Genomic DNA, 72,089 nt, shown 5'->3' on the forward strand with positions numbered 1-72,089 from the left:
TCTCTGTGTGGGTAAGTGTGCGTGCTTTCCAATTAAGCTTGAGAGATAAAACAAAACACGGAGCTGATGTGAAAGCCAAACTTTGTCTAAGCCAAAACATTGCTTGGCCAACTCGGCGTTTACAGTTACAAAAACAACATGGCTTGTTATGCGACAGCTACACACACACACACCAACACATAAATACACATATCTACTCTCATATCTATACAATCTATACACACACACATTTGCAATAAGTGAGCAAAGATTAGAGCACAAAAATCGTTGCCTGCTTTTAGGCGCTTATTGAAATTTGCCTGAAGAAACAATCCTGCTATGTTTTTCACTTTCGCTCTTCTTCTTAACACAATACAATCAATAAGCATTCACCTAATCTGAATTTTCATTTTGGAAAATTTCGTTGCCGTCTTTGGCTTTTGTTAGACTTTTGTTGTCTACGCGTTTCGAGGTTATTATTCAATTTTCACACAAATTGTTCACATAAGCGGATTATGTTGACATACACACGACACACATACACACATGCATACACACAGAGTCTGCTCGAATTGACTTTGTGGAAGAAAACAAGCTATAAATCAGCTTAAATTTACACTTTGCAATGCCAAAGACTCAACAAAAAGTTTTCATACCCAACAAAATTCAATTTTTTTTTAGACGCATTTGTATATATGTTCAATTTTGTGATGTGTCTGTAATCGATATAGAAATCCGCTTAGCTTTATTTGCTTTTTCATCAACTGCGCATTATAAGTATTTTTTTAAGAGAAACATTCTCAACAATTGCCATTGAATGTCACATTGTTTATAGTCTCAGACGGGAGGGCAAACTAATCTTTAAAATCGTATCGTAACAGTTCTAATGAAGTTGAAATTTAATAAACTGACTTTATTATGTGAGTGTCTCTTTTGAGAAGGGACTCAATTGTGTATGTTCTTGGAATCCCAAGTTTATTGAAAAGTATAAAAGATTATCATAATTTTGTATTAATTTTTTCCTTAATCAATGTAGCCTGTTTAAAATAGTACATGAATGTGGAAAAATGAAGAGAGAAAAATATAATTAGATATAGTAGATAGAGGAAGAGAGTTAAAGAGATATATATAAAAGAATAATTAAACAATTTTCAGAAAAATATATTTTAAAGTTCAAATTTCATTCATTCCAAATTCAGAATTAAAAAATTCCCCGTTTAAAAGGTAAAATTTTGTAAATAACAGTCCACACTTTTATTATAATGATAAAAACGCATTTACTTATTTACATATACGTACATATTTATTTATAAACGACATTGGTAAAGCTGTTGAAGAAGCTACTGCAGAAGCACATTTTTATTTTTATAATGAGGTAAATATATTGGGGACAAAGGATCCATTTGTAATGCCGGGTCATAAGCTCGTACTTATGTTAATTTATATGTGGTCAACTCAGCGTTTAACGTGTTTTTAATTATGTTTCAACGACAGGCTCATTACCGAGGGAGAAATGGACCTGATTGTGAGTTGAGCATGGGACGAGTCTAAGAGCCCATGATTAATGCATGACTACTCGTATCTAAAGGAGGACAGGACGACGACAGGGCGACAGGAAAGTGCAGAGAAAGGAGAAGAGAAAGAGGAGATACTTCAGATAGCTCATGTTTCCCTTATAATACATAACTGAAAGGTGTCTGAACAACAACATCCTTGTGTGTGTGTGTAACTTGTGCGATGGCTATTAACATGGCACGTTAACTGGCAATGACGTAAGGCGACGTAGGAAGGCTGCGTAACGAGGTGAGGTGATGAAATGAAATCGGGCCAAAAGTGTTGGCCCGCGATAAAATTGCGGAAGCACAAAGAATGCCGATGGCATCGCCGGTGGCAGCAAATGATGAAAATGTATGTGAGTTTCCCTACTCTCTCTCTTATCTCTCACTTTCTCTCCGCAGTTGCATAGTCAACATGGGCTTCAATTTTGTATGCCCGTCACACGTTATGGCTTAAATAAGGGAAAAAGTGAGGAAAATATTAAAGAAAAAACGTAGCTCACCTGTCGCCTGCCAAACAACAACAACTACAACAACAAAAAACAAACAAGGCCAAAACGCCTTAGCCATCAGATCTCATCAGACCAGACCCCAATAGCATATGGGTCTCAAACTCTTCTTCTTCTCATGGCACTTCGCATAAACGATTCAGATTCTGTTCCAGTTGCCTGTCTTCAGCCACGCCCCTCCCCCAACACGTCATCGCCCCTCATCCACGCCCCTTGTCATTTTGTGGGCTCTGTTACTAGCTTAACCTTGTCGTCCGCAGCATCAGTAGCAGCATTTTGCCAACGCTTGCCATATCCGTTGAGCTGAGAAGCGACTCCTGCCATATCCGTCGAGGCTTTCATACGGAAATCGGTTTGTCTTACGGTTGCCTGCACATGCGACTTGGCAAATGTCGCTGCATTTGTAGGTTGTTGCTTTTTTATTTTCTTTCTTCTTATTCTTCGTCTTCTGTTTGCGCCTTCTCCTCTTCCGCCTTCTAGAGATGTCCCGAGCAGAGATAAGCTTGTTCTCAATTTAAATATCGCTTGAGTCTCAACTCTTTTATTTTTAAAGTTATTTAAAAAAAACTTTTTTAACTAGTTGCCACTATCAATATTAATTCTACACAATAAGTTCGAATGGTTCTGAAATTAAATTTGGTTGAATTTCAATTGAATTTTAATGTGTTTTTAAGGTGTCTATAAACATAAGTTCAGGCGGATCTATTGATAACTTAAATGTATATATAGTACTTCTACCATGATTTATGGTTATCGACTGCTTTTAATTGAGTTTAGATTGATAGAATATCAACTTAATTATTTTCTTTTTAACGTGATTTATAAACGACTTTTTAACAAACATTTTAAGCTTTTATCGGAAGTAAATACTATTAATGATTTTAATAAGATTATTGATTTTTTTAAGATGATTGCAGTTCATCCTAATTTTTATGTAATAAAATTTGCATTTAATTGTATACTTTTTTGAGGCGAACTAATAACCAATTATTCTAAGGAAACGGAAGCTTTCGACCATACTAATAATAGTTTCAGGAAATTTGTATTTCTTAGAGCAGGGCAGGAACCTAAATAAGAGTTATATTAGTTATTAATATTAATTTTAACTCTCATTTAAAATAATAATTTAATAAAACTTTAATTTCCTATTTTTAAAACCAAAAAAAAAGGTATTTTTTTATTAAGGTTAAAATTTAATTTTAATTATTTAATCAATTTTTTTTATCAAAGCAAGAGAGTAAAAATTAATTAAAAAAGAATTTAATTTATTCATAAATCTACTTGAATTCCATTTGGCGATTTGAAGATGCAAATGTTTTCTGGAATTTCCAGCGAATCATTTTGTTTATCTCCGTGTTGAAGCTAAGGAATACGAGCATGACACTTTATTTTATGTTATGCTCTATGCTGCGCATGTAAACGCTGTTTCCCAACCGTTGCCACACCCACATCCGCCCATATAATTTAAAGTGCCTCACCCGGACTGTCCTGTCGTATTTTGTTATGCTTCTGTCTCGCTCGCTCTGCAGCTTTTTTTACGTTGACTTACTTTACCTTTTCAAATGACAAAATTAGCGCAACGAACTCGTTTTTTATTTTTACATCTCAACGTGTAGTATACGCAATGTGGGAAAAATATTCGAGTTGAAGCAGAGGAATGCGAATGTTAAGGATGTGTCGTTTAACCTATATGTTTCCCCTTTATAATAATACTACTTATATGTAGTACGAGATGAAAACTTGTACTTAGCACTTGACAGATTTCATGTACTTACGGGTCAGCACAGTTCTAACTTTCCTCATCCATTCCCCCGCGAGAGCAATTACATAAAGTATACGCTGTGTGGTACAAAGCGAGTTTATGCACCTTTGAGCTTTTTCAGTTAGAAAATAAATGTAGTTGTCTATTATAATTGTTTTTCATTTTTTTATTCATTTTAATTTCATGTAAATTAAAATTTCATTAATGTGAGTTTCAATTTACTAAGTTTACGCACTGTACTCTGGAGAGAGTACAAACAATCATACAATATTTGGTTTTATTCGGTTTTTCGTTTCATTGTTTTTAACATATAAAAACTACATAAAATTCTTTTGCACACATCAACAGAAAAACTCATCAAATTTAACAATATAAAGCACTTTAAATACAAATAAAAATGGAATGTAAAATTGGCATAAATTTATTGTACAAATGATAAAATTCATTTTAACAAAAGCAAAAAACTCAAAAGAAAAACAAATAAAATGATAGCTGTGAGTGTGTCTGTGAGTATGTGTACGTGTGTGTGTGTATGTATGTTAACTAGAAATTCTAAGTGATTCAAATTTTGTAAATAAATGAGAGTGCTATGAATGTATCTTGCGTCCTTATTTCAAATGTTGGAAATAATATTTGAAAATTTAATTCAGTTAATGTTTTGGCATTTGTAAAAATTTAAAATAATAATTTTATATACATTTAAATTGTTGTTGTTTATACATTTTTAAATGTACTCGTATCATACTTAAATTTAAAACTAAAACTAATGATAACATTTCTTTTGTTTTCTTTACTTTCTTTGCCTTTTTCATCGTCATAGGGATAGAAGACTCTGAACTTCATTGGATTACATAGACAGTTTAGATAGAATTTTTCTTAAATTTTGTTGCTGTTCATCTACGTGTTATTGTTTTTGTTGGGCTATATAGATGATTAGTTTTCAATGTTAATTGACTTTGGGGGGAATGAGTTGAGTTAATTACAAATTATATAGTTAAGACTGTTGTTGTTTAAGCAGCTTCCAAAGGTTAATATATATGTATGTAGTTTATATATTTTTTAAATACTTCATGACATATACATATACATACAAAAATTAATCAGTCTAAGTAGGTGTTTTTTTCTTATGTCCATCTTCAAGTCACACACACACCTCTCTGGGAATAAAAATATGTGCGAGTTCTCAATTCTCCAACAACTTGACTCATACACATCAACTTTTAACTTAAATATCATAGTTGTAACTTATACTTGTTGTTGTTTTGTGTATGTATGTATGTGTGTGTTGTGTTTCTGTTTGTGTGTGTTTAAACACATGGAAACCACATACAACATCATAATCATCATTATAATATCCGAGTAGGTAGCATACATATAAACATTCACAAATATCACGAACCGCCAGCTCCAATTCCAGTTCAAAGAAGAATGCCTCAATGGAAGCCACATTTTTCCGCACTCCTTGTAGGTTCTTTCTTTTTTTTTTTGTGTCAAAAACAATTGAATTTAGTTGGTCGTTTATTTGGTTCACTTCTCTCACGCATATTTGGTGAAATTCCAGCGCTGTGTTGACAAAGCCGAATTGCAACGCTGTGCACTTATTCCCTGCTCGTTGTGATCCCTCGTATCCAGGCAAACGTTGATCTTGTGGTGCCGCACTAAGCCACCATCTCGCATAATCCAGCGTTGATTCTCCGTATCATCGCATGACTTGAGCACTACTTGAGAACCACGTGAGAACTGCACCAGAGTCAGGCAGAGATCGTCGTGCTTGATTTCGCCGCGTTTCGAGAATGCCCATTCCTGATTGCCGCCCGTATTGTGACAGGGGAAGAGACCTGCAAGGTGAAAAGAGAAGACAAGTAACCGATCCAATATGTTAAAAAATTAGAAAAAATATCATATTAAAATTCCAAATAGATTATTGTTTCATAGTCTTGTTTATAGTGTTAAAATACAAAAACAAGAAACATTTTAAGCAATCATAATTTTATTTTTATTAAAATAAACCAAGTTTCGAACCCAAACCCTGGGTTCAGGAGGTATTTAAACCAGTTCGCGAACCGAACCTAAGTCTAACAACCGAACCGAAATTTTACAAAAATTTTGGGAGCTTGCAGCCTTGCTTTTAAAACAAAATTTTGAGATATATTTTATTTTGGGAATTTTTTTTGATTTATCTAGTGTTGTAGCGGCAATGATAAAGCTTTAATTAATTAATCAATAAGTAAGTATAGGTTAATGCAGAAATAGGTGTTGGTATTTTAAAAAATTGAAAATTTCACGACTGTGTTTTTAGTAATTCACTTGTAATTTTGTGTTACTCACCCACAGTGCCGTCTATTAAATGACCCATTGTATCCAAGCATTCGGTCTGATCCTGTCTAAATTGGCCCACCTCCTGTGGCTCGGGTGCTTGCAGATCGGGATATACGTTCTCCAGATACCATTTAAACGGTTTGCAGTGCAATTTCTCCTTCAAAGCCAAACGATCGTCAATGCTGAGGATCAAACGAAAAAGAAAAAGAGGAGAAGACGAAGAAGAGATGGATAAAGAAGGGCAGTTATGGATCAAGTCAACTCTTTACTCACTTGCCAAATGGAATATTCTTGGCCAGGGGAACCGCATTGTAGTAGTGCTGTTTGTAGTCATCCATCCAAACTTCGGCGGCTCTTCGTGTATTTCTGGCAAACACATTTCCACTTCCGCCGGGGAAGGTGTAGGGATGACGCTTGCGGAACACGTGACCCACCCGACTACAGGGTATGATTTCGAGACTGCCACCACATTGCCAGACTCGGAACGATATCTCCAGATTCTCGCCGCCCCATACATCCATTTTCATGTCGTATTTGCCCAGTTTATTGAAATAGGCCTTATCAATGACAAACAAACCTCCGGCAATCATTGGTGTTCTTATTGCCGTGGTTGGATCATTGTGACGAGCTGCACGCTCAGTTGGACTAAGATATTCCCACTTGAAGATCAGATTCCAATCAAAGCCACCACGCAGATCCGCCGAGGCGCCAATATACTGAAAGTTGTCCATGCTAATCACATCGATGACGGGACAAACCACCCGAGTGGGATCCTCTCGCACCCTTTCCAGCAATGGCTCCAGCCACTGCTCATTGCACTCCACGTGGCTGTCGAGGAAGGTCAACACGCTGCTCACAGCCGCATCTGCTCCACGTACTCGTGATCTCACCAATCCCTCACGCTTATCGTTGCGAATGATCCGCACCTTATCGATCTTCGCCAGCTCAAGACCATCCTCAGCTAGAAACATGAAGAAATCGACATTTTAGGCATATTCAATGACTTCCAGGAGAGCATTAAGCTTAAGCAGGGAAAAATGAATATCATTATTTTCAATGCAAGTTTCAAAGTGTACATTATTTGCAGTTTTGCAATTAAGTACGGGGTCTAATTAACGCAATACGAGCACCCAAAAGTATGCAGTAGTATTGAAATAAGTAACGGGTATTCATGGTCGGGGTCGTTACGACTTGTGCATCAAAAAAAAAAACTCAAAGATTTTAAGTAGGCACAAAAGTTGCATATCAACTAACATATGTCGATAAATAAACCCAAGATAAAAGAAACATATTCTGTCTTTTTATTTCAATATTTAAAAAATTACCCCATTAATTAACAATTCATTATTTATTTATTTGCACCCAAGGGAAGCGTACAAACTGTAATAATAATAGTTGAGATCTGAGATTTAAGTTTCTGAATATGATTAAATACTTCAGTTTTCAGCATCACTATACACGTTACTCTGTCTGTCCTTCTGTGTGGTCGTCTAGATCTCAGAGACTATAACATAAGAGATAGAGATACCAAACTTTCACACACAGACTCAGGTCAAGTTTGTTTTAACTTTTTGACACGCCCTTTTCTACCCCCGCAAATCGCGAAAAACTGTCTGTTTGTCTGTATGTTATAAGCCAAAGGATTTCAGAGACTAAAAGAGATAGAGTTACCAAATTTGGCACACAGATTTCTATAAGCCCCACGCAGATCAAGTTTGTTTCAAATTAAAGCCACGCCCTGTTTCGCCGCCACAAATCGAGAAAAACCACCACAACCACAGTTTTGAAGGTAATACAGTTTTTATGGTGTTTAACGTTACCTTGTAATAGTATCTATTATCCCACTGAATTGCACATATATAAAGTATTTTTATATATATTGAAATAAGTAACGTGTGTCCTATAGTCGGGATCTCGACTATAGCCTTTCCCACTTGTTTTATCTTAATCTGTGGGAACTGGAAAAGTGAATCCGCAAATTTGTTTACGACCGATAGAAAATACATTAAAAGTTGTATCTGAGTAATTAAATAATTTGACCACCATTTCACCAAAAGGATCTTTCGATTTAATTTGGTAGTAATTATTGTTAGCAGATGATAGGTGATTTTAAAGCTTCTAATCTAAATATTTTAGTTTGCCACACACTTTCCTACCGAGGGTGTGGGTTGCTCTCAGTATTACCTAAACAGTGAATTATAAAGCAGTCAGTCATCGCTCGAAAGAGTAGAAGTTCTTATTTACCACTTAGCCATCTTAAATGGCTATGAAGTTTTCCAACCCATTTTCCACCTGTAGGAGTTAGTTTTACTTAAAATTAAATAATCAAGTGAAATAAAAATAAAAAATTATATTTATAATGATGTTAAATATCTTTATCCATTTTCACCCAGGAGAATTTATGCAGGTTTATTTGCTTAACTGCTGTGGTATTACTTACGATGGTCACTGTAATCATCCACAAGCACAATTTCACGTATTAAATGCTCAGGGCTGCGATTAAGGACACTGACAATGGTTCGCAGCAGCGTCGACCTCGCCTCATTGTGGAAGGTAATGATGACACTTGTCTCTGGGAGGTCCTCGCGATACTTTCTCGTGCGGCACCTAAATTTGATGGAGTTCCATTAGTCTCTTTAGTCCAGAGTTTATCGCATGCAAATCCTACTTACATGGGATTCCTTGTGTCGGGTATTTCACGATTACTGGGCAAAGCATCGCTGGCTTCCTGATTGAAACGATTCCTGATATAGGGATCCTCTCCGCTGCGCAGTCCCCCTCCACGTATGTAGCCTGCCTCATCGAAATATTCGACTTCGCTGCCGCTCCGGGCACTCGGTCCCATGACCAGGCGTCCGGCGAGGGGTCCGGTGCTGCTGCCCTGGGAAGTTTCCTCGAGAGCGACAATGCCATTCAACTTGAGGCCATGGACCGCATTGCGTTCGAAATCCTTAACGGAGCCGATTAAAATGACATTGCCGCCGGGATCGTCTGCCCCGCTGCCCCCGCCAGACACTCGTATGCCCGAATTGGCAGCTGGTGCCCATTGTCGAGCTGTTGATGCTCCAGCCGATACATCGTCCTGGTATTGTTGCATCGCTGTTGCCACCTCACGTAGTCGCAACGCTCGATTTTCCACCTAAAAAAGCACAAAGAGAGAGGGAGAGAGAGATAGAGTGAGGGAGTGTGAGAAAACGTTGCCACATTTAATTTATTTCTTTAATCTCCGCCACATTGCTGACGCCCCAGCGTGGCAATAACTCAACTCAACTGAAAACATGGGAGGACAGGGGTCGACATGGGAGTGGAGAGTGTACAGGATTAGAGCGGATTAAACTTGCAGAAAAACTTTACACGCTAGAGGCAGAATTATGGCTAAAAGCGAACTGAACAATACGTGTAAAACAACAAGAGTTTTTAAGCCAGTTTCATGCTTTTTTTTTCTGTTGTTTCAAATATTAATAATCTATAAATGGCAATGGGACCAAAAGCTTGACCCAGTTGACAAGGTTTCCCAAAGGCAAAACAATGTTTAAGAAACTTTCCAATGTGATAGACTGAAAATATAAATATGAATAAAAAGTTTTTTACAGAGTTGGGTTGAGATCTTTCGAGATATCCTGATGGGTAACACATGGGTTGACCTAGATCAAAAATCTTAAGTATTGAATATAAAGCGTAGGAAATTGCTTAATTTCATCAGTCATTTAAGAGCCTCGATACTCTGTTTATTTGCAATTGATTGTCTTATTGTTTTAGGAAAAAATATAGTAGATCTCATAATATCTGTATATTAAGGAATATCAACGAAAGGATGCGGCCTTCAATGAACCCTCAAAGAACATATCGTAAAAACAAAACAAAATTCTTCAAATCGCTTGAACTGAAATGACTATAAGAATGTCCTTTATCCAGTTGGTGTCAGGACTCTTTAGTCACGCTATGTATCCATCATATTTTTTTTATGGAATATTTTGTTCTTGTACTTGGTTAAGGGTTAAAGAACTTTTATTTGCTTGTCAGTTTGTGTTTTAACACATTTTAAAAATCTTTTTTTTCGTTCGAAAACTTTATAAATCCATGCACGCGCATCTCTAATCCTGCTATCCGTGAAAAGCAAATAAAGAAAAATGGGTAAGTCCTTGCCAAATCCCATAGGGTACAGACAAATAAAGACTTGTACCGAATTTGCTTGAATTTATAAATATAATGCAAATGTTATAAATAGCAAAGGAATATTGGAAAATTAATGCCATATGAGTAGGGAAATAAACTCAAGAAAATGGGGAAAAGAAAAGTAACAGAAGCCGTAGACGAAATAAATAGAGCCCGTAGAATAAACTGCCATTTAGGTCTTTTGGAGAAAACTTTCAGACTTAACTGATGATGGATTGTTATTGTTATTTTTGTTGTTGAGATGATTTAAGAAGGCCAAAGATTGACAGACTTTTACTCGCCTTTCACTCTCAGTAAAGGAGAGAGCGAGAGATGGAGAGGGAAAGGATCATTTGGTCAGTTGGTCATTGCCCATGATTCGTATATTAATTGTGTTTTGCATTCAATCCATTTGTCATGCTTTTGCATTTGGCAAACATAGATTTATGTGCCAAAATGCTTGAGTAGACCCTCATTTGTTATACGCGGCGAATGCGTGTTTTTAATTTTAAAACGAAAGTCCGGCACGTTTTCAAATTCAACTTCCGTTTTGGTTTCGCCTTTATTCCTTCGATTCGCACGATACGTGCCCCTTTTAACGTTATTTCGAACGCATTTTTTATAAGTCAAATCCAAACCGAACTCGAAGACTTTCAGCACATTCAAGAGGTGATAGATGAAGGACTTCCAACCTCTTCTTGGTACTTTTTGCGACGTGTCTGCATTGTTAAATATTTAAAATGGTCTTAAGTGTCGAGTTATGTGACAAGCGGCAAAAATTTCAATAGACTGTTGTCTGTCATCCAGACAATTGATAGTAAGAAGGGGGAGGTTGGATTTGAGGGGTCATGTCTCAAGGTTGCCTTCCGTAAGTCACAATTTTGTACTCATTGTTGTCATTGTCCTTTTAAGCTGCTGCACGAAGCTCTTAAGCTGTTCTGCAATGCAAATCAATCGAGATTGAATGCTGAAATTCAATTGAGCTTAAAAGCAAATCCAACAAAACATTTTTAACCAAATTGTTGAGCCAAATTTACAATCAAATTTCAATATTCTATCAACCAAAATTAGGGTTTATTATTATTCAAATACAAATAGTTATTTTCTTTTATTTAATTTGCTCTAATATCCATGCCACCAAAGTAATTCTTCTTATTGTTGTTGCAGCTTATGTGGAACACACACACACACACACACATAAAACTGAGAAGACTTTTGTTATTATTATTAATTACAGGCTGAGCTAGTTTTTTGTGCCTTTATGCATTTAGCCAAAGTGATGGACAGCCAAAGCTGGTGGAATCAGCCAAGAATGAGGAGTAGAAAAAGGAGAAGACCATGTTATATGTGTTATATGCAGATAACAAAGGAGACAAAAAAGAAAGATAAAATGGAAAATCAGAGAAGAGAACAACTGCAATTTGGCTTAACGAAGATTGAATACGCTTTGTATTTTCAAAATATATACAACTTGGAGGCTTGTTAATTTATTCGTAAATGAAGATTAACTAGTTAGTCTGATAATAGTTTGTCTAACTTGACAACAGTTACTAAATTACACACATTTTGTAGTTGCTCCAAACAAACTAAGCTAACTTCTCATGTTTCTGTTCAAATCGGCGATCAAAAGAAGCATTGGAAGTCAGTTTGTGACTCAATCAGGCTGCAATAAACTTTCCATTAAATAAATACTTTTATTAATTCATCGCAATAATGTTTTAAATTGATAGTTGCATTTTCAAATTGTGAAGATTTTTTGCTCGACTGTAGGGAGCTTGATTTTATAGACAAATAGTAAACTTTATTCAAGGGAAGTATTTTTAGAATGTCTGTAGCTCACAGTTATTTTTTTAATTTTGTTCAAAATAATAAATAGACTAAATCAAAAATGATTTTCAAATAACAATCCAAACTGGACAGTTTTTTTGATGCTTACGTCTGATTTTGATCAAGTTTCAATAATAATGTTTGTTGAGTCCAACTGTTTGTTTCATGCTAACTTTCTCTGTGAATTATAACACATCTTATGTTTTCTGAAACAAACAGAACAAGAAATTGAACGTTGTTTCAATATTCTGTACACAATCATATGAATAGTGATTTGTACGCACATTGCGTATACGCCACATGCACACAATGCCTCAGCCATGAAATAGTACGCTGCTTATCATGGTTGCCGTAAGTGAAATATAGGTATAGGGTATGCATATGTGACAAGGTTCCCCCTTATTCCCTTTTCCCTCCGCCGTGTACACTCTGCCATCCGTTTGCTATTGAAACAGTTTCAATTTTGCCATTCGATTTGTCGTTTTTGCCTTTGCTCTTCGGTCATGTGTAACTTAATTAGTTCCATTGTTTGCATTGTGGAGAGAGTGATGGATATGGGAGGGATGAAGGGATTTATGCTGTGAATGAGAGGGATTTATGGTCAATGATTGGTTTCGCAACAATATGTTCAGGGCAAATACAAACAGGCTCAAACGGGTAATCGGCTTATTTGTCCAGATCATTATGCCCATTTTGAAGACAAGAACAAAATAATGTGAACTTCAACCTCAACCCTTAGGTTAGCACAACCAATATTGGTTATTAACTTGTTACTGCTGCTAATTAGCCATAAATCAAATGTGTGTGGCAGCTCCCGAAACATTGCATAAGATTTATTAAGCCTCATAACATTACATTTTATGAAGGAATTGGCAAAGTTTGTGTGCGTGTTTATAATAACGATACTAGTATATCAATATATTCTAATGTGTGTGCCAAGTCTCATGTGGCAACCTATAAATAGCAAACAGTTTTCCTTAGTGTCCAACTTTCTATCAAAAGTTATGTGATATATGCTTTAGCTGTTCAGCGAACGTGATATTTGGACTTGAGCCAAATTTGCACCACACTCGATGCACATTTATCCACGACGCTAATGTTGCCACCGTTTTGTCAAACACCCGATCAATCAATCGATACACTTAAATATATTTTTTGACCTACACTGCGTCATTTTCTTCATGCTCTTCTCAAAACTGTGTCATTTGTCAATCAACAACAACAACAACGGCAATTACAACAACGTCGACTTTCGATATGGGTTTTGCTCGCAGACAGCAACAAGTTGCCACAAATGGATTTGTTTTTTTTTTTTATGTCATTTTTTATGCAGCTTGCTTAAAGTTCAATGTTTGAGTTCAATGTCTCGTGCTCTAATATCATTGATGTTGTCGTTTTTAGACCCCGTACTTAAAAAAAGTACAGGGGTCTATTGGGTTTGTTTTACCGAATATGTGCGTAACAGGTAGAAGGAGGCGTGGCAGACCCTATAAAGTATATATATTCTTGATCAGCATCAATAGTCGAGTCGATATAGCAATGTCCGTCTGTCTGTCTGTCTGTCTGTCTGTCTGTCCGTCTGTCTGTCTGTCTGTATGAAAACCTAGATCTCGGAGACTATAAGAGCTAGAGACACCAAACTTGGTATGTAGGTTCCTCTATACTGCAGGCAGATCAAGTTTGTTTCAAAAATCAGCCACGCCCCCTTAACCGCCTGCAAATCGACATTGAAAATTTCATATCCAAATTATAAGAGCATTTTGAAAGCCAGAAATTCCAGATTTTGCACAGATCAAGATATAATTGTCCTAAATTTTTGCTGAAAATTTCATTTTGATCGCACAGTAAATAGCGAAGATATTTAAATAATAAATTTTGCTGTTAAATTCGTTGATGGCGCGTTGGCAGTAATTAAAACTTGAATATCTTGATAAAACAAAAAATTTATATTAACATATTATATAACAAATTGGCGTCCATTCAGACGTGAGCTTCGGTGGCGCAGTGTGGTGAGTCGCGGAGTCGGACAGTGCTCGTGGGTTCGAGTCCTGCCGTGGGCGAAAGATTTTTAATTTATTTATGTTCGAATTCAATTTCATTTTGTATTAAAACAAACTCAGTGCTTATTTAAAATGTAATATTAACATTAAATGTTAAAATATAAATTATTTCTTTTACTTTTAATTGAGCACTAAAACAAGCAATATGGCCATTTAGGAGGATAAAGACATAAGTGAGAGTGGCTCAACACTTTGAGCCTTTGTCTTTGAAAATTTTGCAATTTTGTCGCGGGTCTGATTCCCGGCAGGAACAACTTTTTCCAGCTGAATTTAAGCTTTTTTTTTAATTTTACAATTTATTGAAATTGTTATTTATGAATGTTATACTGACATTTAATATTGAATACATGTTTAAAAATTTCATTTAAATAATTTTACATTGGTATTTATATAAACGTTAAGTTAAAATTCTATGTTAATTTCATGTTTATTATAAATTTACTGTGTAAATTTATGTTTTAGTAAATTTGTCTTTTTTGGTTTTCAATTATTTTACTATTTGATTTAAAATTTAGCATGTTTAACATGCAGTTTTAATTTATTCTCTGTTTAGGTTTCACTTATGCTTAACATAGCCAAATATGCATAAACGCATGTTTATATATATGAATGCTTAGCTAGAAACTTCTTTTGTTTTGGCGCGTGCCAACATATGTATGTATGAGTGCACTTAACAGATCTTTGAATTGCACATATGGATGTCCTGCTCTTCCTAATGATTAATGCATATGTATGTCTATTTGACTTTAAACTGACTCTTTTCAACTCTTTTGTGCGCTGTGTACAAGTGATTTTGAAATTTGATTTTGTTGTGCTACCAAGTGTTCCATTTTAAGATAATTAGTGTGACTAGTGTTATTAAATAGTGTTAAACATAAGACTCTAAGGCATATATGCTATAAGTATATTTAATATATAAGAGTTTATGGTAATCTTAAATATTATTTAGTTTTTAGAAGTGACTGATTTTGGATAGTAAGTACGGGGTCTCCGACAGTCGAGTATGCTCGACTGTAGCACCGGCCGACTAGTTGATTATGGCTTTCAGTTTGAAACATATGGAATTGTGCAAAGCATTTCAATGCTATGAGTTTATAAAAAGTGTGATTTATAGGGTAGTATATTTAGCACTACAATATATGTATACTAACGTGTTTTACAAATCTTTAACAGAGCATAAGCAACCGAATAGCATTTGTTAGTTCTCCTCAAAACAAGTAACCATTGCTTTCAAATGTCTAAAAACATTCTGGAAAGCTTGACAAAATGTAATATTTATTGAACTGAATTAAATTATTTTTAAAACAAATAAAAATGTAAAAAGTACATTTTTAATTAATGTGTTAATTAAATAAAATATTCCAAAACCTAATAATATTGTTGAAACTGGAAGTAAATTTGAGGTAGAAGATTTTTTTTGACTTCGAAAATATGTTTGGAAAAAGTAGATTTCTGACATTTAAGGAACACAGACATTTTGAATGGTTGTTCTCTTAAAAATCTCTAGAGATTTCTGGAACATACCTGCTAATCATGATTTGTATCAACAGAGGAGGCGATATTACAGACATATAATTTTTTTTGTGTAGGCTATTGTCAAGTTTATCATAGTTTGACATATAGGTTTATAAAGGGCCCTTAGCAGATAATATTGTGGCGGTACGTCGATACGCCACGTGACGACAATCTACTAGATATATCGATAATCGGTACATATACACTGAAAAATAAGACCAACTTTTAAAATCAGGAATATTCATTTTAAAATAAGAACATTTTTAGACAAAATTACTAATACTAAGAATATTATCCTAAAAAATCAAAGTTTTTAATGCAAGAATAAAAATCTTAAATTGTTAGGAAAGTTTAATATGTACTATTTCGTATCAAACAAATGGTGGCCCCGTGGAGCTCTGGTCAAAGAAACCGCTTCAGTTGTGAAGCAGTAGGCGCCGGTTCGAATCCCACTCGTAACAAATTAAATTAACATTAATATAATTACTAATACAGAATAAAATGAAAACTAGTGGGCCGGTGCTACAGTCGAGCATACTCGACTGTCGGAGAAACCCGTACTTACTATGCAAAAACTAATAATGGAAAAAAGATTTTCATTCTTAGACTTGATTTTCGACCGATCGGTCCTATGACAGCTATATGATATAGCTGTCCGATTAGAACCAACTTCGGTAAAGATGCTTAAGACTAACTTAAATGCATATTCTATAAGTTTGGTTATGACATCTCATAAAATACAAAGATTTGATTTTCACCCGATCGGTCCTTTGACAGCTATATGATATTGTGGTCCGATCAAAAAAAAGAAACAAGTTTGATCTGCCTGCAATATAGAGGAATCTACATACAAACTTTGGTGTCACTAGCTTTTAAATTGTTCTTATAATTTGGATATGAAATTTTTTTAACCATCCCAAGTTTGGTATGTCTAGCTCTTATAGTCCCTGAGATCTAGGTGTTCATACAGACAGACAGACAGACAGACGGACAGACGGACAGACGGACATTGCTATATCGACTTGGCTATTGTTCAAGAGAGATCAAGAGTATATATACTTTATAGGGTCTGCCACGCCTCCTTCTGCCTGTTACGCACACATTCGTTAAAACAAACCCAATAGACCCCTGTTCTTTTTTTAAGAACACGGTCTAAAAAGAAAATTATAAATATAAAAAATAATTTTTATCTTTTTATTTTAATTTTACATTTATTCTTTAAATAAGAACTTGGTCTTTTTTGAAATGTTCTTAAAACCAAGATGGGCTTTCTAAATTCAAATTTTAGTGTGATAACCGACACTTATTGCAACCTAATTAAAAGTTTTTATGAAGTAGGACAATTTTTATGATAATCAAGACACTCAGTTAGTGAAATCAGAGTATCCACCATAGGTAAAGTCCAATAGATATTAATGATTGAAATTACCTGATGAATGCCTTCAAATGCCTTACAAGGTTTTCAATTAATGTTAAACATTTCATTATAATCACATAATAAACGTTATTTAAGAAACTGCTTTTTATAGGGCCGTCTAGCGTTCGTAGCTTGCAAAATGATTTTAATAAAGGATGTGTTTTGGATATACTATGATATACTAGTGTTTAGGATATACTAGAGCGGATGAAAAGCTTTTTTAAGCTATCTTAAATAGTTTTAACAAATGGGCCAAATTAAGTGCTTAAAGCTTATCAGAAATTTGTGCCCATGTCATGTCTTATTTCCAATTTCATCAACGGTTCATTTGCTTTTGCAGCTATTCTTTCTCTTGATGTGTGGGTGTGTGATTGTAAATTTGAGTGTGTGTGTCCGTGTGAATGGGTGTGTTTTTCTTGGTATTTGTCTCTGCAGAAGACAAAATACTTTTGTCTTTTGTTAAACCAATATTTTTGGGCGTGCAAAGGTTTTTAATTGAATTTTGTTTGTTATTTTGCAGATGTATGTAGTTGGTGACGCATACAACGCAATGCCACATGTGGCAAATGTCAGTGTCAGTATCAGTGTAGATGAGGTTGTGTTGCATATTCAATTCTTGTCATGTGCAGCATGAATCGAAAGGTCTCAACTAAATTGCGAATTGCGATTGAAGTTCAATTTATGCGGCCTGTAAGCCAAAAAATTAGTTTTGTGTCCAATTTCAGGTATAAGATTTTTAACAAACGCTTAGATAATTTTCGATTTTTTTATATTTTGCTGTATCGAAGTTTAATTTATAATTAGTAAATTGTCTTTTTTTCTTTATTTGCTGTAACTAAGAGACACTTGGGGTGAAAATAAATTTGATACGTTCCAATTACTGAATCATTCGCTCAAGTTAGTTATCTGCCTCTGCCTGTCCCACATAGAAACTACAATATGATGTGAAAATTATTCAGCTGGAAGACTGCACAACAGAGTTAAGATAAAATAAAAAAAAGTGAGACATACATGAAATGAGAAACACGAAAACGTAACAAAACGAACAGAAACTGAGGCTAAAAGCTAACCAAACGAAACGCAACAAATTAAAATCATTGAAAGAAACATAAAAAGAAATTTCCAGCGAAAATTTTCACTAATTAATCAAAACAGAGAAAATAAAGCAAATAAAGATAACCAAAAAGGAAAATGTGAAAAGCGTAAAAAGAAAGAAAAGGCGAAGATAAAACTTATTAAATGTGCTATTATAACAGGATGGTAAGACAACATCTGTCCTCTGTCGAAGAATAAGTATAATTGTGCTATTTTGAACTTTTTATTCGATGCTAAAATTCATGGCCAAAGTGTTGACAATATTAAAATAATTACTAAAAAGTAGCTTGAGCTTTATTTGATCTATCAAATCTTATTGCCCATCAGTAGGATTCTCGGGACTGATATCGGATAGCATCTTTTGGGTCTCCTGTGCCAGACGAACCAATGTGCTTAGATCTTGTTCCAAGCAATCGATTCGTTTCTTTTGCAAATCAATGACATTCATAAAGCTTTCGATCTGCTCGCCACGGGTCAAGGCCAGAGCACGCCAATAGTTCACATCGTTGGTAACATCAACATACTCGGACATATTCTTTGAATGGGCCAAACTCTTCTGGAGCAAGACAACAATATGGGCCAAGGTATGAAATCTCAAGTGTTTCATACGGTGAGTTTCATTCAATTTACTTGGATTAATAAAGCTGTTACTCTCACTCTTGATGAACTCATTCGCGTTGACATTGAGCTCATGGGGTTCCCCAGGAATACCCGTCATTATATTGTTCATGTTCTTTTCTTTAAGTAGCTTGTTCTTATTGAGTTCTATTTCATTCGTTGATTCTGAGACGCTTTCAATGGTCAAGGCATTTAGATTGTCCATTATCATTGCGTTTGTTGAGGTATCCATAGAGTTCTCCATGTTGTTTTTAAATTGATTCGGGTATTTAGACGACTTTTTAACGGAATGGAAATTTAGTTTCGTTTTCCTTAGCAATAGTAAATTTTATCATATGAATTTACTTCTTGACATTACTCCAAAGCCTACTTTTAGCATTTCAAGATATTCTTTTTTTTTCTCTATTATATTTCTACAGCTCAGATCCAATACTGAGTATTTTGAAAATACTATTTTCCAGCCTCATAAATATAAATCAATCATCGAACTACGGTAATTCTATTACAACTTAATCTGTTTTCGAGAGCTTTGCACAATGGATTCCAAATATCTTATTTCTTTTTTTTAGTTGATTTTTATCACAAAACTTTTATTTGTTACATTTCCGAACAGGCGAAAGCTTCGCACTCTCATTTTATTACTTCTTCACTTCTCTATTTCTCTTTTTAATTTTCTCTGTAGCAAGTTTAAACTTTTAGCGGCACGTTAACAAATACAAAATCTTGGCTACGGGTAATTTCCTATACAGAAAAAGCGAAGATTTTCTCAAAGTTTATAGAGCTGACAACATTAATCGCAGCTTTAAGTTTTAGATATTATTTTGATGTTCCCTTCGGGGCACATTAACTTTTGAACGTTGATTGTTTGCAATCAAATAATTTGATTTTAAAAATAAAGCAAAGTATTCCATGCAATATATTAAAGAAAGCTCAAGCTGATGATTTTTTTTTGACAATTATTTGAAGTAAGAAAAGTAATTAACTCTTCAGGAAATACTCTTTATTTCCTAAATCCGACTTAACATAATGCAGTATTTAAATTTGGTTTTCAAAAAAAATTTAGAAATCCTCATTGACAACAATCTCGAAACGAGATCTCTATTATTCGTCATCATATCTTATATTTAATTTAATTTTATTTTATACATAAAAGTGAAGTAAGTTTTGTTTTATTATGCTGCACACATAAAAAACAATTATTGCGAATTTCGTCTACTTCCGTCTTTCACTTCACACATTCCTTTAAGAGTTCACATTTCTGCCTATAGGGTATAATAAATGTTTATAAGCGTACAAAGCCAATGGCTGATCATCGAGCTTATCAGATTTTGCTGTCTATCAATTGCTTGCCTTTTCGAGTAACGCCAAAATTTGCATAAGCCACATACAAATTTGTTGGCCAAAAGCAGAAACAGTTGGCATTTCGAGTATTTCGATGGTAAATTTATGTATTGTGTGTCTATGTACAAACAATGAAAACTGTTTACAATCTGATGACCGCTTAACGCGTTCAATGCTCTACAAGAACAGCACAAACTAAATAAATAAATAAATGCTCGTAAATATAATTAAAAATTTATTATCAATTAAGAGGCCGTCATATGAGAGATGCTCGACAGATTATTTGCCCCGGAGGTTAATTGAAAACCTCCTATGCGGACAGGTAAATCAACCTTTCTCTTTCTCTTTAATGCTGTCTTCCTCTCTAATAGACTCTCAGCTGTCTTGGGGTGCCGTGTGATTGTGGCAATTCAAGTTGCGAGTTGCGCAACTTGAGCTCGAGATGAAGTTGGAAGATGCCACATACAACAAAATTGCGGCCAAAGCAACAATTGCAAATTGTTGTGTAGCAAATGTTTGAGTGTGTGTGTGTGTGTGTCATCTTCACAGCGATGGGGCAACAAAGTCACATGGCAAAAAGCTTCCTCCTATCTTACGCTGGCCAAGTAGCTTACAGCTGTACTCGTTGCTGTTGCAGCTGTCAATTAACTCGTCTTGCCTCAAATTCATTCAGCCTTCATTTTTGGCTATGGCTGAACAAACAAGTTTGTGGGCTTTTTTCTCGGCTTGCTAATTTACATGCCAAACTCAATTAAATAACCCTCATTTTGAGGATTTAGCTTCCTCTTCTCTCCGTCTCCCTCGCTCAACTTTTGTCTTTTTCGCTCTTTGGCAATGGCATAAGCCAAAAAATTAGACCAAAAATTTTCCTTCAACCGCTGCAAGGCTTTTAGCCTTCACTTGCATCACAACGGTGTAAGTAATTGAAATTATGTTTGCTTACATTTGTCTACTGTTTTCTCACCTGAGGGTGTTGTTTTTACCCACATTTTTTACGTTCAACTCGCAATCATATCACCCATTTCCACTTAGGTGAGATATTATGGCGAAATGAGGGCCAATGTGTGTCGATTATTTTTGGCATAAAAAGTGACTAAAGCTCGCGAAAAATTAAGTACATGTAAAGTTTTTTCAACCCATTGTGGTAGTTTCTACAAATACGTGTACAATGTTACTTTTAATGTAAAATTTTGTAAATGTATAAAATATAATTTCAGTTTCTTCGTTTTGCAAATGAGGGTAAAGTTTTTTTTAAAATTGAGATACTGAGTGAGTCTATGGCTCGGACCAAGACAGAACAATTGAATGCAACAGTTTTCCAAAATTGTTTGAATTCACGTGAATCTGAAATAAATTGAACATTCCATGTTCCACTAAGGGTTATCTTTTAAAATTGAGAATAGAATTTAAAGCTCATGTTATTTTTCTAGACTCTTTTATGTCATCAATCACTGTAAGATACATAACACATAACTCGTTTTGCTATAAACATTATACAATTTGAGATTTTTTCAGCATGAAATGAAATTGTTGACAACTATCAAAGCACACCTCGCCCCTGTGGCAACCTGTGGGGCAAGTGCTGGCAGCTGATTGCTTAAGCTCTGTTGAGTTTCCGTCAATCTGCTTGACTTGAAAATATTATCCTTATTATCCTTTGCAGTCTTAACTCTTGACTTTATCACACGGTGAATGATATTGCAGGGTGTTGTTTGTTTGTATGTAAGTGTAGTGTGTGGCAGTTGGGGCAGCTGTGGCTGGGTAGCAATTTGAAGTAACTGCCACAGAGGCTGCAATAAATTGCATGTTGCATAAATAGCAGTAGTAGCTGTAGGAACCGAAGCATCAGCAGCAGCATCAGCAGCAACAGCAGCAACAGCAACAGTGGCAGCTGTTGCATGCAACGTGTGTGTTAGAGTGTGTCCAAATTGCCACTGTAACTATGACTGTGACTGTGACTCTCTCTCACTCTCTCTATCTCTTTCACTGTGTGTCTGCACTGCTTAAGTGCTTGCAACTGCCACTGCCACTGGCTGTTGTGGTTGCTGCTGCTGCAAGAGATCTTCATGAAATATATTGAAGCGCTTGGCATAAATTTAAGGTCCAGAGACAATGCCTCTTGCTCATTGTGGAGCGGGAAGAAACAGAAACAGAGACAGAGGCAAAGAATCAATTAAGGCCATGCCACAGCCTAAGCAGAGCTGTTGATGAAGTGGCACCACAAAATGAACTCTCTCAATACTTTCGGGCACTCATTAGAGTTTCATTAGTATTTCTGTAAAATACTCAGCAATCAAATGTTACTCAATTCGGGTCATTCATTAGGGCAACGCTCACTTGTATCTCTATCTATAACTGTATGTCGTCATGCAGTTTGTTATGTATTGTGACTCATAGGCGAGAAAAGAATTTTCATGATGAAGCACAATGCACAGATGTGGCATCAACTGAACAGAAGTGAAGGGCATCGGTCCAGTATTATTGGCGACCAGACAATTCCACACGCTCACTCGCTCATCAGTCAAGCGCTGAGCTCATAGATACAGATACACTCGCATAAATATAAAGATACATTCGAGCAAACATTCGATGGTTGCATGCAACAACGAAAACAGCAACAACAACAAAAACAACAGCAAAATGAACAAGAACAATAGAAGCGAAATATTGCCAAACGCGCGCATCCGCCGCACATAAACAAAGCCCATATGTGAGCATAACAGATACAGATACAAATGTATCTGACGGCAAGTGTGACGTATTCTAATTAAACTAGACACTTCTTGCATGTAACCGTAGATATTGCCTTTTTTATAGTTCGAATTATGGCCATGTCTTGTCAGTCACAATTATTAGGTATTCGCACTGTGAACGAACACATTTGCATATTTCAGTTAAAATCGATATTAAAATTTACCTCCCAAAATGTTTATTTCACGAGCTAATTATATTGTAATTAGCTTTGATTCAATGGACAAAATGCGGATAAATACAAAATCGACCGCATATGCCGCATTAAAATGATTTAGCAATTATTTGCGAGCTGCTGCAAATGATGTTTAATATTTTATTTAACTGCATTTTGGCCGCGTTTTGCTTAAACAGGATTTAATATTCACGATTTAACATTCAATGAGCTAAATTACTAGCTACTTTAATTTAGGAGCTAACGGTCTTGGCTTTTTTTCAAAATGTTAGTTATATTTCAATTATGTACGTCTTTGTTAGAAAAGAATGGGGCCGTCCTGAGCCACTTTTTTTCGAGTTTCTTTATGAGACTTTCAGGACTGATAAATTTGAGGTCACTGAATTGAAAAAAAAAATATTTTGTTCGTCTTTGTCAGGTAAATCGAAAGGAACATCTTTTTCGGCTGTTACCATATTGTAACGCTAGTACCGACAGGGTATTTTTAATACTACAAAATTTGAAAATTTGCGAAAGAGTTAAAATATGATTAAAATCGGTGCAGTATATAAAAAACATAGCTGTCATGGGAACAATCGGGGTCAAATTCACCATTTGTATGGACAACTTTTTTATTTTCTGAGATATCTCAACCAAACTCACAGAATATGCATTTAAGTTGGTTTTATACATCCTGACCAAATCGGCTTACAATATCACATAGTTGTCATAGGAACAATCATATTTTATGAATAAAACAGTACCGAAACGCGAGTAAAATGTATGGAATAAACCTGTACCCTGTCGGTACTAGCGTTACTATATGGTAACAGGAAAAAGTAAAGCGTAAATTTACCGAGAAAAAGTGTTTTTTATTCCGAAATTTGTTCATAATTATAAAGAGCATTATTTTACCATTCTAATGATGTGTGCATGCATATAGTTCAGTACTAAAATTAGTTAAACGATTTAAATTTACTTGTGACGAATTGCCAAAAGCCGTTTTTTTTGCACTGCAGAATATAGTGAGCAACTTAATGAGCATTTTTCGATTAGCTAGCTCAACTTTTTATCAGTTAGAGACAAAAATTTACTCATAGAGTATCATATTTAAGTTTGTCTAATGTTAATATGTTGTCTAAAAACTAAGTTTTAGTAAATGTCTATTGCGTGGTACCATATGGTAACGCTGGGGCTATTCGGGCTAAGAATCTTAATGGATTACACAATGAAAACTACATGCGCAACAAAGAATAATAAAAATTAGAATATTTTAATGATAGAGAAGTATTTACATGCTAGTGACAAATTTATCTTTGTCCCCTTTTGAAGTAAACAATACATTGAAGATCCTTTGCATAAGGTAAAGTAACAAGAAAATAAAATAAAAAGTACATGTGCGATTGTGACGTAAGAAAAATTTCAAGGAGATGCTTGTGTTTTGCCTTAGTTTAATAAAACTAAAATAAGAACCTAGAAAATAGGATAATTTTGACGTAAGGTAATTTCAATTATATATTCGCTTAAGCATTTGAAATTACACAGCTTAGCGTTATAAACGAGTATTACTTTTACAATCCGCAAAATTGTACTTATTAAATTTCTGAAGTTGTCAATTTTATAAAATATAAACAAGTGTATATTTATTTTACTAGGGGCTCTGTCCCCTGCTTGCTTCGCTCTCCAACCCCCGGATCACTTCATTCCTTTTGTTCCCCTTTTATTTTCCTCATTTTCTTTTTTAACTCTCATTTCATTTTTGTAATTTTTGTCATGGAAATACAGTCTGAGTTGTCCTGAAAATAATTTTAATTTAGCGAGATAGTCCACAGTAGGCTAGAAAATAGATTATTTGCCTTAACTATTGATTGATTGAATGAGAAACATTTAAATACTATTTAGTATTCATTTATTAATTTTTAAATTTTAATAATAACTATAATACATTGGCCAAAACGTTTGCGTGCAGACTCCAGCTTTAATAAAATATTAATTTAACAATTTATTTAACAAAAAATGCAGTATCTTTCTTTTTCTGACCATGATTTATTTATTTGTATAATTGTAAAATACTTGTATCCATATAATTATTTAACTATATAAATATCTATAAAACGAAAGAAAGATATATCTTTGTTCTTATTTCTATACCTATCTACCTATCTTTTAACTAAGTATGTGCTGCTAATGTTAACTTAATTTCCATCCATCAAAACTTTATTTGCTCTGCTTGCTCATTTTTTTTGTATCCACTTTAAGTATGGACAAGTAAGCTGTAAGTTATTCCCAAAAGTTTCAGCAGAGTTGCCTTACGCATTTCACGACATCTGCTTTATGGAGTGCATTTTAGTAGAACTCTCAAGTACAAGTACAACACTATAAAGGCCCATAAAAATCCCGTAGCAAAGTAATCCGGTGTATGACCCACATAGCTCGAAACTCCGATCCAACATAAAGTGTTACTTGTAGTGCGCCCTCTCTGTCGATTTCCCTCCCTTGCCCTTTTCCCCCTCTGCTCATTCATCACTCACTTAACGTGTTTTGCGTCATAAAGTTCAAGTTCATTATGCCAACAAACAAAGTCAAAAAGGCAACTACCATAACAAGTTAAAACAAACACACAGTTAACAGTCAGTCAGAGAGTGAAAGAGAAAGATAGAGGGGAAAGGAGAGGGGACCACCGGGCAAAGAAAAATTGTAAAGTGCCACTTGCAGCGATTACAAAAATAAAAAAAGTGAAACCACGGACAATAAAACACACAAAAACTGCTGACCAAACAAGATGAAGATACAAACAACAACAACAATAACAATAACCAATACAATGTTAAATAATTATTATTTAATGGCATTTGCATTGCGTTGTTTAAGTGAGTCCACCAACTGCCTGGCCAACGTTAAGAAACATTTAAGCCGGATGCACATGATTTGGCCAAAAGGTTGCCTCTGCTCTTAACGACATTCGCACGCTTCTCAGTCTCCCTCTATTTCTTCTTCTTCTTCCTCGCTCCCTCTCTTTTTTAGTTGCCCTTTTTGGCTATGTTGACATTTTAACTTGTCTTGGCTTACAATGGCTTCTACCTTTCCCTCACGTTGCATGTTTCCAATGGGGCCAATTGTCCCCCTCTCGATGTGCTCACCATTAAAACGCCAGCTAAATGTCTTCAAGATAATCATTTATATACAAATAAAAATAAGAAATAAAAATAAAACAAAATAAGAATGAAGATAAGGGTAAAATACAAATTACTCGTAAGTGAAAGTACCCAAAAACAAAAAGAAGTGGAAAAAAACTAAAATCCGACAATTTGAGAAAGTCACAAAACACAATTCAAATTCGAACTCGAATTCCCCCCAAATCGCTTCGTTTTGTGCATGACCATGAGTTGTCCCTCCCTCTATCCGCATTCCTGCTTCTGTCCTCCCCATCTCCCTCCCATTCAGCTGAAAAAAGTCAAATATAGCCGCGACTCTTGGCCATTTAAGCCACTTAAGCAGTGGCATTCACCTCCTGCAAAGCAGCTTCTCCTGTTTTTTTTTTTTTTATTATAGCATACCGTGTATTTATTGCAAAATATCAGAGGAGTATGTTACGTGTAGGAAAAGTACATTTATATATTTGACGACGAAAATATACGGTTGAAATTAGAATAAAAATGCTCGGTTTAATGGACAAATTTGAATGGCGACATTTCTAATTATATTCTGAGAATTAGATGGATGCTAAATTTATATTTATAAATTGTAAATCAATTTCTTGTGTATAATGATCTTGACCAAAAGTATATTTTATCTACATAGATACATTAGATAATTTTATCAAATTTTTTATATCATTGCAGAAGGCGTTATAATTTTTTTTATTAACAACAAGTACAAAATATAAATAAATAATATAATTTTTCTAAATAACATTCAAAATGTAACGTTGCAGATTAACATATATTTAAATGTAAATATAAATATTCTTTGTAGAATAGCTCACATAAGTCTGTATCTGTTCAAAAGTATCTTTATATTTACGACTGACACTTGAGTTAAATTTACATCAATCAGTTCTTTAAATTACTTCAAAGGGTGTCTGTTCGTCGCTCATTTCCACTTAAGTACTCCTTCTATTGCTGCGCTTTGTGCAGCTGCGAGTTGTACTTTTTATCGCTACTGGCGTGCTTTGAGGCTGTGTGTTTGACAGTATGAGTGTGTGAATGTGTGTTAAAGTATGTGTGTGTCTAGGTGTGTTTACACTGCATAGTTTGCTTGACTTATTGGCTTCTTTTATACTGTTTTTTCTGTTCATTTTTGGAAGCACTTAAAATTTGCACTGCAAGCGCTTTGAATGCAGTATTATCATAGCGAAGAGGAAAAGAGATAAAAAAAAAAGATCAAAAAAAGCAGCGTATCATTCAATTAGTTGCATATCTTATTTCACAGTTTAGTTGAATTTAACATCCGTCTCTGTCTCTTGATATTTCTTCGACTAATTTTTTTAGACCCCGTACTTAAAAAAATACAGGGGTCTATTGGGTTCGTTTTAACGAATATGTGCGTAACAGGCAGAAGGAGGCGTGGGAGACTTTATAAAGTATATATATTCTTGATCAACATCAATAGCCGAGTCGATATTGCAATGTCCGTCTGTCCGTCTGTCCGTCTGTCTCTCTGTCTGTCTGTCCGTCTGTCTGTCCGTCTGTCCGCCTGTCTGTCCGTCTGTATGAGCACCTAGGTCTCAGAGACTTTAAGAGATAGAGACACCAAACTTGGTATGTAGGTTCCTCTATATTGCAAGCAGATCAAGTTTGTTTCAAAATTCGGCCACGCCCCCTTTATCGCAAGCAAATCGAAAAAAAAAGTTACATATCCAAATTATAAGAACAATTGAAAAGCTAGTGACACCAAATTTGGTATGTAGATTCCTCAATATTGCAGGCAGATCCAGTTTGTTTCTTTTTTGAATCGGACCACTATATCATATAGCGTCCATAGTTACAATAGGTCGAAAATAAAGTTTTAGTATAAAAAACTTTTTTGTTTTATGAGATATCTAAAGCAAACTGATACAATAAGCATTTGACTTGGTTTTATATATCCTGTCCAAAGTTGGTTCAAATCGGACCACTATATCATATAGCTTTCATAGGACCGATCGAGTGAAAATCAAGTCTTAGCATGAAAAACTTTTTTTTTTTTTGAGATATCGTAACCAAACTGATTAAATATGCATAACAATTGGTTTTATATATCCTGTCCAAAGTTGGTTCAAATCGGAGCACTATATCATATAGCTGTCATAGGACCGAACGGGCGAAAATCAAGTCTTAGTATAAAAATCTTTTATGTTTTATGAGACAATGTTACCAATATGATAGAATATAAATTTAGTTAACTGAGTATTTTTTAATTTTTTCCATTTTTTAGTTTATGCCATAAAAAGTACGGTGTCTCCGATAGTCGACTATGCTTGACTGTAGCACCGGCCGACTAGTTTCATTTACAAAATATACATCAATTGTTATAAACATAAAATTTTTTTTGCCGATTTATCATTTGACGTTACATTAAATATGAAAACAGAAAATTAGAAAAGAGCGCGGGGAGATTTCAATTGAAGAAAGAGTGCTTTCAATGTCAAATAGTCAATTATACTTATATAACAGGTTGAAAGCTCGACTACGAGATACCATAAGTCCAGCTCTGAGATGATCTTATAAATTGTTGTACATACATATAATACATCTCCAAAATGTTTGCGTCAATCCTTGTGTTAAATAAAAAAAAAATATTATAATTATATTCTTTAAAATATGGGAGACGTCTTCCTTTCTTTTGCATTGATTATCACAATGTTATTACAAATGTTGATACAACTTCAATTGCTATAGGGTATATAAAGATGATTACTTTCAGCCTTCGAGTTTTCTACTAAAGATTGTTGTACAATTGATGAGAAAATTACAAAATCCTTAACAAATGGCAAATCGAAATTTGTAATATGTAAATAAAGGCAAATGGAAATGCAAATGTATTTTCTTGAATTGTAATGTTTACAAAATAGATTGAAAAAAAAAACAATTGTCTAGATTGTAAATTTGTAAAATATCAACTTATAACCAAACAGAGAACGTAACAAAGCTTAAGTAAAAACAAAATTGGAAAAAATTGGAAACTAAGTACTGTCTTCTCTAAAAGATACCCCCCTTGAATATCATTCATCCTCCTCTTTTAATGTAGTCCTGGTGGCGAAAATTTATCCTCATCCTTGAGAATACTCAACAGTCGCCTTTGTAGCACAATCTTTTGCTGATGATCTGGATATAGTCAATTCTGTTCGAAACGATATCCGACCAGATGTTGACACTCGAAACATATAGCGGGTTGAATTTTCACGCCAGTTTTCACCTCCATTGTAGGAAGCAACATAATGTTGCTGGCGTTGTTGATGACAACGATTCCATTTTCCTTGTATACGATTTCATCCTCATCGCTGATGATTGTGAAGCATTCACTACACCGAAACATATGATTGATAGTTTTGCGAACCATTTTTATTGAAATTATGTAAATTTGTATTTATTCATAAAGGCTAATATATTTAGAATTATATTCGAAATTTTTTGTATTTCTCTAATTTCGATTCTTTGGAAATTTCTCATGGCTTTCTATCTTTCCACAATATATTTAAATATATTGATGAGTTTAATATTCAACTATGACCTAACTATCGGTAAAATGCCCAATTAAGTGCAATCTTTTTTGTTTCTGCTTAATGCTTCCGTTACCGACTTAATCGGATATGTTCTATGTTTTTAAATAAATTTCAAACAAGATTTCTTTAGTCGAAGTCGCCATAAGCTAAACTCTATCTCAAAAAAGGGTGATTCGAGAAAGGGAAGCTGGGGTGTAATTCAAAACTAAAACTTATTTTTCCATTTCATTCCAAATGTAATTATTTTATATTTTTAAAAAATAGCTTAATTTTGAATTTTAAGTATTAGTTTTTGGCTTATATAGGTAACCCGTTAATGTCTTTCAGCTAAGAACCTTAGTACTTAAATTTTGTTCAGTTCTTAGCCGGCGATTTGCCTTGACCTAAACGCTTTACTGGAGCCTTAGACTTGATCCCCGAAACGTCTTGCCGCTGGCATTTACTGGCAACTCTTTAACATTTATCTCAATTTAACCAGTTTCTACTTTGGATTTGGATTGATGTTGTTGTTGTTGCAAACACACGACATGCTGCCACAACAACAGCAACAGCAGCCGCTCCAAACAAGTTGTAAAATAACAATAAAAATCAGCGAATTGAAATTGAAAGTGATGAAAAAAATCTACCAAACATTAATGATAGCAGTCGATGGCTTATAACAAAGATCATAATAATGAGACTAAGAAAAAAGGGGGAGAAGGGATTGCGACCGGGGCAGAGGCTTTGAGTTCAATAAAAATTATTAAGCCAAGAGCTGGCGACCTTGCAGAGATGCGTTGGGTTACATTGCGTAATCGAGCCAACAGCTGGCAGCCAAATATGGCTTAAGATGGAGGGGGAAGGGAAGCTGAAAATGGAAGTGGAATTGGCAAGAGAAGAGACAGCTAAAGATGAAGATGGAGGTGAAGATGGGGACGAAGCAACTGTAAACCGGCTGCTGCTTAATTTGTATCAAAAGCCGGTTAAGCGAGCTGCCTTTACTTTTGTTTTTGTTGTCATTACAGTTGTCTCATTGTTGTTGTTAGCCACTGGAATTAGTAAAACAACAACAACATCAACAAAAAGAAGGCCAACAGCTAACGTCATCTGCTTTGAGTTCGGCCAACCGATAAACATCTTTAATTATTCATTCTAAATCAAAGCGAGTCAAATGCCAAATGTCCCTCCATTCCACAAAAGCAGATGCTAAAGTTTACTTGATTTTACTGCTCTCCTCCCATCCACTTACACAATTGATGCCCCAACTTGTAGAAATTGTGGGTGGAGCAGATAGGAGGAGTCTCTTCACTGTCAAAGTGGCTGACGAAAATGTTAGTTGCTTGTGAAAGCAACAGAACAGAGTCATCGTGTCATCGTGTCAACCTCAACCTCATCCTCATTTTAGTCTCTGCCTAGATATACAGACCTTCCTAAACTGGAAATGTCTTTTCGATATTATTCAATTCTATTGAATACATATAAAAAAGGAAAAAGAGAAAAACCTGTTTAAAAAATGCAAGAATTTGTTTTAATTAATTCGTGTATTTTTGGATTTATTTTAAATGACTTTTTGTGTGTGACTTTGAAATAAATGTTAAAGGCCTGAATCTAGGAGGATACGGGTTGCAGATGTTCAACATCATTATACACTGCAATACACTGTGCTAGGCAGTTCTTTGAAAAACTTCTTTACTTTTTAACAAATTGTATTCAAATTTAAACTTAGATCAGAATAAGTATATATCTAAACATTTATAGTAAAACTTAGATGTTCTTAAAACATCTATCTACTACACTTACCTATCCCCAAAACGATCCCTTGACATCAAACCTACTCTATAAAAGCAACAATATTGTATGATGCTCCTAAGATTGTTAAATAAATTGTTTGGTAAATGTGCTAATTAAGTTGCGTGATTCGTTGCAGAACTTATTTTAAGAACTCAGTTTAGGGCATTCCGTTTCGTTCTCCATAAAATTGTCTCTGTCGTCTGTTGAAATCTAAGTTTATTTGATATTGGCTTTCGGTTTCAGCACGTTATATTGTCATTTGGGTATTAAACAGAGCGTAACTGAATGTCACGCAATGCGCAACTAGAGTTTTTGCCAAGTATCTAGCAATATTATCGTCCTCTCTCTTAGACTTCGTCCCGCCCTCTGAATGATATGCAGCTCTGACCATAAATCGAATCGCCGATGCGTAAAGGTATTTGAAAGCATTTGAGTTGAACTTGAAATTCGTTTCATTGCGAATATTATTGGGTATTTGGTTATATTACTCTTTCATTATATATTTTTTTTATTTTATTTTATTTTTATTTTTTTTGTGGAAAAGAAAAAAGCTAGATAAAACTTGATTTAATGATGCCTCATATTTGAGTGTGCGAAAATTGAAATTCAGCTTTGACAAACTTTTGAGAATACTTGCAAAGAATTTCCATATTTAATGGGAGACATTTGCATATAAGCTATAAAATGTTATTTGGGACAGAGCTAGCTTAAGTGTGTGTGTATGTGTGTGTGGGAAGAGATTCGAAATAAGTTGAGTTGAATTCAGTTTGAAATTGCTTTTGTTATCTATGTGCACAAAAAGACGCTCATATGTCTTACTCAGCATAATATTTATAATTGATTATCAAATCTATTGCATAATTAACAGCCCGCTGTTAATGACAAATTGGGTTGATCAGTATACGATTATGCTTTCATTAACACTTACTGAGCGTTTCATTAATAACTTTCCCTTGACGAAAGTTTGAAATTAACAAACTTTTTTGGTATTTGGGAATGCTGGTCGGGAATATGAGGACATTGAGATATCTTAAAACCTGTTTATAGAAATCGTACAGCTTTATCAAATGTAAATCCTGATTACGAGTATATATGTTTGTCTCCATAACTGTTAAAGCCTCGCCATTTTAATCTAGTGTGGCCTGAACAGCAAAACGAAAACTTAATGCAATTAGTAAAAAATATAGAGATTATTATTCATTTATTTATTTTGTGCGACAACCTGTTAATTCCATGTTCAGAGTGTATTTATAAAAATCTGTTCATTCAGATACGACAATCTATTTATTTTCACAATTGCGAGCTACGCATTGTTCAGCATTAAAATTATTTGCTAGCAAAATGGATTGGAATTCTACAAAAAATATATAATTCATTGGACATGTGCTTATGAATGTATAAAGACAATTTGTGTGGGTGGCAACAATACCGGGTCGGTAATTGACATGAAGGTACATGAATGGGGGCTATATATAGAGGTTGCATTCGATATCTGTCACATAAAATGCAAGCGTGCGCAAACGAATAAACAGTTATAAAAACCAGCAGTAAGGAATTTTATTAATTGTGGAGTCCTAAATACCCTTTCGGAAAGATAAAGGGTTATATTTCAAAATCCGAATAGGTTAAGTGCAGTTTTAAGCTGTAAATAATGGAACAGAAAAAATACATTTTCCAAACATATTTTATGGACTTTGTTAATAATCTAGAAATTTCTTTTCTGAAATTCGAATTAAATGAACATATACATTTCTATATGTCTGATATAATACTCAAATAATCATCCAGTTATTAGACTGGAATCTACAAATATATTTCTTAGCAAAATCTGCATACCCTCTCAAAGGGTATTTTAAAATATGTCTCTATTTTTTGCAGCAAATGGAAGTGATTAAATTGTGCATGTTTTAAAACTGTAAATTACTGTTAAAAGCTGTTGAAAAAAGAGGCCGTAGGCGCCATTTTGTTGACAACGAGCACACTCATACTCACATGCACACACTTAGTGTAGCCCACACTTGCACTCACACGCACATATGTACGTGTAAGCAAATGGTAATGAGTGTGAAAAGTAATTCAATAATATGCTGTTAATTACACTTTTGATCTTTGCAATGATTTTTTTAATTGAGTCAAATTATAATTATTGCAAAAACAAGAGGCCAAAAGTGTTGAAATATAAAAGGACAAAGCGAAACCAGCGGCAAAAAAGCCGATTATAATGATATACGTACATATATGTATACATGTGTGAGTACAATTTATCAGTCTGTGCAAAAGCCACTGAAAGCTCTTTTGCCTGACCTCAGTTCCACAACCACCTCAACCTCAGTTGCAACAACCACAACGACAACATCGTCAGCAACTGCAACTGCAACTTTAGCTTATATCGTTTTCCACATAAACTTGATTTTTTGGGGAAACTGCAGGATATGCCGGAAATCCAGTCAAAGTGATTGAGTTTTTTTCCTTGGAGCATTTCAAAACTCGTGAGGTATTTTACTCTTTCGAATTTATCTATCATGTTTCAATTCCAATCCATAAAATTCGTTGTTAAAAATCCCAAAACTTTTTATGAGCATTCAGTTTATTTATTGAACAATTGATTCGTGTTGCGGATTATCTCAAGATTTTCAAGATTTATAAAGTTCTCCGTATACAACTTTCAAGTGCAGATTTATCACTGTCACCATTGATTTTTGATAAGCTCGAACTGTCGATAGTATACTACACGTATAAACGTTATCATAGTAGATTAATTTGAAAAAGCAATTTTGTACAAGATTTTCATAGTTATAGTTTCATTTCCTATACTATTTTACATCGCTTCATTTCATCCCTTATCAACACTAAAAAAATATCCGACTGCTAACTTCATTTAATGAAATGTAATGTTAAATTTGTTCTTGTTAAAATATCCAATATATTTTTGTGACATATGTAACATATGTTTGTAGATTGATAACTATGATTTCGATGTTGTATTTTTATTGATGATTGATGACAGTTGATAAAAGTTTTTTGCTGTCATTCAATTAGTTTATAAATTGACAAACAATGTTCAATAAAATGAAATCATTGTTGTTCATTTTTTATGCGATTAAAAGGACAATCATAGTAGTATTTGCATTTACTTTTGCCAATATGTTTATCGATAACGATAACAGAGATTACCCAATGATATTTGACAGTTGCTTTGGATTACATCTTAAGGCAGTTGTGTTTCGGCCTTAACACGAGCACTACAATCGGATGACCCAATTTACCTTGAAATTACGCATACGACATGTGCAACTGTCACAACTGTCAGCACTAAAAAACAGAGCGTTTAATTAAAATAAAAAAGAAAATATAAAAACAAATAGATTTTAAGCGAGCAAGACATACCCTGCAGTCTACTCAATTGTGATACCATAGTTTATTGTGTTTGTAAATAAGAAAATGAAAAATTAAGTATTTAGATCTGCATTCTGTTGCATTTTACAACAATTTGTTTCTGTTTAAGCTACCCATTTTTGCGGATTATCTGATTACAGGGTATAAATATAAGCCAAGCGAACTGAAAGTAGAGATACGCAGTTTGGTGGGCGGCACAGGGCGTTTCTGCACTTGCTATCTGCCGTATACGTGCGGTTAATTATGTGCACAGAGTCAGAGATAGAGGTAATGATAGAAAGAGAGGACAAAAACAAAGAAAAGACAGGTAGTTTAATGTCAGGTAGCTGTGCTTGCTGGTAAATAATTACTATGCAAGCTGCATACGCATACTTTGATGATGTTTGGACATCAAGCGGAAGAGGTTGGAACTTAAATAATAATTATAATAATAATAATAAGAGGGAAACAAGGATGGAGGTGTCTTGGATAGGAAATTATATTAACAAATCAATTTCAATTGGGATTCACATACCTTTTCAGTGCTGGACTGAAAGTAATAAACCATTACAAACATCCAAATGACGCTGACGAAGACAATTAATTTAATGTTGCGACGCATGTTGAGTTTGAGTTTCTCTCTCTTTATTTATTTTATTCCTACGGACGTTATTTTGTTGTTTCAGTTGTTATTGTTATTATTGAATTTATGGTTGCGTTTCTTGTTGTTTGGTTTGGCAATAATTTCACGTTGTATTTCACTAAATAAAGCAGAAACATTATTTAATTAAATCATTAATTACACATAACCAACACGTGCTTTAAATTGCAGTACTTAATTATTTATTTTTCACTTTTCATTTTCGCTTTTCACGTTTTTTTTTTTTGGATTTTATATGTTTTTCATTAATTGATTTTAATACATTTTATTCAAATAATTAGTCTCTTGCGGGCAGGTGTTTGTGACTTCCGTAGGGAAATGTTAATCAAAGCTTGTGATACAAAAGTTTCTTGTGAATATTCAATATTTATGCAGTTTTAATTGACAAAAGTTTCAGATTCAAAAACCCCTAAAAATGTATGTGTAAACTATTGAGAGCTTAAGAGTTTAAAGCTAAAAAATATTACTTTTGAAGCAACGGAGCTGATATATTCTTTCAACCTTCTTATAGATTGAATTTCAGAGTCTTTAACCGGTTTGATAGTGGTGTTAATTATTTTCAAAAGTAGTTCAATGTAAAATTGCACCAATTGGAAGCAGGAAATGAAAATGGAATGATAATGATAGTAGAAGATTCCAGGTAATAAACTTTTGTACTTTATCATATGATTATTTACTGACAAAGTTAATAAAAAATGCAAGATTTATCTAAGAATAAAATTCGTGGAATACATTTGTTAATCAATTCTTCGGTAGATAAGAAAAAGATTGTACAATGAAATTAAATTATTGGCTCAGTTGAAATAAATTTGAATGTAGAAAATAGTTTTAATTTACAATATAAAACCTAAAACCTACACGTCGCTTAAATCTTATAAACAAAACAAAAGTTTTATTGCTAAAAGACACAATTGCGCTGAAATAGTCCGTTGAGAGGACTACATGCATTTTTTATCTAATTTAAATTAAGATTATTTCATTTTCACTTATCGCCTCACAGAAAATACCGGAAAGTGATAAGAGGCGCTACGGCTAGAACGATTCTCAAGTTGAAGCCACAATTTATCACAACTGTGCAATTATAATTATAATTGACCCATTGTCAACTATTTTAACTGTGTTACATCATTTGCCGTTAATAGACACTGAACTTTAAACGTTTTCATTACTATTTCATGTTGACATAATTCATCTATATGAATTGGTTTATTTTTAGTTTGGGAATAGTGAAAGTAATTCACAGCTGACAAATTGTTGTCGTTTCTTGCTGTTGTTTATTTCGGGCACATTTCAACGGTTTTTTTTCGGCAAGGGCACATGGAGTGTTACGCATACGCAACGTTGTACGATAAGATAAGCAAAACTTAATCTAGTCGCAACTTTGATTTAATTTTTTGCCCTTCTATTTTATTGTTTTTGCTGCAGCTGTTTTTTCCGCACAGTTGGCATTTTATGAGTACGCTTATATTTGTATGTAAACACATTTATTATCAAAAAACGCCGGGAATTAGCACACAACTCACACGGGAGAGTAAGAGAGAGGGAGAGGGGAGAAAACGCTTATAACTTTATTGTTAGCAGTTTATTGCATTTTGTGTTTTGACGTATTTATTTCTATTGCATTTACCGTTGTGACCGTTTATTATTATTATGATAATGATTGGAAATCGAATTGATAATGTTGTTGTTGTTGTTGTCACTGCCACAAAAGACGAGACGAGACACTTGGCGCGTTGCACGCGATTCGCGAGTCGCAAGTCGCAAGTCGCAATCCGCGAGCCACAGAGACGAAACAACACAACCCAACGGACTGAGGCAAAGACTAAGAATGAGACGAGCGAGAGGCGAACGTCAACGTCAGCGTCGCACACACAAATGGCCAATAAGCGAAGCCGTCGCGTATATTTTATGCTGCCAACAGCAGTAACAACAGCGACAGCGGCAGAGTAGCCGCAACGGTATTTTTCAGCTGTTTAAATGAAACTGTTCGACCGACCGTATAAGAGTGCGATTGGTTCGCTGCGAACATGTTACGTGCTCGAAGCGTTACAACTGCGACATGTTGCATTGCTTTTCCCAAAATGTTGTTTATTCTCTAGAAACTTTGCATTGGCGGCAAAATTTGAGTTTGAGCATAGCCTGAGTCAACCTTGCGTATACGTAATATTGCATAGAAGTGGCCAAGGTGCATGTTTACCTATGTTGATTGATTCGATCAACAACAGTGCTTCAAGAATTATAATTAAACCTTGCATAATTAGGTGCTTTTGGGAGAAAGCAAACGTTTACATTTAATTACATTTAATTTAAAGTTTTGTAGTTTATTTTAAAATTCATTGCATAATGCTATCCAATTCAGTTTGAGTAATTCATTTGTTCATTTTACGGTTATTTTTGCAACTCTTTTAGTATTTGCGCTTAAAAAGTTGTAATAATTTAGTTTTTGACCGTTTTAAATTTTAATTTTAATGAGCTTTGACTTTGGTTTGAAGCCCAGACATAATTAATTAAAACAAGTTTAATATTCAATCAATTTGTTTGAATAAATTTCAATTATGCAAATTATGTGCAGCTTGCGAAAGAGCAACAACGGCAAGTACAACAACACAACAACAATAATAGAAGGAGCACCAAAAATTTTATTAAATTTGTCTAGTTTCCCGACCATTTGGGGAGTTGGTCAATTTGAGTCTCGAGTTTCTAGATGCAGTTGAGATAAATGCCTGCATTATTTATAAACTCGCTCTCTGAGTGGGTATGTGTGTGTAAATATGCCTGTGTGTGTATGTGTGTGTTTCTGTAGTTACTAAGAGCCATAACTTTTTAAGAGCAGCTGAAGCTGAAATGCAACAAAAAGAGCAAAAGTAAAAGAAGCTAAGCGAAAGTGCAAATAAGCAGAATATTCTGTGTTTAGGGAAAAAACTTGCAGATACCCTAGAATTTTTAAACAGATTATCAAAGGTGTGAATAGACTATTTTATTTCATGTTATTGATTAACTTACAAATGCGAGTTTATACTGCACTTATGTTATTTACACTCTTAATCTCACTACTTTGACAATTACCTAGTTTATACAGCAGCTTAACCTGATTAATTCAAAATCGTTTTGTCCTACAACAAATATTTAATTGTTCATAGTTGCGACTTGATTGTGCTATTATTGTGTTTAATGTTTTATGAAATATTCGGCATATTGCAGCGTTTTTGATTGCACTTAATAGGAGTCATTCAATTTTGTAATAAATTTAAAAGCGATGATAAAAAGGGTTAAAAGGTAAGTTTCGCTAAATCTCTGTTTGCGTTAAAGCGCATTAAAAAAGTGTTGTTGAGGGTGTTTTAAGTAAACTCGCTTTCATTAAAAGCAGCTTTAGCCAACGTTTAAGCATGGTAACTATCCGCTTTCATGATAGTATAACCAATATACCCGCTTAACACATTTGATTGAATTGTTGCAATTGGATAAACACACAGCAGGATTGTTACCCCTTTGCCTCTTGACCCCTTACACCCTTGCCCGCTCACTTATTTAAATTGGCTTCAAAACTCAACGAACAACGAAACGGGGCAACAAAGTCATGAATATGCAGGCTATCCGGCGGAAGGACAGAAGGACAGTCAGTTAGAGAGTTGAACTATTATAAAAGTGCACACATATGCAGCTAACTTCCTTTAGCCCCTCCCCTCCCCCGCCACGTCTTACCTCTCTTATAGTAGCATTCCATTAGGCGTAATTAGAGCATTTAGCAGAGAGAAAAAGTTAAGAAAAGCCAACAACAACAGAAACAGAAGGGAAAGAGATAGTTGGACATGCCATACAAATGTCTCTCTGACTGTCTGACTGTCTGTCTGTCTGTCTGACTGTCTGTCTGACTGTCTGTCTGTTTGTTTGTTTGTATATACATATATATGATATGCTTGTTGCATTGGTATGTGTGTGTTTGGGTTGAAAACAATTTAGCTGCAGTCGCTGCCTCGAAGTGTAGAGACTTGGCTCAAGTACGATAATTAAAAGTTGGTTAAATGTTGCATGAGTTGCAGCATCCTCGAAGCTGCCACATTTCGCAGCACAGAGCGCACATTTGATTGCACACCATTTGCCAGACACACAAACTTCTATCTATGTCTGTGCCCGTGTGTGTGTGTGTGTGTGTGTGTGTGTGTGCATTCACCTAGCCGTGAATGCTGCTCCCTGCGTATCTCTCAACCGCACAGCACATTTGACAGTCACTCTAACATTCTCTCCCCTTTCCCTTTGCCATTTCCGCTTCCTCTCCTCAACATCCCCCTTCTCCCTCCTCAGCCTAATCCGCACTCTTATCCCCTACCATTTGTTCTCTATCCATACATAATGTCGTAGACTCATTACTTGCTGGCTTTTTCTTGCAACATGTGCATTCCCTTGCCCCCCTCCCCACCCCTGTCACTTGCCACGTCGGAAATCAAAGTGCAAATGTATTTTGTCAAATGCTGGTGCTAAAGTTGGCGCGCATTTCGGAAATGTTGAAAGTATTTTAAGAACGTTTCGAAAATTAATGCATAATTGCATTAGTCACTTCATTTAGGTTTGAGTCTGCAGCTGAACTTGCCATATATATGTTGCCACTTGGAGCACATTGGGGCTGTCTGTATGTATGTAGTTGCAAGGAGCAGAAGTCGCCAAATTTGTTCCAATTTATTAGCGTTGCGGTTCTGCAAAGTGGTTGCACAGGCACAGCTCTATGCGGTTGCAAGCATTGGAATAATGTTGCAAGTGTTTAAATGCGTGTGTGTGCGTGTGTGTGTGTGTGAGGGTGTGCGTGGCTGCCAAATGTCTTGATGACAAGCGGTAGTTAAAGCTGATAAGTGGCGTTAAGTGTTATCGCCTTTGTCTGTCTTTGGCCCTGACCCTGATATTATTCTTGGGTGTGACTACGGGTTACAAATTTATTGCATTTAGCGAATATCTTTGAATTGCTGTGTGTTAAAATTACACGACACTTAGAATTACCTAATTCTCAATTTATTTGTACTGCGTAGGCATAAAAAATAAAAAATAAAACAATGAATATAATCTATTTATTTTCTTAAATTGTTGTATCTTTAAAGGGTTTATGGAATATTAAAAGTAATGGATACATAAAAATTTCTATTGATTCTCGTTTTTCATTAGATGCTATACTTTTACATCGACTTCACTTTTTTCTTCAAAGTTATTGTCAATGTATTTACATTGATTTTAGTTACACAATTTACATACTTAATGTTATGTTCTTAAACGTAAACTAATAACACCAATAAAATACACAATATTTAAAATTACTATCATAAACATAACAAGAAACAGCATTTTTTGTAAAAAGGTAAAATAAAACATTGGCATTCTAAGCTTTTTTAAATCCTTTCTGATAAAATTTGAAGGAGAGTTTTTATTTTCATATCGATATATGCATGTACATAAATATTATAAAAATAGTAAATTTTGAAAAATTACACCTAAGGGCCAGCAATGTCTAAATTTTATAAATAAACAGTTTTATATATATATATTACACTTAAGGGCCAGCAATGTCTAAATTTTATAAATAAACAGTTTTATATATATTACTTTTATGAAGTCGTTATCTATATATTAATTCAACAAGCAATTTTCATTCAATTTTTCTGAAACTTTTTAGCAGTGGTTGATTATTCCATTTGAGTAATATGCACTTATTATACCCTGTGTCCATTAAAAATGGACAAAAAAGGGTATAATGTGTTTGGCAGAATGTATGTAACAGGCAGAAGGAGGTGTGGCAAGGTACATATATTCTTCATCAGGATCAACAGCCGAGTCGATTGAGCCATGTCCGTCAGTCTATCCGTCCGTCCGTCCGTCTGTTTGAACGCGTCGATCTCAAAAGCTATCATTTTGTTTTTATTTTTGGATAGGACCTCTATATATTAAAGCCGCCATAGGAAAGATAGGTCAAAAATGAAGTTTTAGTATGAATAAGTATTTTGTTTTTTGACCCCGAACTTAAAAAAAGTACAATGGTCTATTGGGTTTGTTTTAACGAATATGTGCGTAACAGGCAGAAGGAGGCGTGGGAGACTTTATAAAGTATATATATTCTTGATCAGCATCAAAAGCCGAGTCGATATTGCAATGTCCGTCTGTCCGTCTGTCTGTCAGTCCGTCTGTCCGCCTGTCTGTCCGTCTGTATGAGCGCCTAGGTCTCAGAGACTATAAGAGATAGAGACACCAAACTTGGTATGTAGGTTCCTCTATATTGCAAGCAGATCAAGTTTGCTTCAAAATTCGGCCACGCCCTATTTATCGCCCACAAATCGAAAAAAAAATTTCATATCCAAATTATAAGAACAATTTAAAAGCTAGTGACAAATTTGGTATGTAGATTCCTCAATATTGCAGGCAGATCCAGTTTGTTTCTTTTTTTAATCGGACTACTATATCATATAGCGCCCATAGGAACAATCGGTCGAAAATCAAGTTTTAGTATGAAAAACTTTTTTGTTTAATGACCACTATATCATATAGCTGACATAGGACCGATCGAGTCAAAATCAAGTCTTAGTATGAAAATCTTTTATGTTTTATGTAACCATTGATATGTAACCAATATGATAAAATCTGCATTAAAGTTAACTAAATATTTTTAAATTTTTTTTTCATTATTAGTTTCTGCAATAGTAAGTACGGGGTCTCCGACAGTCGAAGATGCTCGACTGTAGCACCGGCCGACTAGTTTTTAAATATCTTAACCAAACTGATAGAATATGCATCTGGGTTGGTATTATATATTCTAACAAAATTTGGTTCAAATCGATCATCTACATCATATATCTGCCATTGAGACGCTTATTCGAAAATTAAGTCTTAGTGTGAAAAATTGTTTTGTTTTTAAAAATATTTTCACCAAACTATTAGAATATGCACTTATCTTAGCTTTGTACATCCTGACCAGATTTGGTTCACATCGGTTGAATATTTCATATAGCTGGCATAGGGAATAATCGGTCGAAAATCAACTTTTAGTGCAGAGTGTCAGATTTGCGGATTCAGAATAGGCTTTAACATACCCACTTACACTAAAAAAAGACCAACTTCTAAAATCAAGAACATTCATCTTAAATATTTTGTTCTTAAAATAAGATTATTTTAAGACCAAATTACTAAAACTAAGATTATTAATATAAAAAACTTAAAGTCTTAATGTAAGAATAAAAATCTTGAATTGTTAGGATAGTATAAAAATGTGCTATTTCGCTCTGGTTAGAGAAACCGCTTCCCACTCGTAACAAATTAAATTAACATTTATAAAATTACTAAGACAGAATAAAATGTAAATATATCAAAATTAAAAAAAAAAAATTAGAAATATAAAAAAAAAATTGTTATTTTTTTATATTTTGATTTTAATTTTAAGAACATTTATTCTTAAAATAAGAACTTGGTCTTATTAAAAATGTTCTTAAAACCAAGGTGTGCTCTCTTAATTTTAGAATTTTATGTTCTCGATGCATTTTTGGACCAAAAATCTTAGTTCTGAGACTAAAATTATGATTTTAGAACATTTTTTGATCAGTGTATGTAAGCAATTAAAGGTGGGTGATCGATTTTCGCCCACTGTGCAAATCTAATTCAAATTATTTTTTGATGTTATAATAAATATTATTTTCGTTCAGTGTATTTGTCATGCTTTCATCTTTAGTCCTCTCTCATTTTTTGACTCTCTTTTGAATGGCATTTGCCGGTCTTTCTGCGGTCTCTCACATGCTCTGCTTACGCTTGCATTTCCCTGACTGTCTCTTCCCATCCCTTCCCTTCCCACCTATCTATCACTCTTGCTCTCTCCGTCTGTCACTCTCATTTGGCGCCCCGAGGGTAGCTTCTTGGGAGAAGGAAGCAAAGCAACTGTCGTAGAGTGCGTGCGGTTACATTTATAGGTAACCCGACTCCACACCCTTGAATCCCTCTTCCCATACCCCCTCTTGGCGTCCCAGGACCCCTGTGAGGTCTATCAAAACAAATGCTGTCAGCTGCTGCAGCAATTTTGTGACTTTTGGCACGCAAACTGCAATCGCGCAACTTTCGACTGTTTGTCTGACTTCGATTTTTACAATTTATCACACACAGAAACATACACACAAGCACAACAAAAATTGATTTTAATTGCTTACATATGAATTACTTATAGATTAAACACTTTTCACTGCAATTCATCTACCCACGTTTTTCTTCTCCTTTAATCTTTCTATTGCTTCTTTTAGGCGCACTCTACGAATTTTTTTTTCCTATTTTTTTTTGGATTTTTTAAATGCACTTTAGGTGTTTGTCGATTATAGCAAAAATATATGTAATTTTTTATTTATGTATATATTCCTTAGCTTAGTTTAACATAAATATTTAATTTCTAGTATTTTTTATTTAATTAAATAACGCGACGCGTTTCGTTTGTTTCGTTTCGGTTCGCTTGTCAGACGCTCGCAGCACACACTGAAGACGCTCGCAGCACACACTGAAGACGCAGCGCAGTCGACGACGACGACGAAAACGTCTACGCTCACATTGCCCGTTGCTCATGTTGTTGTTGCTGTTTTTGTTGCTATGTCTGCTTTCGACTCGTTTTCGCTTTGAGTTTATTGTTGTTTTTTCGGGCTTTCCTTCTTTTGCTGCTTTCATTCTTGCTTTTATTAAGTAACTTTTCTGTTGTCGCGCATTTCCGTGTTTTGCTACCCTTTTGCTTCCTTGCCACACTTTCGCGTCTCTCTTGGCCTCGCTCTCTACGCGCGACTCTCTCTCTCTCTCTCGATATGGGGTAGCTTAACCCTTAAGCTGTCGAAACGGTGCGAGAATGAGTGGGAAAGCTTTGCGCAAGCGTCAAACTTTTTCTGTTTACTGTTTAAATTTAAGAATACCGTTACTTAAATACTGAGCGCCAGCAGGACTTCAACTGACGACAGGACTTCAAAGTTTTAGTTTAAATTAATTTACAGCATTCATATATATTTTCATTGATTTTTAAAAAAGCATGAACAATGTGCGTTAAAATATCTGAAAAGATACGCCTTTCAATTATAAATTTTAATAATAAATAATACACGCAATTGATTTAATCGATTTTTTTTAGATACATTGTAATTTATTGTAATATAATTATAATCTCCTTAAAACAATTTTATTTAAAACATATGTTACCAATCAAGACAATCGATCGTAATAACGATGTGAAGTTTTATATATAAATTTTATTTATAAATACAGAAGTTCTTTAATTTTCTTAAAAGTAATTTTTAAACTTAAAATGTTTTTTTGTCTTTTTCTTTTTGCTAAAAATATCAGAGCTATTAATAGATTTATACTGCAAAATATCAAACCTCTCTCAAAAAATTGTTTTTGTAGTCCTTGCTTAAATTCTGATCGGTGCTTCTAAAACACGTGGAAGATAATATTATTCTCGATTTTATTCTTATTCTCTAATACCTCGAGCACTCGTTATCACCCGTAAATCAATTCTCCAAAGCGAAACAGAAAAATTTTGATCAACTTTCTTTTTCTCAGCACCGAACACTTCTTTTCGGAGAGCATGTGTTTCTGTCATCTGTTTTGTTCTGAGCAAAATTACAAAAGTGTCTCAACAGAAACAACTTAGAAAAACACTTTGAACAAACTCTCAACAAAAAATGCTCTTTTGAAGATCAAAACGAAAAAGTGGAATACAAAGGGTTTTGTATGCAATTGTTAAATTAAAATAATAATTAATAATAATGATCAAAAAATAATTTATGCTGAAATGCATAAGAAATAATATTATCGCTCGTCATATTGGTCGAGTCTTTAAACAGCAAGGATCAAAGCTTTTTCAATAGTGATATTTTAAAGCTATCCTTGAAATGGCAACAAGTCATTAAACAAAACTGGACATAGTTAACTTAAAACGGACAACCCAATCCCATAAAAAATGTATTTATATTTTCCCAACCTAGTATATTTACTTTGTTAGCATTAATTTGAGTAGCATGTTGGTCTAGTTGATACGTTGCCACTTCATAGGGCAAGAGAAACATGTAATAGGAGTTCGAGTCCGGTGGCAAAGGATCGTTTTTTATAACCTTCTTTCGTTTACTTTTTTTTTTATAAGTTTGTACTTGGTATGGTACCTTAGGGACTGAACCAGATTATCTCTCAGTCAAGCCCTCTCGATAATAAGAAAATCGTTACATCATGATTTTTATTATAATATTTACATACAGACGTGTTCGAAATAATAAAAACAGCATATGAGAAAACTTAAATCGATTAAAAAAATGGCAATAAAAACATTTTTATAACAAGTATTAGTACTATTATAATAGTACACATTATTCTTATTATTTCGCAGGCGTTTGTATATTTGTTACATATATTTCCTGACAAAAACCCAAAGACACTTTATATGTTTATTTATTGGGCAATGCTCATGGTAAAAAATGGTTGAAAAAATTTGTTAATATAAGTGTTCCATGCGGAGCAATCACAAACAAACTTAAAACAGAATTGAATGTGAAATTTGATACTGGTTTATGAAATGTCTGAAAATAACAGTTGTTTTTCAGACAGCTCTAATATGAGGGTCAAACACTGTTAGCCCTGATCTATACCCGTTACTAAAATATAAGTAAAAGTTTATATTGCGTTCGTTGGAATGTATGTAACAGGGCGATGGAGGCATCTCCGATCCCATAAAGTATATATATTATTTATCAGCATCAAAAGCCGAGTCGATTAAGCCATGTGTGTCTGTCTAGATCTCAGAGACTATAAGAGGTTGAGATACCAAACTTTTACACTCTGTTTTCTATAGACCCCTCGGAGGTCAAGTTTGATTTAAATTGTTGACACTGTATTAACAAAAGGATCTCAAAGACTAAAAGAGATAGAGTAACCAAATTTGGTACACATATTTCTGCCCCCTGCCGCCCCACAAATCGCGAAAAACCACCACACCCACACCTTTAAAGATAATACAGTTTTTATGGTAATTAACGTTATCTAGTAACATTATCTATTATCCCACTAAATTTATACAAGTTATTTCTTTATAGTACTTTTAAATATATATCAAAATAAGTAACGGTGGTAATGGTTCGAGATCTCGACTATAGCCTTTTCCTACTTGTTTTATAATCAATTTTGTATATTATAAGTTGACACCCGCACACACTACAAACCACTTATAAATATGTATGCCTAAGCAAACGTTTACTATGATAAGGCACCACTTTAATTTCAATAGCCAACATAAATATTTATTAGCTCAACATACATGCATACACTATATGTATGTTCTTCTTAGTGTACACATAACTATGTATATTGAAATTAATTTTCCTTTCTTTCCCTGTCTCTTTCCTTACCCATTGCATATGTCACTTTTTTGTTGCTTCCGTCCTCGAAAACCGCAAACAAAAGACAAAGGCACAATAATTTGCTCTACGATTGCCGCAAAAACCGAGTTGACATAAAGCCCCACATTCAAAATAAAGCGAAAACGCATATTCAGTCATATATCCGTCATATTTATGTTACCCCTTTACACCCTTTTCGATGTACCCCTGTGTGTAAAACTCAGAGAATATTCTCCCAACTTGCATGTCATTCATGAGGAATCGTTAATTTTTGTTTTTCGTCGCCTTTAACTTTTTGACGCTATAGAAATTTGCATAAAATTGTTTTTGTTATTGGGGTTGCTTAGGCATCATCTGAGGGTAAGAGGTGTGACATGTAAATTAATAAGAAAAGACTACGCTTTGTATATTCAGTTTCGGAATGTCTGTTTGTGCTTTGATAAGAAGTCTGTTCCTCCTGGTTACTACGGCGCCAAAAGATTACGATTATTATTATGCTCTTTGTTAATAAGTTCGTATATATTTATTTTTAGCCAAGTCAAAGTCTTTGGCGTATGCAAAACCCTTGAAAAAGTAAAGCCATGCAAAACCGTTGAGTCTTGATAGAATCTCATTGAATCTCTCTTGCAAAAAGTTGGAGCTTAGCTCATATTAGTGAAATTTTGAACGAGTTTGTCGGTCCTCCCCTTCTTTATTTCAATTAAAAATCTTTATCTGTTTAATATATCTGTAAGACCTTAAGCACATGATGGAATCCTTAAAATGCTTGCTTTAAACAAAAAATGTAATTTAATTTGATTCCATCAGTTTACATAAAAAGAATATTTTGATAATGTTACATGTGTATGGTGTTAGTTGCATTTTAATAAAACATAAAGTAGTTTTAAAATTTACAATAAAATAATCATTATTATAAAATGGTATTTAATTTTGATATTTTGCAGAAGGTGTTTCTTAATAAAATAGTTTGAGCACATTTAGTAAACATAAATTATTAACAACTTAGCTGTTAAAGTTTTCAGAGTTACTTGTTCTATTTCTGACTCACAATTTTTTTGTTAGCATATTGTCTATCTTTAAATAGCAGTTAAATTCCCAAGAGAACAGCCTTTTAACAGCTCATCTTTAATAACACTAGGCAACAGCCAAACAATTAAACGAACGAAACCCACTATTTTTTGGATATTTCTATAGCAGAGATTTTTTTTAGAATTTTTTTAAAATCTGTCGTTTTTGTCGTACCTTTTTTTTGAAGTGGGTCCGTACCTTTTATCATTACTCGAGAATGCCAAAACCAAACTTCAAAATTATCATTTGGGGCCCCAAATCAATCAATAAAGTGGGTTTCGTTCGTTTAATAGCCAACAAGTTTAAATTTGTTGACTAGTGTAATAGGTACACAATATTATAATATACAGTAAGTAATAATTAAGCCATCTTTAGGGCATACACGCTCGAGCTGAGCAGCCTAAACTGTCCAACCTTAAGTGTATTTTATAAGTTGACCTACTTGGGCTAAGTTTCCTAGGTCTATATGGATAATGCCACGTACGAGTACTTTATGGGCGCCTCTAGACAATATGACTATACAAAGTACGAGAGAGCACGAAATAGCACTTCCTCATCTGGCAATTGCAATATTATGTTAGACTAACATTTGGCCAAAGGGGCGCTGAGAAACTGAGAGTGAGACTGAAAATAAAACTGAAACTAAAAACAGCAATAACTAAAAAACTGAATAAGTGAAAAACTAGGAAAACGGGTTAATAATGCCATAAAATAGTAAAGACGACACTTTCGTGACTGGCCTATGCCGGCAGCTACTGAGCCAAGTTTGTTTGCTCTTTACTATTTGTTTGTTTCTCTGTTTGCCAGTGAGCGAAAAGTGAAAGGCAGACAATGCACAAGTATCTATGTATGTGTTGTATGTTGTATGTGTGCTCCAAAAGACTAGTTGCACCTATTGGGAGAGGTAGGCGGCGAGAGGGGAGTTTGCACAACAAAGGCCAAAGCATGTCGTGGCATTAATGTTATCACTAGTTAGGTTGTTGCAACATGGCAACTGCAACAGGTTCATTGACACACAACATGCTAATAAATTGTCATAAATGCATTGTGAGCAACATTAAATATTATTAATATGCATTCCATGTACAATTAACCTACCTGTACAACCACTTAACCACTCAACCACTCAATCAGTCAATCAGTCAAGTATACCTTAATTTTAACCAGCTCATCATCCGCATTGCGTTATATTGTCTGTCGCAACAATTGCCACTCAAATAGTGATAATGGCGTTGGTGTTGCATACATCAAAATATTGAATTGGAATGGAAAAAGCATTACATTTTCCGCTTCTGAAGATTTTCCATGTCATTCACTTGCCACCTCGTCAGATTGTTATTTAATGAAGCGAAAAACACTCGCACTTTCCGCTGATTTTGCCATTTGTGTCGTTGACGTTGAACGTGAAAAATAATTGCATTGTAATAGCTTAATTGGTATTTATGGCCTGGACATTGTATCCCATATAATTATGCGTACGTGAGACAACATCAAAAAGGGGCAATAATCGTATTTGCACAAAAACTTACTTAACCAACAGCGATGTTAATGTGTATACTCTGTAACCATTCGAAATATTGTAAAAAAAAATATCCGGTTTTAAATTCGAATTTTATAGAATTTTATAAAAAATTTTCACGTTACATTAAGGCTAAGTATACATTTAAAACTTATCTTTTTCATTTCTTCAGACTTATAGTGAATTTAATATGTATAAACTGCAATAAGGGATTTTAAGTACCAGCTCCACTTCAACATGACTGACAATTTCAAAATATGGCGATAGTATCTTCATTGTTTGTTAATACTTAGTGATCTATAAAATATTCCATGTTGATCAAATGTCAAGATTAAAACACTTTTTATCTGTAAAGTTACAGGGTATATTGTGGTCGAAAGCTCATTTTTTCCATCATTAACAGTGCGCTGTGGTATTCGATTTACGATATTAAAGTGGATTGCATTGTTGAGAAATTGATTGAATGAAAAATCAAAAATTTATTTATGCTACCAACCGGAAAATGAGCGTAAAAAAGCCACCAAAGACTGGAAAGGTATAAAAAGAAGGATTTAAGGATGAAAACTTACATAAACTTGTAGCATACAGAATAGAAAATTAAAGAGGTAATATTAATATTGATAAATGTCTCTTAAGAGCATTTAATTGTATAATTCATCTCTTTAAGATAACTAGGTACATTTTATGTTAAATAAAATCCATATATCCAATATCGTTTTAGACAACAAAAAGCTGACATAATAATTATAATAAATATCTGCTAATATTTTGATGAGATATTTCTTGTTCGAATTGCAATTTGTCGTCATTAAAATAAGTCGGCAAGCACTTAGTAAAGTTTGTTGCGATCTACTGTTGACTTATTTGGGAGGAGGTGGCTGAGTAGAAAGGGACGTTTGGTTCATTGTTAGCCTTGGCTCGTTAGCTTGACTAACGGCCACCTGACGATGCCGATGCCGCTGCCGTGCTATAAATATGCTTGTACATAATGCTTAAGTGCAGAATATTGCACATAATAATTTACAGGCAAACGCGAATTGATTTATGACAAGTCACGTAGTTGCTGCTAACGGTTGAGGCGAGTGTCGAGAGTTCCCTGTACCGAGAGAATCCACGGTAACGCAGGGAAGAGTTCAGGAACTGCACTCTCTGTGGCAGCCATTAAAACATGGTGTGCCCCTTTATTTGTGTCCCAGAGTCGATGTAATAGTTAACGAAAATATGGAGAGGGGGATAACTTAAAGTAATCAGCAGCAGCCTTTGACTAGGTAACTGTAGCTTGAAGGCGATACTGGAGGTCCATCCATTAGCATAATCGATGGCACTTTGTTTGCTTCGGCTGCACTTTATCAACAACAACAACAACAACAACAACAACTATAACAACGAGAGCAATGAGAAGAAAAACAATATTATCCAGTTTTCATTCTATCTTTGTCCTTCTTTTGTTATCCTTGTTCCATCATTTCCATTGTTGTTCTTGGCTCACAAAAGCATATTGCCTCCAACTTCCGCCAGAAGTAAACGAATTAATTAAGCATGTCACGAGCGTGAAATTTTAACAAAAGATTGTTTGTTCGCATGAAGACAGAGAGAGGAAATACATAAAGAGAAACAGAGGCAGAGTTTGTCAGTCCATAGAGTACCCTGAGAACTGAGTTTAACAAATGCAAACTGCAAAATTAATTAAATTGCATTTCCACCCACACTTTTTCATCACATTACCAACCGGCTAGTAAGTGTATAAAGTAGGACTCCCAGGTAAACGAGTCGAGTTAATGTAACAATTAAGTTCCACTAAAGTTCAGATTTAATTGTTACCTATTTGACAGCGGGATACATTTTCGTCAAGTACAAAGTGTTAACTAGCTGTGGCGCAACTCTTCAAATTAAAGAGAAAAGCGAGCTGAAGCCTTTATCAGTCGTATACATTTTTATGAACCTACCTGCATTTCAGATGAGTTGTAGTACTATTACTAACTTAATTAAAGTAATTTTTTCAGCAGTCGTCGATCATTTTTAGTAAGTGTAATTATACCCGTTACTTAAAAAATAAGTAAAAGAGTATATTGTGTTCGTTGGAATGTATTTAACAGGGAGAAGGAAGCATCTCCGACCAAGAAAGTATATATATTCTTGATCAGCATCAACAGCCGAGTAGATACAGCCATGTGTGTCTGTCCGTCTGTCCGTCCGTCCGTCCGTATGAACAAAAGGATCTAAGAGACTATAAGAGATAGAGATACCAAACTTTCACACACCGACTTCTATATACCCCACGCAGATCAAGTTTGTTTCAAATTTAAGCCACGCCCCCCTCCGCCCCCGCAAATAGCGAAAAGCCGTTCGCTCGTCTGTTTGGAACAAAAGGATATCAGAGACTATAAGAGATAGCGAAACCAAATTTGACACACAGACTTCTATATACCCCACGCAGATCAAGATTGTTTCAAATTTAAGCCACGCCCCCCTCCGCCCCCGCAAATCGCGAAAAACCACCACACCCACAGTTTATAAGATAACTCGTTTTTTGTTGGTATTAGAGTTGCAAGTTGCTATTATCTATTATCCTATAAAATCGCAGCAAGATCGGACAAGTAGAACAGCAGTATTAACGTGCCAAAGTTCTTGAAGTAAAATAAGCTCCTTAGAGTATGCAATAGTTTTAATATTATTAGACTTAACAGAAATGCATCAAATAATTCTCAACTGGTTCTGACGACGCAAATATGACATTCGGCTTGAATCGCCAATCGAGGCAACCCAAATGGTACTGTTGATACGGACTGGCATCTCTTGAATCAGCTGTACCATGCCATTCTCTACGCTTTTATGCAAGTGTTGTGTGTTGTGTGTTGTTGATTGTATAATGTGGCCAAAAATATTTAAAAGTTGGCCTAAAATCTTATGTATTAGGTTTCAACAAATCTTTTTATCATTCTTGCGCCTTAAAATTCTCAACTAGTTCCAGTCACGCAAAGATGGCATTAAGCTTAAATTGTTGGTCAACTAGCAGAAACGGTACTGAGGATGGAAAATTAACATCTCTTGAAATCATGCTCCTTGCACTTATGCAAGTGTTGTGTTGCTTGCTGAAGATGTCATATTGCCTAATTTATCTCATACAACATTTTTTAAGCCATAGAAGTTTGAATTGATTTCAAACTATGCAGAATTTTTTTCTTAGACCTGAAGCAATTGCTACTTGAATTAAACATGAAGCAGTTGCTAATATAAAGCAGTAGATAACCTGAGGATGTTGAAACAATTGTAAACATGAAGCAGTTGATAGCCAAAATCAGTTTTTAACCCGACGATGCTGCTAATTTTCAAATTTGGACAAAAACCTTCCTTTTCGAGTCTCATAATTAGGAGGACGAGGCAAATTGAGCAGCAAGACATGCCCCAATGGGGATTCAGGGTCTATAATAATAAATTTTAATAATAATAGGTTATTCTCAAAAAACATTTTTTTTTTTTTTTATTTTTTTACAATACTTTTATATATATTTAAATTAAGTAACGGGTATCCTATTGTCGGGATCTTGACTATAGCCTTTCCAACTTGTTTTGTAATCTAATTGAGCAAAAGATATTTTATCTTTCTTCATAACATACTTTTAAAGGAATTATGTGTGCAATATAGCTTAGAGTATCTTTAGAAGGTATCTTAGCGAAACTTGACGAAAATATTTTTAATTTGTCATGAAATTCCAGAAGCAAGCTGATTATTGCATTAACAAGAATTTATAATCAAATGTGAGTAAAGTTGTCTATCTTCTAATCACATTTCAAAGGTAGCTATGAATATATTGACAAGTTACATTTTTTTCATTTTCAGTTAAACAATCTCCTAAAAATGAAATATATATATATATAAAACAGCTACTTATTTACTACCAACAATTCATTACTTTACAGTGTACAGTTTGCAAATTAATAAAAAATGTATAGCTTGTATATATAATATCGTACTCTTTAAAATATTTTAGAATATGTTGACAATTTATATTCCAGAGGGGAGTACTAGTAAAGTTCTTTGAACTTTATAAATTAAAACAAGTTTTGCTTAATTAACATGCACGAAATGCATAATCATGGCTATTATCTCGGCACATCGCTCAACTTGGTCAACTTTGGTTTGGTTGACTTGGTCAGCCTGGTCAGCAGTTCTGCAGATCATGACCCTGCTCTGCTGTCATGTCTCTGGTCTGATGTCTGCGTCTGTTGCCATTTACTAGTTATGCAAATTTCATTTGGCTGCCTGCATTGAATCGCGTTGCCTGGCAACAACCCCCACTAATCTCCATGAAACGCCCATTAAATGAACCTTTCCCGTGCACGAGGCAGCTGTCATATCGGGCTTACATGACAATGGCACAATTTTAACTAAATTAATAACACATCATTTAAATACTTTTGGCGAACAGAAAATAGAATAGTGTCTGAAGCGTCAGCTTCATTAACACAGCCGACACTTTATCCCATTTAAAGCCATAATATAATATTCAAAGTACAACCAATATAAACATGCCAATTTGTTATTTCATAAGTTTTCACATGTAAGTTGAACATCAACAGGAAATTCAAAATGTTGATTGAACAAATACTATTTGGAAAGCTGATCCTACAAATTAGATGGAGAGAAACACAGCTGTTGACAACATATTAAAGCCCAAAGATTACATATATTATATTGATTTTTTAGAAAAATTAAAATAAATATATCAATTTTAGTTTTTAATAACCAATATACCAAATATCATATAACAGAGTCATTTCTATTTATGTACATTTCAATGCAATAGCTTTTGATGTATATTTATAGCTTGTGGCATAACTTCACCTTCTTTTCTATTACAATTTTTTTTACACAATTCAAATATAGTCCAATGTTTATATTTTTCAGCACAGGGTATATTTGTATCAATTATAAATAAACTTCCTGTAAAAGAAATTTACATTTTATTGCCACAAAATTCTCAACAATTTTCATATTTAAATTTACTGTACTATTTTCAAGGCTTTTTGCAGCATTAGAATACAATTTATGAAAATACTTTCCATATGTAAAATATTCTTCGAGGTAAAAAGGTCAAAATGGACACACACATTCAGGCCACACACACAAACATACATATACACACACATAAATATGTTTATGTGAACTGCTGTTGTTACATAAATTGTGGTCACTTGTGCCTCTTTTTGAGGCAACAAACGTGCAACATACACGTGACTAGCCGTTGTTCTAATAATAAACGGCAGCACATTGCAAGGATAATGGCCATGAGTACCGTTGAGTCAGCCCCAAAGACTATTTAGTTGAATAGATTGGAATTTTGCCCTCTTATCATAAAACTCATTCCCAGTTGACCACTTCCACTTTTCCTTACTTTAATTTAGCTTCTTTTCCAGGATGAATTCATTCTGTTCTCTCATTTTCTCGCACTTTTATCTTGTAAAAGTATATTAAATTGTGGCAAAGTCGTACGGATAAGTGGAAAACGAGTTGACAGCACTTAATTTACATATTGTGAGAGGGATAGAATCTGACAAATATTTACTATGTAGATGAACTGTCTGTTAAGTTGATGACTGACGAATAAGGTAACATCAAGTTGAGAAATAACTTGTATTTGCTCGTATTCCAAGTATATCAAGTAACAAATTTAAACTGCAGTCTTGATGTCGCCTTCTGACTGTTAATTGCATAACTGTAATTAAAACTGGACTTTGACCTCTATTGGCTGTTATCAATAGGAAAACCATTTAAGTTACATAATCAGATTTGCTACGTTGGAAGTTAAATACCATTTAAATAAACCGAGTTCTGACATTAAATAATTCGATAAGGAGCGACGACTTGTTTGAACTGGCAATTTAAAGACTCTTAATATGATAAGACATATGATATATTTAAACCGCAAATAAAGAGAGCAAGCTCTTCTCAGAGTTGACAGCGAGAATTGGACTTCGCCCAGAGCTAAGATTAAACATATGACTTTCTTGATGCACATGTTGGTTTCTCACACGGATTGACAATTGAAATACGAGCCAAGTCAAATATGCAGACTGACCGACATATTGGACAGTGAGTGCATGTGGCATGGTATCTGTGGCAGCCACAAAGAGACAGACAAGGACATCAGCGCATATAATTCATGTGCGTTTTCTGTGTGTGCGTGTGTGTGGCAAGCAGACAGCGTAAACAAACAAACGGGGCAAGCAAATAAAATGCCAGCACTAAGCGATGCCACATATAAGGTTCAAGGACAGCCGAAGCTGCCTCAACTTCTGCCCAAACCTCTGACTTCTCTTCATCTTGTGTTCCATCTCCATCTCCGTTTTAGCCCTGCATTTGCCACATGCACAAATTGTGGACAACACTTGCCAAAATATGTTGTGTTAGTGTGTGCAAGTGTGCGAGTGTGTGGGTGTGAGGTTGATGGTGTGGTGTGGTGTTTGTTCTCATGTTACAAAATTCATTTGAATGAAGTGATGCATCAGACGCTGGTCAGTGTAAGGCCATCAAGTCTCAAGTCCGCTTTGTAGCTGTAAAAGTCACGTATACGCCACGTTTAACATGTCCTCCAAAAGGCGCAGCTGTTTCACCAAAAAATTTTGGAACAATTTATGGCAGCCAATTGACATAACTAACACCAAGTTTGTTTTGCAGCAGTAATTTTGTCTTGAAAACGCATTCGCCGCAAATTCGCCAACTTTTATATAGCATACTTTTTGGAGCACATTAAAACAAATACACAAAAAGGATGAAATTTAAGATGTAAGAAAGTGAAGAAATTGGATTCAATAAAGTGTGAAGATGAAGAGTGATCGATTATCCTGTAAATTACTCTGAGATACTTTCTGAAAAGCTTTCGTAGTTTCTAGATTTCCAAATATTTCCTTTACAATTCCCTCTATTTAAATTTAATTATTGTTTATAACTTTAAGTTCAAGTTTGTTTAAAATTTTTGACACGCCCCCTTACGCCCCCGCAAATCGTGAAAAACCACCACACCCACAGATTTTAAGATAATACAGTTTTTATGGAAATTAACGTTATCTATTAATATAATCTATAATGTCCATTAACCGCAGCAAGATCGGACAAGTATAACGGGAGTATTAGCTAACCAAAGTTATTAATAAAGTAATTTCAATACAATCAACTAAAAGTAGGCAGTAGTTTTTATTAGGTAGTAATTTCTTTATCAAAGCAACCCAAAAGCAATTGTTGGTGTTCCTGAAAAAAAACCATTGATTTCAAATGTCTAAACAATTCTTGAGAGATTTGTCAAATTTAATATTTATTAAATTGAATTAAAATATCTTAAAATTGAATAAAAATGCAAGAAAAATATGTTTGAAAATATTAAATCTCTAACATTTTAGGAATACCAACATTTCGATCGGTTGTTTTCAAAACATTTCACTTTGAAAACTCTGGAAGACACCTGTATATAATTTTTTTAAATTATATTGAAATAAGTAACGGGTATCCTATGGTCGGGATCTCGACTATAGCCTTTCCCACTTTTTATTATTAAAGCGATATCAATGCTCAGAACAACACTCCCCAAATGTAAGCTTTTTTGACTAGGACTTAATGTGTAATCAAACGTTGAATATTTTGGCACTGTCACAGAATACGGCTTTCAAATGTTGCACATAAATACGGTAATAAATCAGTGAAATATAATACATCATCTGGGAGAGCTGTAGACCACCTGATAGAGAGCTCTGCACCTTTGGCTGTCTTGATCCCCAAGAAATTCCATGCCAACATAAAAAGACGGACCTCTGATTTCATGCTGGATAGCGTTCAATGCTCAAGATTTACCGTTCAGCATTTCCATGGAGCCCCATAAATTATGCGTGTTTTTTCGAATGTAAGTCATAAGAAAAATGACATATTTTTCCCTTCTGGGCGACATGCCAGGTCAGAGCTTTAGCTTAGGCCAAAGGCCAAACATTTTGCCATGTTTGTTGCCCTTTTTCGGAGATTCACACACAAATTTCATATTTCATTTGGCCATTCCATAAACGTATTTATGAAATGCGTATTTGCTTTTTGCCTGGGCAACGACAAAACTAATTAAACTTCAATTTGTCTTGTCAAAAGCTGATTAAATAACATTTTCTGCTTTGCAATATTAAATAAATAGAACAAAGAAAATGTAAATATTGCCACAAATTATTCTGAAACTTTGACAATTTACTATATTAAATAAGTAAAGCAACAATTGTTCGTAAACTCTGAGTGTAACTGAAGTAGATTTGTTTTTTATTAATTTTATTTATTATTATCAAACTATGACTAAAGAATTATAGCAAATGACTGATTAATTGATTTCTAAGAAGTCGACTTTCTATTGGGTTTGATTTGGGAAGAATACAACTAAAACGTCAACATATTCCCATCGATTTAGATATAAATTTGTTCCCTTTATGTGAATTCAGATTACGTCAGTGTGGTACAAATTTGCTTGCTTGCAATTCTTTAAAATAATTTTACGATGAATTGTGGCCCAGTTTATGCTGCTTTAAAAATATTCCAAAAATAAATGTCTTATCTCTTAAAATATTTTATTGTTTATCCAATTTCTCTGTCCTTCCGCCCGGATGCTCTGCATTTATTTATTGCCACTTCCATATTGCAACTGAAAAATGCAACAGTTTTAATACAAAAACACACCTTAAAATGGCAAAAAACGCTAACGGCCATCCATGCTCTGATCCACTCATACGCACACAATATATGCACATACACACTCACATACGAAAGGACTCACCTACCCATACTACGAGTATTTACTTAATGTTTTCTTTTTAAACATTTAAAAAAAAAGTTAAAAATGTTTGCATTCTGTTCCACCAAAGTTTGTTTGCGCTTGAGATAACTGTTCTGTTTACTTTTCTATATCCTGTAGAACTCATAAATGCGAGGAATATTGTTTCTTTGTGAGCTATAAATAGTATAAGCATAAATGCATTATTTAACTTTGATATTTTTCCAGTCTGTATTACTACTTCTTCTCTATTTTCCCTCTCAATGATGTTATTTATTTAAAGTTCTGTTCTGTTGCATCCTTAGGAATTCTTTAGCAACAACAAATATTTTTTTTTAGGGTATTTGATAGGCGATCTCCTGAATTTGAGTCCATTTTCTGTATTGCTTTAAGCTACAGTTTCTCAGATGCTGTTTAGCTTCACTATTTTTATATGACATGATTTTTTTTTTAGTTAACATATGTGTATGATTGTCATACGTATGTATATGTGAACACGGGGTTTATTATCCCATTTACCCCCACCCATGATGGTTGCAGTAGAAGTTTACTATGAATTTATTGTTTTTATGTGCATTTTAAGCACAGTAAAATCATTTTGAAGGCTTGCAAGTGGAACAAAAGAAATGATAAACCTGATACTTGAATACACACACACACAAACCCACCCACATACATATATCAGGAATAGACACACAGACGTACATCATCAGTCCCTCTTACTTCCTCATCCCGGCCTTGTTAGTCTGGCCATTTATCCTTATAGCGGTCGAAAAGCACTTGAGTATGAACACACAAAAAAAGGAAACATGTAATTTTTATATCAGCAAGAATGATCGAATGGGAGTTATTCTGTAATATCTTAACAATTATTTCAAAAACACTAGGACTACTTTCGTTTATTCTTGTACCCTATCTGAATAATGATACCAGTTTGTAGAATATAAATAAATTGTATTGGTATTCAATTTAATACCTTTACTTTTTATTGTCTCTAGATAGAATTTTTTCATCTATTAAACTTCTATACTAAAATTACATTATAAAATTTATAATTTAAAATAAAGGACAACTTTTGTACTTTCCCACTTGTCCCTTAATATATAGTAAGATTTTTCTAGTTAAAGTTGTTCCCAACTCTTACATCTTAATGATATGCTTCTTAAGCATCTCATGAGTATAAGGTATATACAATGATTTTTTCTTAGGCACGTACCCAAAACTCGAGCAGCTTTGGGGGCAGCTCAAGTGCGTTAGGCCTCCCAAAAGAAGACTTACGTCTATGCGAAAAATTTTTTTAGTCTCTTCCATGGGAGAAGAATATTAAAAATTTGTGAAACGTTGCCAAAAACTTTAAATTTGCTTATTAAGCTTAATTTGCTGTCTGCTAGATGCTTGGCTGAAGTTGCTTTCTCCCCATAGAGAGTAGCCAGCCAAATTGCACCTTTCCCTCCCTAACTCAACTCTCTCTTCTTCCTCCTTTCCTCACCATAAGGATGCTCTCTCTTGTGGCACTTACCCGCATTTGCTTACTTGCCTAGCCGCAGTATCCAATTGCAGAGAGGTATTTCTATTGCTCTGCCCCCTTTCCCTCCTTTCCCCGGCTAACCATCTCCAGTGACCCAATTTCCTGCTTGCATGTGTGTGCATGCACGTGCAAGCGTGTGCGTGTCCTGTGTGTTACATTTAACGACTTTCGAGTTCAAATTGTACAAAATTTACGATGCCAAGCATTTTCACACTACTGAAAATTGAGGTTTCCTGTTATTTGTATTTTTTTTAGATTTTGTTTTTGTTTTCCTGGGTGTCCGTTTAGAGTCCATCGGCGCTTCGGTCGTTGCAGCTGCCACAGGCTGCCGTTAATTGAGGCGCAAAGCACCAAAACGAGCAACGCAAACATTGTTTGTGCAATTGTCTGCAATGCTTTTAATTCAATTGGACAAAAACAACAACAACAACAACTGTTTGGGAGCATAATTAATTTTCAAATATCGTGCAATAATAATTTCCTTTAGCTAGTTGCATTTCCAATGTTTTTCATGCTTCACCACCAATTGGCTTAAAAGCACGATTATGTTTGCGGATTATTCGCAGAAATTTGGGAGATTAATTAGTTGAAAATATATTGAATTCTAATATAAAAAATTAAGGTATTAATATTTGAGACACCAGCTTAAAGCTTTCCAGATCCGGCTATTATGGCTGATCTTAAAATTAATATGAAATTGAAAAGCCTCTTTAAGCCATGTTTTTAATCAGACTCTAAACTGACACATTTGTGTACAATTCTCATGACTTTTCACTTAATTTATATTTCTAATTGATTAATAATTAAATTTGTTAGGTACTCAATACATTTTTGGTTAAAATTGTATACTTTAATATTGGGTGACAATGTCAAGATAACTAAATCATGATTAAAGTTTGCATAACATAACATATAACATAGCTTCCATCCATTAACCATCTTACTATGTATTATATTTGAGACTTACCTATTGCGGTGGTAATGATTTTTCTTATGCAACTTGCATGACTCTACAAAACGCACAATTTTCAGGGTCAATATCTGTTGAGGGCTTTCAATGTCAAAAACAAGTACACCATTTATATATATACTCTTAATACTTGTGTTATAAACACCTTGCTTTAAATTATATCTGACTCTTTTTTTGTGTCTGACTTTTTAAGCTGTTGGTCGAATTGTTCCCACAGCAAAGTGTTGTTAACTAAACAAAGAAAAGTTGCAATCAGTTGAATAAAATCATTCCAGAGTTTTGTTCCATAGTTAAAGTACTCTAAAGAGACTTCTTCAAGTTCATTGCGGCAATTTACAGAGAGGTCCCGCAGTGACTTTGGGTTCATCGTTAGTTTAGTGTGTTTTATGCGATTGTCTGTGCTTACTTTGATTTTTTCATTTCATTTTGTCATTCCTTGGCATACTTTGTTTTTGTGGTATTTTGCGGAATCACAGCTCAAGGCCGCCCACAGATGCAGCGACAGACTGGAAATACGTAAATGCCATTTTTCTGTAAATCAAACAAAAGTCAACAGACATTTGTACAAACTAAATTAAAAAAAAAGAGAAGAGTAAAAAAATAGACGGTCTTAAAATGAATGCAACGAGTGGCAGTTGCATAATTCGCGCGTGCAAACACGATTATAAGCGGCAACACCACCCAAAAGCATCATCACGAAGCTGACACCAGCTGGCCACCTCTCACTCCCCCTCTTCTTTTTCGAGTCACCCCTCTCCCCATTGCGGCAACTGTCGCTGTACGTGGTTGTATTGCATGTGCCACACGTCGTCAAATATTCGTGTGGCATATAAATCTTTTCCAGTGTGGCGCAAAATAATTTAACTCTTGTCGGGCTGAGCTTAAATATTAAATGTAAACGAAACCGACGACATCATCACAAGCAACCACAACAACGACAACCAACGACAACCAACACTAACCGACAGCAACAACAACAACAACATCTGCTGTCATTCAATTGCCGATGCGCTTCACTCCACAATGACAATCACAATGACAACAACAAAAAGCTCCACCAACTTTTTTTTACAGTTTGTATATTCTTTTGTCATATTGATACCCTGCAACATAAACACAAAAATAATTTCGAAAGGTATTCGCTACTAATGCAACTAGTCAAAATAACAAAAATCTTTTAAGATCAGAGATGATTGTTGATTATATTTTCCACAGTAAAAAAATGCTTTGATCTGCACGTACATTGTATTTCTTTGTCTAACTCTTGTTTCGTTACTTCAGATTTACGTTTACAATTAATTTGTCGTCTTTCTAAGGTGTTTATTAAACTTGCACAGCACAACAAAAGAGAATCTCAAGGTAACAAATTCGGTTGCAAAATAAAAAGTTTTCTATTTATTTTCTTTTGTCGATTGCTGAAATTCTTTTAAAGAATTTGTTGCTTAACTTTTGATAGTCTCCAATTGTTAGCAGTTCTTGTTTAAAAGCATTTAAGATAATTTATTCTCAATGAGTTTTTTTGAAAAAAATATTGTAAACGTTTAAGTTTACTTAAAGTTTGGTATTTAAAAATATCGTTCGGAGCATATAATAAATAATCATTGTGTTGATATGAAATTATTTATTGGATATAAGTAAAGCATGTTTTGTTAACTGATTTTCTACATGCAGATATTTTTCCGATTATAAAAATTATAAATAATTATTTGGGAATCCATAATCTAGAACACCAAAAACCATAACATATTTCTATGTATTAAATTTGATTTAACATTTGATACTCTTATATAGTAAGCTTTCTACTGGCATCGGGGCCTAAAAAATAATTTTTAGGCATTTTTAGTAAATTTTATTTGTCAATGATTATACGGAATATGTAAAAATTCAACTTAAATATCCTGATTATAAGTACAAGTAGTCACTCGATATAGCTCGTAATTTCTTGAAAAGCCTTTAGTTAGTTTTGACAAATTAGTTGATGCTTCCATCAGACAGCCGAAAATTTTCTTCGATTTTTTTCTGTGTTCATTGCGTTGACAAATTTTGAAGTTATTTATAAAAAAAACACACAAAATAAAATAAATAAATCCAGAGACGAACAATTTTTGTCTTTATTTTACCTTTGCGCTGACTTTATAGCCAAATAAATCCACCTGGGACCCACAATGGATCGAAAATTTAATAAATAAAGTCAATTCCTGCTCACTTGAAGATTTTCAATTAAAAATTAATAGATTTGAATGAATTTAAGATTAATTATAAATCGCGTTCAGATTCGTTATTGATTCGTGATAATTGAATGCAATTCAATTACAAATTTCAAACTGATGCTTTTGTCAAACAATTAAATAACAATTTTCGCAATCGCCAATGAACCATTAAAATTCATTTAGGCCTTTGTAATGAGAGGGGATGACTTTCAAGTTGTTGCCGCTTGCCCCACTTCTCTTCTTCTCCTCTTCTCCTTGTCTCTCTTACTTTACAAAATATGGTGTGATTGATGACCAACTCAAAGTCTTGCAGAGATGTTAATGCTGTCATTATGATTTTAATGAGTTACAAATGAAAGTGAATACGTGTGTAAGTATACCCAGTCATTCCATTTGCTGTTTGCCAACTGTTAAATGTCGTTTTTTCTTTTATTTTGACAGCTATTTTGGACATTTCCCTACACATTTTGAGTTTTGAATGAAACTCGCATAACTTTTGGCTTCGATTGTGGAAAGTCTACAAATACAAATAGTTTGTGAAAGATTCATAATAATAGAGTTGTAGTCACTGAATGAATGAGTGTGAGTCCATTAATAAATCATTGTTTTTTTATTGTAATTTTTGTTTTTGCATGAAATATCACAGACAACTAGGCGGGCATTTGAAATTCGCAAACTAATTTCATAATTTGCATATACATTCAGGTATGCATACATAAATGAATATTTATTTTTTCACATTGCTAAACGTGCTAAATAGTATTTATGTAATCTCTTTATGGTCGCAATATTCATTGCTTTGACAATTAAAATTCATTTGTAAAATATTTATACAATTATTAAATGAAATTCTTTCTTTGCAAAAAGATCTTTTTACTTTTTATAAATTTTGTTTATTGAAGCAGACAACGGAAGGCATCTAAATTATTTATGCAAATTTAGTATATTCACTAAAGTATATTAAAGGCAAAAGACACTATTTTTGAAAATTTATTTTTTATAAACTTTATTTATTTAAGCACACAAGAAAAAGGGAAATAGAGCGGATAGTTTATTTTATGTAACTTAATTCATTGATAATATGACTAACAATAAAATTAAATTATATTGATAAATTTAAATTTTCTGACGGATTCCTAAGTATCTTCTATTAAGACTTATTTTTCCATGTTATTATATTGATAAAATTAAATTTTCTGACGGATTTCTAAGTATCTTCTATTAAGACTTATTTTTCCACACAACCCGATTCGATGTAATCCAATCAAATTTTCTTTGACCTTTAAGTCTCTAAGATCATTGACATTTTAAAACTTGGACTCCAAAGCTTAGAGTTCATTTACCTGCTGAATTACTGATACGAGATTGTGGAAATCAAATGTCAAATGGTGAGTTGTTTTAATATCAAAGCTAATGAAGTCCACTTTATACAATAGATTTCAATAAAATTCCAATCAAAATACCCACATATAATTCAACATATCATGTTCCCCTACCTAAATTGTTGTATCTTCAATCATATAAAAATCCATTTGCGAACACTTTTATTGTATTTCTTTGGAGATTTTAATTTGTTCTATACTTTTAAAATAGTTCCAAACTTTCCTCACACTTCTGCTCTTGTAACCCAATTCTCTTGGCCTTTTCGTGTAGTTTTCTTGTCTTGTTCAACTTCCTAATTTGCTAGTAAAATCAATAAAAATCTTTTTCAAATTCGTTAACAGAAAGACAAAGTCAGAGTCGAATAACTGGTCGGGTATTGCCTGAAGATAGAGCAGGTTCTCTGCAACACTCTCGTTCTCATTCGCATTCTGAATCACATTCCCATTCTCATTCCAATTCTCATTCCTATTCTCATTCTGGTTTGGTAAATTCATTAAATATTCTACAGACTGCATACAAATTGTGCTCGAATGACTTTTTCTGTGTTTTGGTCATTTAGTTGCCAGTTTTATTGTATTTTCCGAGTCGATGAGCCACAGACAGATAGAGAAAGAGGCGTTAGAGGGAGGGAGGCAGAGTTATAGAGAGAGATTTCTCTCTCGCATATTTTGATACTCACTCACCAAGAGTTCAATGTAGTCGTGTTCTGACTGCATATTGAATTTGATATGCTTTTTTCCTGTGTGGACACGCATTTGGCTATTGATGCTAATTGATGCATGCAACATTCAATGTTGCATCCAGCCAATTAGTTTGTTTTACTTGCCACACCTAGTGCCACGGTAATAAGAGCTTCACTCGCCACAAGAGATAATGGGGTAATTACCAGCACATTGAAATTGTGGCAGAGTTTCACGGGAAATGGGTGAATGGGTGAATGTGGCTAGCAATTGGGCTCAGCAACTTATTCTCTCTCCCTCATCACTCCTCTCTCTTTGTTCCCCTTTCCCTCACACTCGTTGCCCATCTCATTGCTGATAAAGGGAGTGGGTTAGTTGTGGTTGCTGTTGTTACTTTTGAACATTATAACATTGTGGATTTGTGACACCCTACACGAATGGTGCATATCAAATTCGGGTTGCCGTTTGTCAAAGGAAAGAAAATATAATTGATTGATCCACCGAAGCCAGCACTTTAAAGTTAAATAAAAACCTTCTATCTTATGAATTTTTTTTCTAAAAACAGAGACATTTATTTAAATAATTAACACAACACATAATTAATAAATAAATTCAGATTACATAGATTTCTTACAACAAAATCTCTCTTCCAGCGTGCTTTAGTTTATCATAAAAATAGAAAACCTTTCAGATAAATATATCTTAATTTTTAAAAAGAAGTTAATGTTTATTAATTTGAATCTTTTTTAATTCTCAATAATAAAGAGTTTTAATTTAATATCATTTTTTTCGAACTCTTTAAAAAAAATGTTTTTGAATTAAATTAGCTAAAAAAATAACATACATTTCAAAACATATTTAAAAAGTTGATTGCAAATAGGATGCTCGTTTCACAGAGTTTTCTGTTTTTTAAGTTCATGTCGAAACTAATCTCATCATTTATTCTTTTAACCAAAGCATTCGATTATGAAAACAATGAATTATTAACTAAATATAGTCTAAATTAATTTCATTGACTTGTGACTTATTGTCTGTCACAGAAATATATAATCTTTTTGTGTAGAGTATAACAACTTCGATCTGTACATGAATCTTTTGTTTGCGTTGTTTGATTGCTTGTTTGCCGACGAATCTTTTGGCATGAGCCAAAGCGTCGAAGCGCCACAAGTAGCCGTTTGCTGGTTGTGCCCCCCTTCCTACCCTACCCCTGATCTGTTGCCCTCTTAGCCACTCCTCTGCCCCACGTAACGCTCGAGTAAAGCGGCGAATTATAATGCGAAACTCTTTGGCCAGCCGGGCATATCAACAGTTGGCTGCTGGCGTTGAGAGTTGCTTGGTTTGTATTCAGTCGGAAAAGATGGGAGGAGGGGGAAGAGCCATGAGGGGAATGGGGCATGAGGCATACAGTATAAAACATAAAGTATAACTCTTGATTTGTGTGGAATGTGTAGTGTTGTTGGCCTGTTTTTATTATAGCGTGCGTTTTATAACACCCGCAACAATAAAGGGTGACGAGTATTAAAGGGAGGGAGACAGAGAGAGAGAGAGGGAGAGAAAGAGAGAGAGACAGGTAGATAAGATGCCTTTCTCGCTGCTGTCGCATTTCCTCGTTGTGCCATTGTCTAAATGGCCATATAATATCTCGTCTCTTGTACAATGAGTTACCGCGTTGATATTAATAACCGAATTGCCAAATTGAGCTATACTGCCAGCATATTCAATTGCTTAATTAAAATAAATTTCGTGCGAGCGTCACTGGATCAACGTTTTGCATTAATAATAACATAGAAACAATATACATTATACACGGTTTAAAAAAGACAGAGTAAATTATAGGAAAATAGCTAATGACAACTATTCAACACTCTTTCAGATTACTCAAAGTGCAGATAGATATATGATCGATAACATCTCGGTGAGTCTGAGGTTTGTTTTATAAATGTTACATAAATTTAAGTAGTTTAAATTTAGTACCAAGTTCCCAGTTTAATGTCACAAAATGAACGGTCGTATATGCTATGTAAGAGTATTTATATAATGAGAAATTAAGTTTTATGTATGCGTATTCATGGTCTGCTAATATGTATGTTTAATAGTGGAAAATGCATAAATAATTGATTTTCACCATGTCATTTGTTGAATTAGAAAACTGTCATAGTTTTTCTATCTTTTTTTTTGTTGGCATCGTAATTATTCTAGTTACTCTACACACATTCAATATTATTTTTCTCTCTTTTTTAAATAATTTTTGTAATTATTTGCATTAATTTAATTTATCATATTTTGCTCGGTTAGTTGGAAAATTACATTTGATTGAATCGTTTCGGTTTTCGGACGAGTGTAAATGAGGTGTAGTTGTAGGTGTAGGTGTGTGTATATGAATTTGTACTTTGGCGCTTGATGGATTTGAATGGCCTTTTCATTGTCAGTTGCCTGTGCAGCAACCCTTGAAAATTTAATAACCTTTCCTGGTTTACTGCCATTCTGTACTGTACGAGTATTGCCCTGACCCAAAGAGATGCCAATAAACAATAAAAAACAGCAATAACAACAAAAGCAACAGCCAAAAGTGTTGCATTTAAGGTGTATCATTTCGTTCCCTAACCTTATTCTTAATTGTATGCAATGTGCAGTTAGTTTGGCCGATGTCTATGTTGTTCTTCAGGTAACGCTTGTGAGCTCTTATACCCAAGTTTACGAGTATGCCTGCGGCCTGACTGCGGGTATAAGAGTAGCGCTGAGTTGCGTTGAGTTGCGTTGCGTCGCGATAGCACAACGTGTTCGATGTTGTCTGTGGATTGTTGCATTCAAGTTTGACGTTAGTTATTCTTAAGACTACCAAGATTTCTAATAAATAGTATTGTGTGTCGATTTTTGTATCACTGCGGACGGCAGTGTGACAAACAGAATTCAGTTGAATATAAAAATTGTAAATAAATATATAAATTAATAAAAAAAAAAAAAGAAAATTGGTATTCGGCACTGCGTAAAAGTAATTTTGATGTTTTTTTTTTATTAATTTATATTTTAATTTACAATTTTTATATTTTACTGAATTTTGTTTGTCAAACAATTAGATGTCAGAAATTTTGGGTCTAGAAATTGCTTTCGTCACTAGACTTTTACCTCGTGTAGAGGCTTTTTTTGTAGTTGAAATAAAGTAATAAATGCAAGGTTTATCAGAAATTTGATTTTATTTGAGGAGTATGGATACAATGCTTAATAAAAATATAAAAACAAGTGGGAATACCCGTTACTTATTTCAATATATATAAAAGTACTTCAAAGAAATTACTTGTATTACTTTGAAAACATTAAGTTGCCATAACTGCCGTTCTACTTGTCCGATCTTGATGCGATTCAATGGGATAATAAATAGTATTACTAGATAACGTTAGGTTACCCAGTTCTCAAGTCTGATTGAGTGCAGTAAGCATTGGTTCAGTGCTGTGACAGTTCTGCGGTGAGTCTGCTTTTGGTGATGTTCGAAGAGAAAGCCTTGATTGCTGCCTGGCTATCGATGTAAATTCATATCTTCCTTGGAGTTCCCTTCAGGGTGGATATCAAGTTGGTCGACTGCAAGACAGCATAGATCTCAACCCTTAAGACACTGCACCAGTCTGGAAGACGAAATGAGAGTCTTGTGGCTAGCTCACCGGAGTAGACTCCAGCCCCTGTACTAGAGGTGGACACGGGCCTCATTTTTCAGGCCCGACACGGCCCGAGCCCGAAACTTACGATTAAAATGGGCAGAAACCCGAGCCCAGCACGGCCCGGCCCGATCGCCAAAAGTTTCAATAAAAAGTGATTGATAATTTTTCAAATTTCAAATTTTTATTCAAAAACAGAATTTTATCAATGCTAGAACTTAACAATTTCGATTTTCTTTCGTTTAAAACACAGTAGTCACCCTCCACACCCACAGTCCGTTTCACCGTTAGTATAGAGCTGTGGCCTGAAGCACTTGGCTTCAGGAGATCCAGTGCTTGAAGCCTAGTTGTACTCCTGGCTGCCATGTACTATAGGAGTTTGTCAATTGGCTCAAGACTTAAAATGACCTTTAAGGCCGCATAAGGGGACATCCTGTCACCCTCACGCAGACCAATCTCTGCACCTTTTGGAGGTACTAAAAATGGAATTTGGTGTGCGCCGCTTATCACCAAACCAGCGCCCCTTAGGTTAGAGTGGGTCTGATGACTGCGGTGTTAATGATGGGATGGATGATGTACGGTTGCAGTCCCAATCTCTTACCAAAGGTTCTTTTGCATATAAAGAATGCTTGTATAGTCTTTTTCATCCTCTCTTCCGAGTTTCTCTTCTAGATAACGTTAGTTACCCTAAAAGCTGTATTATCTTAAAATATATTTCGTGATTTTTGAGGGCACAGGGGGGGCGACGCTTTAATTTGAAACAAATTTGATCTGCTTGGTGTTTATAGAAATCTGTGTGACAAATTTGGTATCTGTATCTCTTATAATCTCTAAGATCTAGGCGATCACACTGACGGACGGACGGACGGACGGACAGCCGGACAGACGGACATGGCTTTATCGACTGGGCTTTTAATGCTGATCAAAAATATATAAATATACACCAAAAAGTATATATATTCTTGATCACCATCAATAGCCGAGTCTGTCCGTCTGTATGAACACCTAGATCTCAGAGATTATAAGAGCTAGAGACACCAAACTTGGTATGTAGGTATATTACAAGCAGATCAAGCAAATGAAATACAGCGCTCTGCAAGGGCGCCTAGTGAGAGAATATTTTCTAATTTGTAGAAAGAAGGTACGAGGTCTACTACAGTCGAGTATGCTCGACTGTAGCACCGCGAGCGAAGCGAGTAGGGGCAGATCCCACTTGTTAAATATATCTTTTTTTAAATTAAAGATTTTTTTTTATATATGTCAACGCTTTTATAACATTTCTAGCAACACATTTTTTTTGTGAACCGAAATAAAATAGGTATTTTGAAATCGAAACATACAAAAACCATTCACCGATACGAAGCCGTTAAACAAAGATTTTGAGTATCCGAAAATTAAAATACAAACATAACTGAAACCGTAACTGAAACGGATTGATATCCAGGTAAGCATATTAGACATAATTCGCAATGAATCATGATTGGAAATCAAATTAACTAAATAAATACAATACAAAAGTCATGTTTAATGAGTTAAGTCTTCATAACTAAAGTTAATTTGAGCAAATCAGTAAATTTTGTCTAGGTTCCCCATTGGCTTGTAGAATATATCTTAGGGTTATCCATTTTCTTTGTCTTATTAGGGTGTATAAATTAGAATAACCTTTCACAAATTTGGACTTCAATTGGAATTTATTTGTTTCATTTCATTTTCTTAACTACGAGCTTGCAACAGTAATTGCATTCCTCTTTAACCCAAGATATACATAAATAATTCTCAGCTCGCAGCGTGGTCTGTTAATATTTTAAACTAATAATTTGGTTTAATTTATTTCTCAAGTGCATTTCACACTCACTTAAGCGATTGCACTGTGCCATGATTAGTGGACCGCACAGAGACACCCGACTCGACCCACTAGAGTCAGCGGAGTGAAAGGCAACCGAATACACCTGGAGGTGCTAAGAAGGTTGTAGCAACAGCGAACGAGTGTGAAGCTGCCACCAAATGAGGCAAGCTCAAATATGCATGCATCAGCAGGTAAAGCTGCAACTGATGAGGACGAAGGGGCAACAGGTGAAGCTTTGACTAAGAGATGGAGGAAGATAATGGCAAGGAAGGGCCTCAGACAATAAGGGAAATGTTCAACTCGATGCACTCGGTGAAGATGCAGCTGCAACTAAGTGTCGATGCATGCAACAACGTTTATGGAACAAACGTTCGAGTAATTAAAACCCCTACGATGCAATGCAGTTGTGAAGAGAAGCGAAACAAACTAATTGGTTTTGCATGAACTGATGGGGGGAGGTTGTCCAGCGGTGAGAATCGGGAAGGGGTGGAAAGGGAGAGGAGCATACTTTGCTCACGTAATGTGCCACAAGTGGCATCGAAAATCACTCTGCCAATTTGTTAAAATAAGTTGGCTTCAAGCGCAAAAATGTTAAGCCAACAACATTTTGCACTCGACTTTTTACCAAAAAAAATATGTATACTACGAAGGAATGTGTTAATTGGAAGTAAAGGAAATTTTACAAAGGGGAAATTAGAGTTAGTAGAGTAGTAATTGCCAGAGAAACCCACTAAAGAGAACAAAAAAATAAATTATGATTATCTGTTAAAAAGTCATTTAATTAAAAACAACTTAATTTTCTGCAATATTTTTGAGCTGAAAACATTTTCATCTCAATTTAAGAGTTATCTACGAGTTTTTTTTTGATACATGTAAAATGGCAAACAAATAACTTTAAAAACTTTTCAATGGTACAGTTTTTTTTTTTAATTTGTCAAACTTAGCATTTTGTCAGTAGTTTTTAGAGCTGCGATTACATTGGACATCATTACTCGAAAGTGCTAAAACCTATTTAAAAATGCTTTATGTTTCAGGAAGCTAATGAAAATATTTGTAATTTATTCATACATAGTCCCAAATTGAAATCAGTCATTTTATAGATATAAATTTTTGAACTGTGAAAGTTGTGATTTGTTTAGAGATTTTACAATTTTTTAACTTTAAATTTTAAGAAAAATTCTAAAAAGGGCCCAAATTTATAAGCCGTCGTTTAAGATTAAAATCATTAAAATCGATGCATTTTTCTTAAATAATTCTGAATTGCCGGTGACAATTTTAAGTATAAAAGAGCGTACATTACATCTCTCGTATTGACATTGTAACAGAGTGGACACACGTTATCAGATGGAAAATAATATATTTTTATTGTTGTTGCTTAATGTGTGGTAAATCGCTCAAAGCTTTTCAGCAGCGATTTACAAGTTACTGCAAATGGCGTCAAATAGTGTCACAGATTTCAGTTAAAAGTTTCGATCCTTTCCTCAACCTCATTCTGCCTTGG

The 72,089-nt window shown here is 34.4% G+C and overlaps 1 protein-coding gene across 2 annotated transcripts; it reads right to left on the bottom strand.

Moving 5' to 3' along the window:
* Positions 1-5,135: 5,135 nt before the first annotated feature.
* Positions 5,136-37,436, bottom strand: LOC117780447 (polypeptide N-acetylgalactosaminyltransferase 2). Of its 2 annotated transcripts, none has more exons than XM_034616984.1 (7): positions 37,195-37,436; positions 35,442-35,667; positions 8,798-9,264; positions 8,566-8,732; positions 6,399-7,086; positions 6,135-6,307; positions 5,136-5,644 (listed from the first exon to the last, which is right to left on the bottom strand). In XM_034616984.1, the coding sequence occupies exons 2-7, from the start codon at positions 35,526-35,528 to the stop codon at positions 5,343-5,345; spliced, it is 1,884 nt and encodes a 627-aa protein (XP_034472875.1). In that variant the 5' UTR covers positions 35,529-35,667; positions 37,195-37,436; the 3' UTR covers positions 5,136-5,342. The 2 variants fall into 2 exon arrangements, with proteins under 2 accessions (XP_034472875.1, XP_034472876.1); XM_034616985.1 differs by lacking the exon at positions 37,195-37,436 and adding an exon at positions 36,035-36,258.
* Positions 37,437-72,089: the final 34,653 nt, after the last annotated feature.

The sequence above is a fragment of the Drosophila innubila genome (genome assembly GCF_004354385.1).
Source record: "Drosophila innubila isolate TH190305 chromosome 2L unlocalized genomic scaffold, UK_Dinn_1.0 4_B_2L, whole genome shotgun sequence".
Lineage (NCBI taxonomy): Eukaryota > Metazoa > Arthropoda > Insecta > Diptera > Drosophilidae > Drosophila > Drosophila innubila.

Bases quoted from the DNA above. Each gene is read 5' to 3' on its own strand.
- LOC117780447 (XM_034616984.1), bottom strand. From the start codon at position 35,528: ATGCGTCGCAACATTAAATTAATTGTCTTCGTCAGCGTCATTTGGATG. The intron at 9,265-35,441 runs GTATGTGAATCC...GTGCTTTTTTAG, and splicing joins TTCAGTCCAGCACTGAAAAG to GTGGAAAATCGAGCGTTGCG. The intron at 6,308-6,398 runs GTGAGTAAAGAG...TTTGATCCTCAG, and splicing joins AAGAATATTCCATTTGGCAA to CATTGACGATCGTTTGGCTT.